The following is a 72,089-nucleotide window of genomic DNA, read 5'->3' as shown; positions in this document are numbered from 1 at the left end:
CAGTCAGGGAAGAAGCCATACCGGGGACCGCCGAAGGGCAAGGGTCCTATGCCACAGCAAAAGGCGCCACAGAGGTCGGTAGAGCACCTGGTGTGCCCAAAGTGTAACCGCCAGCACACGGGACAAGTGTTTATATGGATCAGGCAAATGCTTTAAATGTGGAGCCATTGATCACATGCTAAAGGACTGCCCAAAGTGGAGGCAGCCAACTCAGGGCAGAGTGTTTGCCATGTATGCACAGGTGGCGAACCCAGACACGACACTGTTGACTGGTAACTTATTCAATTCAGTACAGTATTAAATTTTGGACTTGCATGTTTTGAATCAGATTTTGGATTTTAGTTTGCTAGTTAATATTTTGGTGACTTGGGATATAATTTCTCCTATGCTTGAGGTTGAGGTTAAAACTTGGGATATAAGTTTGTGTGTGCTAACATCTCTCAGGAAATATATTCATAAAAAGACTAGCCACGAAGGCCCTGATAGACTCAGGAGCCACCCACTCCTTTATTTCGGAGACATTCGCTAGTCACCTGGACGTCAAGTGTATTGGACTCGACGTGAGCTATTCAGTGACAGTCCCATCAGGGGAAGAACTGTCAGCTACTAGCGTGGTCAGAGACATCGACCTCGAGCTGCAAGGCCACCTAGTGTATGTCGATTTGATTGTGTTGCCGATGCCAGAGTTTGATATCACTATGGGAATGGACTGGCTGACAAAGAACAGAGTACTTATCGACTTTCAGAAAAGCTCGGTGTTAGTAAGACCTTTGGGTATGGAGCAGTTTCTCTTTGAGCCAACTAGATGGAGGAGTTTTCCTCGCATGATCTCTTGCATGCAGGCGCGGAGACTCATTCACAAAGGGTGTCATGCTTTCTTGGCCAGTATTGTTTCCACACCTGACGTGCCCACTCCGTCTATAACTGATGTACCAATAGTCAGAGAATTTCTTGACGTCTTTCCAGATGACGTCACAGGCCGTCCACCAGAGAAAGAGGTGGAGTTTTCAATTGACCTTATGCCAGGCACTGTGCCAATCTCCAAGGCACCGTACCGTTTAGCTCCAGCTGAGATGCTAGAACTCAAACAGCAGATTCAGGAGCTTCTTGACAAGGAATACATCCACCCTAGTTTCCCACCATGGGGCGCACTAGTACTCTTCGTAAAGAAGAGAGATGGGAGCTTGAGGCTGTGTATCGATTATCGAGAAATGAACAAGATAACGATCAAGAATAAATACCCACTTCCAAGGATCGAGAACTTGTTCGATCAGTTGCAGGGAGCTACAGTGTTCTCTAAGATAGATATTCGATCAGGATATCATCAGATGAAGGTGAAGGAGGCAGATGTTCATAAGACAGCCTTCAAAACCAGGTATGGGCATTACGAGTTCTTAGTGATGCCGTTTGGACAGACGAACGCTCCAACAAGATTCATGGACCTCATGAACCAAGTTTTTCAGCCCTACCTAGATCAGTTCGTCATAGTATTCATTGATGATATTCTTATTTACTTGAAGAGACATGAGGAGCACAGTCAGCATTTGAGGAAAGTTTTACAGATCTTGCAGAGTCACAAGTTATTTGCAAAGTTCAGTAAGTGTGAATTTTGGTTGGAGAAGGTAGCATTTTTGGGCCATATAATATCAAGCAGTGGTATTGAAGTGGATCCAGCAAAGGTAGCAGTCGTTAAGGAATGGGTTGAGCCGAAGAATGCTTCAGAAATCCGCAGTTTTCTGGATTTAGCAGGTTACTACCGTAAGTTTATTCAGGGGTTTTCGTCAATAGCAGTGCCACTCACCTCACTGACCAAAAAGAATTCTAAGTTCGTGTGGAGTGGCGAGTGCCAGAAGAGCTTTGATACTTTGAAGCAAGCTCTTATTTCCGCGCCAGTCCTAGCCGTGCCATCAGGGCAAGGAGACTTTGTGTACCAATGCCTCTAAGCTCGGTCTAGGCGCAGTTTTGATGCAGCATGGTCGGGTGATAGCTTATGCTTCTAGGCATTTGAAGGTGCATGATAAGAACTACCCGACTCATGATCTCAAGTTAGCCGCTGTCATCTTTGCATTGAAGATATGGAGACATTATTTGTACGGTCAGAAATGCCAGATATTTACCGATCACAAGAGTCTCAAGTATTTCTTCACGCAGAAAGAGTTGAATATGAGATAGAGACGGTGGTTGGAGTTGGTAAAAGACTACGATTGTGAGATTAGCTACAATCCAGGGAAAAAAATGTTGTGGCAGATGCCTTGAGCCGTAAAGTTGCAGTAGTAGCACAACTGTCAGTACAGAGATCTCTTCGGTCAGAGATTCAGAGATTTGGGTTAGAGGTTTATCCTAAGGACAGAGCTCCTAAGCTGTCTAATCTGACAGTTCAGTCTTCGTTGCAAGACCGAATCCGTGTAGGTCAACCTTCGGATGAGCAGTTGCAGAAATGGAGGCTGAAAGACGAATCCAAGGGCAGTGTACTCTACACAGTGTCCGATGGTATTGTGAGATACAGAGGTAGAATGTGGGTGTCTAGTGTTGATTCGATCAGAGAGGATATTTTGACAAAGGCACATGCATCTCCGTATTCCATTCATCCAGGAGGTACCAAAATGTACAAGGAATCTGCAGATTTTGTATTGGTGGTCGGGTATGAAGAGAGACATCCGTCAGTTTGTGTCTGAATGTCTCTCTTGTCACCAGGTGAAGGCAGAGCATCAGAGGCCAGCAGGGATGCTTAAGCCGCTCCCTATCCAAGAGTGGAAATGGGAGAATATCACCATGGACTTTGTTGTTGGATTGCTGAGGTCAGTCAGGGGATCCAATGCTATTTGGTTTATAGTGGATTGACTTACTAAGTTAGCGCACTTCTTGGCAGTGAAGACGACTTTCTCCATGACGCAGTATGCGGAGCTCTATATCAGGGAGATAGTACGATTGCACGGAGTCCCAGTTTCTATTGTGTCCGACAGGGACCCAAGGTTTACATCATCCTTCTAGAAGAGCCTACATGCAGCCATTGGAACGAAGTTGCTATTCAGTACATCATTTCACCCGCAGACAGATGGCCAGTCTAAGCGAGTGATTCAGATTTTGGAGGATTTATTGCAAGCCTGTATAATAGATTTCCATGGGAATTGAGAATCCAAGCTACCTCTAGTGGAGTTTAACTACAACAACAGTTTTCAAGCATCTATAGGTATGGCTCCCTATGAGGCGTTGCATGGACGGAAGTGCAGATCACCGATTCATTGGGATGAAGTCGGGGAGAGGTCAGAGCTTGGTCCAGAGATTGTTCAGCAGACTGCAGACGTGGTGGTCAACATCCGAGACATGATGAAGACCGCCCAGAGCCGTCAAAAGAGTTATGTTGACAAGAGGAGAAGGGATCTAGAGTTTGCCGTAGACGATCACGTTTTCGTGAAGATAGCACCCATGAAGTGTGGGGACCAGGACGCTAATCATGTTCTTAATCATCATAGGGACAATTTAATCGATTATAATAAACAGGGTCTAATTTTATTTTTAAAATACAGTATTAAATGCGGAACGTAATGGAATACATTCTAATATACATGTCAGTATTAAAGTACAAGTCTTGTACTATATACAATCATTCAAACTAAGGTTTAACGACTACAAATCAAGTGTTCAAACCATATCTCAATCAAGTCCGTAGTCTCCACTCTAATCACGATCTCTATTAATCTCCTCGACCATGAACCTGTCCTACATGTTGCTATGCACATATACAAACACGACACTAGCCGGATAACTCCGTTGAGATATATATCCCAGTATAAATCAACGAAACATGCAATCATATAATCAATATAAAAGCATAAACAGATATAAGGAATATGTATCAAAATCTGAAAACATAATCAATATAAGACTGTCAATCAGACTCGTGACTCCACGTCTCAGACTAGACTCAATCCTAGTCTAGGGATCTCGGTTTCCAGACGTTGGCATTCCTATATCGAACATTAGTAATAGAAGAAATTCCAATTCTATCCACTTCGATATAACCAAACATCCGGTGTCTTGAACTATCCGTCACAGACTTTGGCACTATCGCCAATTCACTATCTTGTGACAAGGTGCAATGTGCCAGTGACGATTCCAATCACTATCGGCGCTTATGTCACAAGATCACTCGTCTAATATTCTCGTCTAATACATGCTTCTATAATCAATAGAACAAGCATATCAATTCAAATCAATGTAAATAATAATAATAAGTATGTGATTTAGGGAAACTCAAGTATATCCTACTCGAGTCGATCTCCCTAATACCACATTGACTTATACCTTTCTTTCGTTGGGGTTCGGCTCTGATCTGTCTTCGGATCCTTCGATATATCAATCTGGAAGGACATTCCCAATAGGCATAATATCAATATACAATCTCAAATCAATACTGGATATAATCAGAACTTAATCAAATTCTGTTTCAACGGCATAACGGCATAAACTCAATATACCCAGCAATACAATATCAATCAGATATCAATCCCCAACATCTCATAATCAATAACAGTACAAATCCGATATCAAATCTCAATCAATTCAACTCTGAAATTCATAATAATTCCATACGGTATCCGTTCTTCGATCCGGTTTCGATTATACGATGTCTAACATATCAGAAACACCATATATGAATCACATCTGATCCCCTCAATATCATAATTTCAAAACATAATAGAAATCAATAAAACTTACGTTCAGTTGAAGCTCTCATCGCTAGGAACACGGTATTGAAGTCGGATTGAAAATCAGATGGGCGGATCGAAATATAAAGGCGTAGGGATTTTCAACAACTTTTCTGAAGCATTTCTCGATTCTTGTTTGTTCATCTGAAGGAAGAATGAACTTGTTATATATATATCATGCATGTCAAGGGAAAATAGCTCATCCTAAGTGCAACACGTCTCGCGCATATGCGCGACCTCAACCGGCGCATATGCGCGAGACCTACTGATCTTGGCAATGATCTTCTCGGCAGCTCGCGCATATGCGCGCACCATCTTCACGCATATGCGCGATGTACTTGCACAACTCTCGGGCACCCTCGCGCACATGCGCGGATCCAGGTTGCGCATATGCGCGAGGTTCTCTGCTTGCCTCGCGCATATGCGCCCTGTCCGGTCGCGCATATGCGCGAGGTGTTCTGTCCTCGCACATATTTCGATCTTCTTTTCGGCTATCCCGGTCTGATCCGTTCCGTCTATAACCACATCAATTTGTCAACAAATCATATCGTATTACAGTAATCAAAATCTCGGGCATTACATGAAGGGTGTTATGAGATTTGGGAAAAGAGGCAAACTCAGTCCGAGATTTATTGGACCGTTCGAGATTCTCGATAGAGTTGGGACATTAACTTATCGTGTAGCCTTACCGTCGAATCTGGCCGGTGTACACAATGTGTTCCACGTCTCGATGCTAAGGAAGTACTTAGCGAATCCTTCGCATGTTTTGAGCTATGAGCCGTTGCAGCCTGCTTCAGATCTATCGTATAATGACCCGAAAATTCATGTTTGAAAATTTGCGGAAAAATTAAAAATTTTCTCTTTAAAATAATCAAAATTTGCCTCATTCACTAAATCAACTGATAAATCAAGTTTAAATGTTCAAAATAGCAGCGGAGGAAATTATTACTCGCCAAAATAACAAGTTAAAGTATCCAACAACTGATAAAATGTTTGAGCATAAAAAAATGGCAAGTGCTGTAAATGAGGTCCTCGGGTGCCACTACTGCTGACCCAAGCTAGCTCACTGGTCCTCGCCCTCGGCCCCGACATCATCAGTACCTACAACAATCAAGTATAGTGAGCCTAAAGGCTCAGCATGCATATATCGTAAATAACGAGTAAATAACATAGTAAAAATTGCATGGGATATAAATATCATGTCATGAGGTATAATGTGAAACTAACTTGTCATGTAACTGAACTGAAAATCATAGTGAAAATGTTTGCTCCTTGGAGCCCTGTACTGAAATAGCATGTAATAATTTTCTGTTGAGATTATGGTCTACGCAAGTGGCCCCTGCACTGAACTGAACTGACCGGTAACTGGCGACCGGATATTACAATGCTCCCATGACAGGTAACTAGCGACCGGGTGAAGTAATGAACGTCTGATCAGACTAATGCCACAGTATATTGGGTGGTACATAACTGAACTGACCGGTAACTGGCGACCGGGTGAAATAATGCTCCCATGATAGTGAGATGGCCACAAGCAATATCGCATAAATCTCAAAAATGAATATTTTCTATGCAAATAATATAATTAACCAACATAATTAAATATGAATAATTTCGATCTTCTTGCATTAAAATCATGTACTTGCGATATTTAAAAATACCTATATGGCTTGATTGAAGAGTGAAAGAAGATATAAACATGCCTTGGTTTGTTTCGACAGAAAACAAATGAAATAACGACGCGGCGCGGCGGAGACGGAGTGCTCTTCACTTTCTCACTTTTTCTCTCTTAATTCCTTTAAACCAAGCATGCACCATAATTATTATAATAGCGTAAAAATCGTAAACGTGATGCATGAACATTTAAAAATATCATGATTTGTGCCCAGGGCGCTGCTAGGACCAAAATCTCACCCCGAGTGCAAAATGACCATTTTGCCCTTGGAAACCCAAATATTATCGTTTCAACCCTGGACCTCTAAAATTGACCCGAAGCTTACCCAACTCCTTAAAATGTCCCAAAACAATTTTAAAAGTGCTCCTAGACGTAAACTCGAGCCAAAATCATAACTTAAACGATTCGTTTTAAAACTTGGACCGGGGTCCCGTTTTAACCCGAATCGACTCGAAACTCAACTAAATTTTTCCCAACTTATTTTCACATCTTAAAAACACTATAATGATCCTAACATCTTAAAATCGGCCTAAGAGCTTACGGATAAAAATTTCAGAAATCATCAAACCACTCGGCCCTTCTTTATTTGCCCTCCACTACTGTCATCTTCCAAAGAACTCACGTCCTAGCCTACTCCGACGGCACCAGCCCCGATCCAAGCCCTCTAGGACCTAGCCCAGACCCTAAAGAACACCCTGAACCCACGCCACTGCCCCTATACAGCCTACCCGCCGAAACCAAACACAAGAATCCCAAGCCTCTCCCACGCCATCTCCTCCTTACATCATGCGATCTACTCTCTCGGGTGGTCCCAGCGCGTGACGAGCCCTCCCGAGCCTTGTCTCAGACCCACCAGGGTCTGGTCGAAGGCTCGGCTGAGTCCTTGCGCAGCCAGACGATCCCCTGCAAGCTAACCCCTCCAAAATCGGGCCCTCTCAATGAGAATCCTCGACTCAGCCCTTCCCTTGCAGCAACCCAAATCCACACTAAACCCCGATCCAACCTTTTGACACTACCAGAAGCCCCCAGACACACCAGGATCGCAGCCCCTTGCATCAAGTTCAGAAAATTCGTGAGTCACACATAGAAACGAGACATACAAGCGAAAAGCGAAAAGTTCTATCATGGAGGTGTTTAGATCGAAACATTTTATGCATGAACAACACCATCAGTAAAGTATACAGTTATGATGCAAAAAAAAATGGTGCAAAACGTACCTTAAGAAGATTGGAGTGCAAGGATGAAATGGAGGGACCGGGTAGTTTTTCTTTCTTTGCCACAAGAAGCCAAAATAATGTGGCCTACAGCTGCTATCTTCTGAAACCGAGGGCAGGGTGTGATGAATGAGGGAGTCGGCTAGTACAAAAATTTAGGTTTAGGGTAGATGGTGTTTAAGGTTAATTATATAGATAAAAAATTAATTTATGGGCCTATATTGTTTAATTTAAAAGTTAAAAAGATAATTAAGCCCTATAAACTCAAAGTAGGCCCAATAAGCTCAAACCCACTCTCGAAAAATATTTCGAGTTAAAAAGATTTAGAAAATTATAGCCGAACCATTAAAAAGTCCCCCGATTCGATAAATTTGCGTACCGATAAAAAATAAAATATGCGGGTAGAAATATCCAAAAATTCTCATTTTTCAAAAATACACTTAAAAATGCTTTAACTTAATTTATAAAAATAATTCGAGAAATAAAAATAATTTTCCTGAAAATTCTCCGGTCTCCGGTCCTCGTTTGAACGTGAAATACACCTAGAAACTCTAATGCGTGAACTTTTAAAATTTCATGAATAAAATCCTATCAAGCATGAATTATGCCTAAAATGCATAAAAGTAATTAAACATAAATTAATGAAATAAACATGCATTTAATGTTTTAAAACAATTAAATAAAATACCAAAGAAGTTTAATAACTTGCATGCATGCCAACTTTTTAAATTATATCTACTAACATGCTAAATTACCACTTCTTAAATAAAATAAGTCTTTATTAACTTGTGAGGCCCGGGGCCGAAGAGGGCGGGGGGGGTGATCGCCGGTGCCATCAGTTGCACGGACAATGAGCGGCTCCTGGCAGGCTTCTAGGTGGAGGGAACATGAATGAACCGACCCGCACGGGAATGAGAGGGATTCCGAGACTGTTCAATGTAATGGACTGTACAGTTGAAGAGAGCTTAAAAGATTTGATTTGTACTACTCATATCACGAAGGTGCATCTTCTTTTCGGTAGCTCATCACATAAGAACTCCAAAGTTAAGCGTGCTTGACTTGGGGCAATTTTGGGATGGGTGGGTGACCTCCTGGGAAGTTTTCCAGGGTGCGTGTGAGTGAGGACATAAGCACGCTGGAAAGACTCGTCTTGATATAGCGAGGACAATCGTCGAATCTGGGACGTTACATAACTTATCTCAATACTCCATCTCCAGTCCGGCCTCACTTATTTAACTGAAAAGGTAACAATTAAACTACTGCGTAAAATAAATAAATTTAAAGAAAATATTTACATACTCATGCAATAAAATCATTTTAATTTAAATACTAGAATTATGCATGACTTATACGTAGTCTAATTTACGGGTTCTACAATCCTTCCCCCCTTAAAAGAAATTTCGTCCTCGAAATTAGAACTCGCCGAATAGCTCTGGATAGCGACTCCTCATCTCTGGCTCAGACTCCCATGTAGCTTCCTCCTCTGAATGGTTAAGCCATTTGACTTTGACTCGCTGTACCATTTTGTTCCGAAGCTTCTTTTCCTATCTGTCTAAGATCTGCACTGGTCTCTCCTCATAAGACAGGTTTGGTGTAAGCTGCAACGGCTCGAAGTTCAGAACATGCGAAAGATTTGCCATATACTTCCTGAGCATAGAGACGTGGAACACATTGTGTACTCCGGCCAGATTCGGCGGAAGAGCAACACGATAAGCTAGCGTCCCAACTCTGTCGAGGATCTCAAACGGCCCAATGAATCTCGGACTGAGCTTCCCTTTCTTCCCGAATCGCATGACAACCTTCATAGGTGCTACCTTCACAAAGACATGGTCGCCAACGGCAAACTCTAAATCTCTCCTTCTCTGAGCTGCAGGGCTTTTCTGTCGACTCTGAGCAGTCCTCATCCTATCTCGGATCTTGACTACTACATCGGCAGCCTGCTGAATAATCTCCGGACCCAACTCTGCTCTCTCTCCTACTTCATCCCAATGAACAGGAGATCTACACTTACGGCCATACAATGCTTCATACGGAGCCATACCTATAGACGACTGAAAGCTGTTGTTATACGTGAACTCTACCAATGGTAAGTTCGACTCCCAACTTCCTGAGAAATCAATGACGCAAGCACGGAGAAGATCCTCCAAGATCTGAATAACTCGCTCTGGCTGCCCATCTGTTTGCGGATGGAAAGCTGTGCTAAACAGCAACTTCGTACCCACTGCCGAATGCAAACTCTTCCAGAATGCGGAAGTGAATCTGGGATCTCTGTCAGATACGATATAAACTGGAATACCATGAAGTCGGACTATCTCCCGAATATACAACTCCGCATACTGAATCATGGTGAACGTAGTCTTAATAGGCAAGAAGTGAACTGATTTGGTAAGACGATCTACAATCACCCAGATGGCATTTGATCCTCTGACTGACTTCGACAAACCGGTCACAAAGTCCATGGTGACATTCTCCCACTTCCACTCGGGAATAGGAAGAGGCTTGAGCAAACCTGCTGGTCTGTGATGCTCCGCCTTCACTAACTGGCAAGCCAGACACTCGGATACAAATCGTCTGATGTCTTTCTTCATCCCAGGCCACCAATACAATGACTGCAGATCTCGGTACATCTTTGTACTCCCTGGATGAATAGAGTACAGGGACATGTGGGCCTCTGATAAAATATCTGCTCGGATAGAACCACTGCTAGGAACCCACATCCTGTCTCGGTATCTCACAATACCGTCACTGACTGTATATAAGTCACTGCCCTTGGCCTCATCTCTCTGCTTCCACTGTGCCAACTGCTCATCTGCTAGCTGACCGCTGCAAATACGGTCAAGGAGAGAGGATTGAATAGTCAAGGTAGATAGATGGGAAACTCTACCTTGAGGATAAGTCTCTACACCAAAACCTTAATACATTAGCTTTACCCGGGTGGTAGCTAATGTCACTGTCATAATCTTTCACAAGCTCCAACCAACGCCTCTAACGCATGTTCAGCTCCTTCTGTATAAAGAAATACTTGAGGCTCTTGTGGTCGGTAAAGATCTGGCACTTCTCTCCATACAAATAATGCCTCTAGATCTTTAAAGCAAAAACAACGGCGGCCAACTCTAGATCGTGGGTAGGGTAATTCTTCTCATGAGTCTTCAACTGACGGGAAGCATATGCTATCACCTTCCCATGCTGCATCAATACTGCGCCGAGACCGAGCTTCGAAGCATCGGCATACAGAACAAACTCACCGGGTCCTGACGGCATGGCCAAAACTGGTGCTGAGATAAGAGCTTGCTTCAAAGTATCGAAACTCTTCTGACACTCCTCGCTCCACACAAATTTAGCATTCTTCTTGGTCAATGATGTGAGTGGAACGGCAATAGAGGAGAATCCCTTAATGAACTTCCGATAATATCCTGCTAGCCCAAGAAAACTGCGGATTTCTGATGCATTCTGTGGCACAACCCAATCTCTGACTGCGGAAACTTTCGCTGGGTCTACCTCAATACCACTGCTAGAAACAATGTGGCCTAAGAACGCCACCTTCTCTAACCAAAATTCGCACTTACTGAACTTTGCGAATAACTTGTGCTTCTGCAAGGTCTGCAGCACTGTGGTCAGATGTCTGCTGTGATCCTCCTGATTCTTCGAGTAGACGAGAATGTCGTCTATGAATACTATCACAAACTGGTCAAGATACGGCTGAAATACGCGATTCATGAGATCCATGAAGATCGCAGGGGCATTCGTCAGATCGAACGGCATCACAAGGAACTCATAGTGGCCATAACGAGTCCTGAAAGCAGTCTTGGAAACATCTGCATTTCTCACCCTCAACTGGTGATAACCGGAACGCAGATCTATCTTCGAGAATATCAAAGTTCCCTGCAACTGGTCAAAAAAATGCTCAATCCTTGGGAGTAGGTATTTGTTCTTCACTGTAACCTTGTTCAACTCCCGGTAGTCAAATACAAAGTCTCATAGAGCCATCCTTCTTCTTCACAAATAAGACTGGCGCGCCCCATGCTGAAAAACTCAGACGAATGAACTCCTTATCAAGAAGTTCCTGAATCTGCTTCTTAAGCTCTGCCATCTCTGTCGGTGCTAGTCGGTACGGTGATTTGGAGATCGGAGCCGTACCAGGCATAAGCTCAATAGAAAACTCCACCTCTCGCTCGGTTGGTATCCCAGAGACGTCTTCCGGAAAAACGTCTAGAAAATCCCTGACAACTGGGACATCTGAAGCTGACTGACTGGGTGCCTCGGGGTCAGATATAAAAGTTGCTAGAAACGCCCGACACCCTCTATGCTGTTAGAGTAGGTGCACGTCGAGCCAAGTGTTGGCCGAGTGTTCACGATGAAACTCTATGTATAAGCGATCTTTATTTTAATAATATTTGAATTTATTATATTGGCGCATCTTTATCTGTATACCCATGCTAGTTGCATAGATAAAGTCCTTAATATACAAATAGTAGAAAGAATATGAGATGCTCATATGATGAGTATCATGAAACTCATATTTGGAATACTGTATATTCTAAACGGTTCCTAGTCGATTCAGCCGCCAATAAGAAGGATATAGGCCGCTCGAGTTAGAGACTAGTATCTGCGATGTGAGTACCATGTTTCATTGGTAGGGGACATTGTGATGTCCGAGCATGCAGATAGGTGCTCCTGGTAGAGTGCACTGAACAACCCTCCATAAAAGACTTTCCAAGTGGTTCTCACTTATCGAGTGGAAACGTCCTAGTTTGTGGTTGTACACCATTAGTCCTTATGACCCGGGACAACATTGAGACTCTATGTGCTAGAATTACACTTTGACTTGTTTACCGACTCTCAAGGGGTCATCAGGTGGCAAGGTTGGGTGTTCTGTCGAAACACATAGGAGTCGATGCATTGTAGTCGGGGATTCACCGCTTACCTTCGGGTATGGATATCCTATGTGTTATCATGTGTATGTAGGTTGAAATCTCTGATCAGAGTATGGTGGTAATTATGAAAGGAGTTTCATAGATTACACCATCGATGCAACTACGACATGACACATAGTATCGATTCATTGAAAACTCTCGATATACCAATGGTTGTCGAATCGGTCGGGATATATGAGTTGAAGGGATCGTACTGTACGCTAACCATAATTGAATGGTTTTTGCAGGCACTATCATTTGATACCAAGGGAATCATGTAAGCGATGCTGCTAGGCGTTTAACATGATTGGTTGGGTATTATCAGACTTGAGTTCTGACGTTCTTGTTATCAAGGAGTTGATAAGTAAGAATGGAGCAATTGGGGTATGCTCATATAAGGACATGTTTAGGCCGAATCACATGAAGATGTGAACCCACGGCTAGTTGTATCAATGAACCATTGAGGGCCACACAAGTACTTGCTTTCTAAATCCCGATGAGAAGTAAAATAGTTCAATGTGTTGAACGGCTTATAAATGAGTTTATAAGCGTAAAGAAAAATAGAAGTATGACTTCTATGAGAGAAATATAAATTTTAATTTATGGAAGTGTTCCTAAATTAAAATTTGGCCAAGTGAATAATGTATTTGAAAATTGTGATTTTCATAAACATTATTATGGACTAAATTAAATTAATTCAAATGTTGAATTAATTAAACACTAGTGGGCTTAGTAGAGTCCAAATAATTAAATTAATTCAAGTGTTGGATTAATTAAATATCATTGGGCCTTGTAGAGCCCAATTGGGAATAATTATTTAACTAGTGGGCTTGAGTAAAATCAAGTAAAGTCTAATTGGGCTCAAATGGGTTTGAGACAATTTAAATAAAAGTCCATGGGCCCTTGTAAATTGTTATAAGCCCACATGCAAAGCATGCATGGGAAGTGAAGAGTTGGGGAATACTTTTGATTAAAATAATGCATGGCATGCTAGCTTTTTGGATCAACTTTTTGCACTACCAAGACAACTCTTCCCTCCATTATTCTAAGCTAGCTTGGCCGAAACAAAGAGAGCATTTTTCTCTCAAAATTTTTCTTTCACTTTTGTGTTCTTTAATTTGTTGAAAACACTATCTTCTCTTTGAAAAATCTTCTTGTTTTTCTAGTGCAAAACAAGAAGGGATTTACCTAACAAGTGGTGGGCCTAATTTTGAAGGAGGAGGAAGCTTGTAGACTTGTCATCCATTGAAGAGCTTTGTTGTTTAACAACGAAGTTGGTGCCATTCATCAACCTCAAGAGGTTGATAGGTAAAATTATTTCTAACACCCTATGTATGACTTGTATGGTGTTTTGTTGTATTTGTTGCACAAATGTTGTGGTGGCCGAATTTCTTGCATGAAAATAAAATTTTTGACTTCCGTTGCGCTTCCGGTCACCGTAACCAATCACCTTTCAAGTGGTATCCGAGCTATGGTTATGATTTTGTGTAGCAAATACAAGATATTATATTGAGAATGATTTCTAACCGCATGAGATGAAAGTTTGCAACAAATATCAAAGCCTTTGTGGGGATTTTTTCAGGCAGCATGTTGCTGCCCGAGGGGCTGCCCGAACAGCCCCTACTTTTAATAAAAAAAATTTTTTTGGTTGCCGGAATCCGGCGACGGAGCTTTGGCGACGGAGCTCCGGCGACGGCGACGACGACTAGGGTTTCCAAAAGTGTTTTGGATTATCAAAGTGTCATGGGCCTTGAGTTGTTGGGCCATTGGATGACTAACATATTTGTGAATTTTAAATGGGCCAAAATGTTTTTGGTGAAAAATAAGTTTTTGGGCCCTTAAGTTTAAAATTACAAAAGTTGCAAATTTTTCTCATAAAATAAATAATTGAAGTTGGACTTTAATTATTTATAGTAAATTGTGATTTATAAGAAATTCGGTTATAAATAAATTAATTGGAAAGTAGACAAAGATGTTTGTATACTTTGTTAATTTAGTTTATAATCGTGGCGGTTAGTGATTGGTTCAAGATATATAATATTAGATCAATTAATTATTGTGATAATTAATTGATGGTGTATGATATGTGATATTATGAATGAAGGATGATCAAAAGCCCAAGCCCAATTTGCTAGGTGTATGCTAGGATATTTTGTGTTGAATGATTGTAATAATTATCAATTTATAAAGTGGGCTTGGTTTATGGCCCGTTCCCACCCCATGAGATGTATCCCTATTTGCCATGGATATTTATTTGTAAATATTAGTATAGTGGATGATCAAGATTGGAAGATGGTGGCCATGATGATTATGAAGATCGAAGACATGTAAATATTGGAAGCTAATGTAATAGTTGCATTGCATCCCGTGCATTTACCCTAGGATTGGACCTAGGCCCGTGTTTAGCTCACACGGGCCATTAGTTTTGGGGCGATTGATCATCCTTGTTTGTTTACTGTTTATAATATATGCATGATATGTTATAAATAATGAGTATGTGCGTTATTATTATGATAATAACAAAGTTGCATGAATTCGGCAAACATACGATCAAACATGGCGAGCTTTTAAAATAAAATTAATGATGAGACCTTTCAAAATTAAAAACCCTCATTTTGAATAAGATTCAAAATTAATATCAAGTCCGAAAAGGGGAATTATAAATTTGTTTATAATTTCCTTGTCTTCCATCGACAATGGGTGCATGATGAACGCTACCCGTACTCGGGGCTCGGCTCATATTATTGGGGAGCTTTGGGTGCCGGAAAGCTGTGACATCCATTGACATGGTGAAGTGAACTACGTGGAACTCCCATGATTTCGGCTCATATTATTGAGGGAACTCATGGCGACCGTCCATTAAGGTTCAATATCGATGGGTTAGGCTTGACACGTAAAGATGAACGACGTCATATTATTGGATCCTAATCAAACGTGAGACAAAAGTTTACGTAGAGGGTTGCATGGCGATGCAATTGGAAACTACCTTTTAGGAATTATGATTAGCTGATATTATTCGGGATCATAATTCGCTAATTGGACCTTACGTACCTACTGAGAAAAGGAGTTTCCCGTTTTCACTAGAGGGTAGTGAAAATGTCAAAACAATGGGAGCGAAAATTTATATAGTTAAAGTCCGAACTTTATATCTTATTAAATATTTTAAAATAGTTATTAACATTTATCTGTTTTACTTTTCAGTACAAAACTTGACAATGTCTTAAATTCGCAATCCGCTTTCTGCCATTCTCGAAAAACACGTTCTAATCGGACCTAACTATATCACTTGGCTAAGAAATCTGAAAATCGTCTTGAACTCGGAGAAAATTGCATATACACTGACTGAGTCGCCCCCTGCTGAGGCTCCGACTAGCTGCACTCCTGAGGAATTGTAGACCTACAAGGATTGGTGTGACCATGACTTGAAGGCTAGGTGTTATATGCAGGCTTCTATGAACGATGAGCTGCAGAGGCGTTTTGAGGATGCAAAAAATGCTGCTGACATTAATTTGCACCTCAAGGAGCTCTTTGGTGAGCAGACTCGGCCTCTAAGGCATGCCACAGTCAAGGAGCTCATCACTTTACGCATGCGAGATGGGGCTTCGGTCCATGAGCATGGCCTAAAGTTGATTGGGCTCGTGGACAAGCTCGTTAGCATGAATCTGATCTTGCCTTCGGAGTTGACCACGGATGTGCTGCTGCTGTCGTTGCCTAGCTCGTTTGATCCTTTTATCGTGAACTTTAATATGAACAAGCTTGAGCCAAGCCTTGAAGAGTTGGTGAACATGCTTGTGACTTTTGAGTCCACTATCAAAAAGGAGAAGCTGGCTCTTTATGTGGGTTCTTCATCTGGCACAAAGAACGATCCACATGGGAAGGGAAAGAAGCGTTCTTTCCAACGTCCCAAGAAGAGCGTGCCCTTGAAGAGGCAAACTCCGGGTCCCGTTGTGGCAGCCCGCGCCAGCCAAGGCTGAGAAGACAGTTGACATCTGTCATCACTGCAAGAAGCCTGGACATTGGAGGCGTAACTGCAGGGAATATCTTGCCCAGAAGGGTTCTGGCAAAGGTATGTTCTACATTGAAGTAAATATCTCCATTAACTCTACTTCTTGGGTATTGGATACCGGCTGTGGCTCACATATCTGTAATGATTTGCAGGGGATGGGAAGAAGTAGGAAGCTCAGGGAAGGTGAGACCTTCTTGAGGATGGGCAATGGAGCAAGGGTTGCTGCCAAGGCTGTGGGAGATGTTTATTTACATTTGAACAATGATTTTAATTTTGTTTTGAGAAATGTTTTGTTCGTACCAGACTTGATTAAAAACATTATTTCCATTCCTATGCTTGATATTGATGGATTTTCTTGTTTATTTAGCAAAGGTGGTTGCAATATTTACAAGAATGAATGTTTAGTTGGTACCGGAGAACTTGAAAACAATCTCTACACCTTAAAATTGAAAGATATTCCACTTAACAATCCAAGCAATAACAACAACAAATAAGCGCAAACAAGATACTCTTAATTCGGCACAATTATGGCATTCTCGATTAGGACATATTTCTTTAAGAAGGATGAACAAGCTAGTGGGAGTTGGCATGTTTGATATGTCCGATATTAATGCTCTCACGACTTGTGAATCCTGTCTAAAAGGAAAGATGACCAAAATTCCCTTTAAGGGCCATGCGGAGCGAGCCAAAGGGTTATTGGATTTGATCCATACCGATGTGTATGGTCCGCTTAGCATCACCACTAAGCATGGGACATGCCTACTTCATCACCTTTACCGATGACTTTTCGAGGTTTGGGTATGTGTATTTGATGAAATACAAGTCTGAAGCCTTTGAAAGGTTCAAAGAATTCAGAAGTGAAGTAGAGAAGCAATTGGGACGGTGCATCAAGACACTTCGATCGGATCGAGGTGGTGAGTACTTGAGTGCCGAGTTCCAAGAGTATCTTAGGGAGAATGGGATTCTCTCGCAGTGGACTCCGCCCGCTACACCGCAGTTGAATGGTGTTTCGGAGCGTCGTAACCGGACTTTGATGGACATGGTTCGGTCTATGATGGGGTTCACGGAGTTGCCGCCATCCTTTTGGGGATATGCGCTTGAAACAGCGGCACTGTTGTTGAACAATGTCCATACAAAGGCAGTTGACAAGACTCCATATGAGATATGGATGGGTAAGCCTCCCAAGTATTCTTATCTTAGAATATGGGGGTGTCCTGCTTATGTGAAGCAGGCAGTGGGAGATAAATTGGATAGTCGATCCATTTTATGCTACTTTGTGGGATATCCAAGGAATTCCGTTGGATATTATTTCTATCATCCCCAAGAAACAAAGGTGTTTGTTTCTAGGAATGCAACCTTTTTGGAAAAGGAATTTCTATTGGATAGAAAAGGCAAGATGATAGAACTCGAAGAGGTTCGAGAGACACCCACAGTTGTAGAACCCACACCCAATGAGCTAAGTGAGGAGATACAAGCTCCTAGAAAATCCGAGAGAGTCTCGAGACCACCTATGAGGTATGGTCTGCTTCTTGAAGAGGGCCATGATGAGCCTAACCTTGGATGTGATCCAAGGACCTTCAAGGAAGCATTATCTGATGCCGATTCATCCAAATGGCTTGAAGCAATGGAATCTGAGATGAGTTCCATGCATTCGAACCAAGTGTGGAATCTTGTGGATCCACCTGAGGGAACTGTTCCCATAGGGTGTAAATGGATTTACAAGAGGAAACTTGGGGCGGATGGGAAGGTATTGACCTTCAAGGCGCGATTGGTAGCAAAAGGGTATACTCAAAGGCAATGTGTTGACTATGAGGAAACCTTTTCTCCAGTTGCAATGTTCAAGTCCATTAGGATTTTGCTAGCCATAGCTGCATGGTATGACTATAAGATATGGCAGATGGATGTTAAGACAGCCTTTCTTAATGTGGATATTAAGGAAGAGATTTACATGTCTCAACCCGAAGGGTTTACATCTATCGGAAGTGAGCAATATGGTATGCAAACTTCAAAGATCTATTTATGGTCTAAAGCAGGCATCTAGGAGTTGGAACCTCAGATTCGATAGTACAATCAAAGAGTTTGGTTTTGCTAAGAATCCTGAGGAACCATGTATGTATAAGAAGGTCAGTGGGAGTGCTGTGACATTCCTGGTGTTGTATGTTGATGACATTCTACTCATTGGGAATGATGTAGGAATGTTGCAATCAACGAAGATATGGTTAGCGAGTAAGTTCTCGATGCAGGACTTGGGTGAAGCATCTTTTGTATTGGGAATACATCTCTATAGAGATAGATCAAGAAGATTGCTTGGTCTCACCCAGTCCACATACATTGATACCATCGTGAAGCGTTCCTCGATGGATGAGTCCAAGAGAGGACATCTACCAATGTGTCATGGCATGTCCCTATCCAAGTCTATGTCTCCCAAGACTGATGCAGAGATAGCGGCGATGAAACGAATTCCGTATGCTTCGGCTATTGGTAGTATCATGTATGGGATGATATCTACACGTCCTGACGTGGCATTTGCACTAAGTGTAGTGAGTAGATATCAATCCAACCCTGGTCTTCCACACTGGAAAGCTGTGAAAGACATCCTCAAGTATTTGATAAAGACCAATAAATTGTTCTTGGTCTATGGGGGTGGAGAACTGAAATTGGAAGGCTATACCGACTCTAGCTTCCAAAGCGATATTGATGACTCGAAGTCAACCTCTGGATTCATATTCATGCTCAATGGTGGTGCTGTCTCTTGGAAGAGTTCCAAGCAAGACAGTACTGCGGATTCCACCACTGAGGCAGAATACATTGCTGCATCGGCTGCAGCAAAAGAGGCCGTTTGGAATAGGAATTTCGTCCAAGAGTTGGGCGTCATTCCTAATGGAGTTGCTCCTATCCCGGTGATGTGTGACAACACGGGAGCCATAGCTCAGGCGAAGGAGCCAAGGTCTCATCAGAAGTCCAAACATGTATTGAGAAAGTACCACATCCTCCGAGAGATTGTGGAACGAGGAGAAGTGTCGATCGACAAAGCCGGCTCCGCAGATAATGCTGCTGATCCACTAACTAAGCCTTTACCAGGACCATCATTCGAGAAGCATCGCGAATCAATGGGTTTGAAGTATATGGGTAGTTGGCTCTAGTGCAAGTGGGAGATTGTTAGAGTAGGTGCACGTCGAGCCAAGTGTTGGCCGAGTGTTCACGATGAAACTCTATGTATAAGCGATCTTTATTTTAATAATATTTGAATTTATTATATTGGCGCATCTTTATCTATATACCCATGCTAGTTGCATAGATAAAGTCCTTGAATATACAAATAGTAGAAAGAATATGAGATGCTCATATGATGAGTATCATGAAACTCATATTTGGAATACTGTATATTCTAAACGGTTCCTAGTCGATTCAGCCGCCAATAAGAAGGATATAGGCCGCTCGAGTTAGAGACTAGTATCTGCGATGTGAGTACCATGTTTCATTGGTAGGGGACATTGTGATGTCCGAGCATGCAGATAGGTGCTCCTGGTAGAGTGCACTGAACAACCCTCCATAAAGGACTTTTCAAGTGGTTCTCACTTATCGAGTGGAAACATCCTAGTTTATGGTTGTACACCATTAGTCCTTATGACCCGGGACAACATTGAGACTCTATGTGCTAGAATTACACTTTGACTTGTTGACCGACTCTCAAGGGGTCATCAGGTGGCAAGGTTGATGTTCTGTCGAAACACATAGAAGTCGATGCATTGTAGTCGGGGATTCACCGCTTACCTTCGGGTATGGATATCCTATGTGTTATCATGTGTATGTAGGTTGAAATCTCTGATCAGAGTATGGTGGTAATTATGAAAGGGGTTTCATAGATTACACCATCGATGCAACTACGACATGACACATAGTATCGATTCATTGACAACTCTCGATATACCAATGGTTGTCGAATCGGTCGGGATATATGAGTTGAAGGGACCGTACTGTACGCTAACCATAATTGAATGGTTTTTGCAGGCACTATCATTTGATACCTAGGGAATCATGTAAGCGATGCTGCTAGGCGTTTAACATGATTGGTTGGGTATTATCAGACTTGAGTTCTGACATTCTTGTTATCAAGGAGTTGATAAGTAAGAATGGAGCAATTGGGGTATGCTCATATAAGGACATGTTTAGTCCGAATCACATGAAGATGTGAACCCACGGCTAGTTGTATCAATGAACCATTGAGGGCCACACAAGTACTTGCTTTCTAAATCCAGATGAGAAGTAAAATAGTTCAATGTGTTGAACGGCTTATAAATGAGTTTATAAGCGTAAAGAAAAATAGAAGTATGACTTCTATGAGAGAAATATAAATTTTAATTTATGGAAGTGTTCCTAAATTAAAATTTGGCCAAGTGAATAATGTATTTGAAAATTGTGATTTTCATAAACATTATTATGGACTAAATTAAATTAATTCAAATGTTGAATTAATTAAACACTAGTGGGCTTAGTAGAGTCCAAATAATTAAATTAATTCAAGTGTTGGATTAATTAAATATCATTGGGCCTTGTAGAGCCCAATTGGGAATAATTATTTAACTAGTGGGCTTGAGTAAAATCAAGTAAAGTCTAATTGGGCTCAAATGGATTTGAGACAATTTAAATAAAAGTCCATGGGCCCTTGTAAATTGTTATAAGCCCACATGCAAAGCATGCATGGGAGGTGAAGAGTTGGGGAATACTTTTGATTAAAATAATGCATGGCATGCTAGCTTTTTGGATCAACTTTTTGCACTACCAAGACAACTCTTCCCTCCATTATTCTAAGCTAGCTTGGCCGAAACAAAGAGAGCATTTTTCTCTCAAAATTTTTCTTTCACTTTTGTGTTCTTCAATTTGTTGAAAACACTATCTTCTCTTTGAAAAATCTTCTTGTTTTTCTAGTGCAAAACAAGAAGGGATTTACCTAACAAGTGGTGGGCCTAATTTTGAAGGAGGAGGAAGCTTGTAGACTTGTCATCCATTGAAGAGCTTTGTTGTTTAACAACGAAGTTGGTGCCATTCATCAACCTCAAGAGGTTGATAGGTAAAACTATTTCTAACACCCTATGTATGACTTGTATGGTGTTTTGTTGTATTTGTTGCACAAATGTTGTGGTGGCCGAATTTCTTGCATGAAAATAAAATTTTTGACTTCCGTTGCGCTTCCGATCACCGTAACCGATCACCTTTCATATGCATGAGCTTCCTAGCCTGGACATAAGGAATAATACGCGGTAGAGGAAAGTACCTGTCCGGCTCGAATAAGAACTACTTTATTCCAGGCGGTTGGACTAGAACAAATCTCCGCTGGAAGTCAATCAAAACTCTGTTCCGCAATAACCAGTCCATCTCTAGGATGATGTCAAATTCCGGCATCGGCAACACGATCAAATCCGCATAAACAAGGTTGCCATGGAGCTCAATATCTATGTCTCGGATCACATTGGTAGCTGCCATCTCCTAACCAGAAGGCAATACTACTGAATAGGCTACATCTAGCCCGATGGTCTTGACCTTGAGGAAATTAGCAAAGACCTCCGAAATAAATGAGTGAGTGGCCCCTGAATCTAATAAGGCCTTCGTAACGGAACCAGATATAAATATTCTCCCTGTCATCAGCATAGTATCGAGGTTCGTCTCCATCTCATGGAGAGCAAACACTCTGCCTTGGGTAGGCAGATTCCTCTGAGGGCACTGCAGAAATAAGTGGTCTGGACTACCACACTTGTAACACTTTCCGGAGCCAAACATACACGCTCAAGGATGGCGGCGTGAGCACTTAGGGCAAACTGGGTGCTCAAAAGTCCTCGGGACTGTGCGTCCCTACTGCTGCTGAGGTCCTCCCGTGTTTCTGGGCGGCCCGTGAAAAGGCCTCTTGTTCTGTTGCTGATGCTGCTGAGGAGGAGGGCGGTGCGGTACCTGGATTGGGCGCTTGCCCTGACGGTCTCTCTCGATATCACGCTGATCCTGCTCTGCGGCTAGAGCTCTGGAGACAGCGACCTCATAAGTAGTAGGGTCAGACACCCTAACATCACGGCGCAAGATCGGCCGTAGACCCACCAAGAAATGCATCAACTTGGCTTTAGCATCATTCGCGATCAGGGGCACAAAATGACAACCCCTCTCAAACTTACGGATGAACTCTGTAACCGTCAGATCTCTCTGCGTCAGGCTCATGAATTCCGTGGTCAACCTGGTGCGCACTTCCTCAGTAAAATATTTGGAGTAGAATACCTCCGTAAAGCGTGTCCAGCTCAGTGTAGCCAAGTTCAGGGCTACTGATGCTCCTTCCCACCATAAGCGGGCATCTCCTCCGAATAAATATGTGGCACCTCGGACTCTGTCTGCATCTCCAAGCTCCATGAACTCGAAAATAACCTCGAGGGACTTGATCCAGCCCTCGGCAACCATGGGATCAGACGTCCCTGAAAACTCCTTAAGATGCATCTTCATGAATCTCTCATAGACAGCCACGGGCCCTGTCGGCCTGGCTGCCACAGCCTGGTTCCCCGCAAACTCTGCGAAGAACTGCGTCATCCCAGCTAGCATCTGGGCACTCATATCAGGTGGAGGGGGTGGTGGAGGTTGTAAGTCTCTCTCCTGCCTCTGCTCCTCCCTGTCCTCTTGGCGAGGCTCCTTATTTCTAGTGCGCTCGAGAATGCGTCTAGGGGGCATACTGTTCCATACATAACCCATACGTAACCAACATGCATAATTCCATAATTCATTTAAATTTAAATACTGAACAATAAAATAAATCTGGACGTAAAATAATTCATGAAAACATGCTGTCAAATAATTCGTGCTTTGAATAAAATGCATAAATGTAAAACTTACAGACCGAAGACGTGACTTCATGAGCTTCTCGTGGTCAGTAGTAGTACAGCCCTTTACAGAACCATTGCTCTGATACCAGCTATAATGGCCCGAAAATTCATGTTTGAAAATTTGCGGAAAAATTAAAAATTCTCTCTTTAAAATAATCAAAATTTGCCTCATTCACCAAATCAACTGATAAATCAAGTTTAAATGTTCAAAATAGCAGCAAAAGAAATTATTACTCGCCAAAATAACAAGTTAAAGTATCCAACAACTGATAAAATGTTTGAGCATAAAAAAATGGCAAGTGCTGTAAATGAGGTCCTCGGGTGCCACTACTGCCGACCCAAGCTAGCTCACTGGTCCCCGCCCTCGGCCCCGACATCATCAGTACCTACAACAATCAAGTATAGTGAGCCTAAAGACTCAGCATGCATATATCGTAAATAATGAGTAAATAACATAGTAAAATTTGCATGAGATATAAATATCATGTCATGAGGCATAATGTGAAAATAATTTGTCATGAGCAATTATAATAGGTGCATAACTGAACTGAAAATCATAGTGAAAATGTTTGCTTCTTGGATCCCTGTACTGAAATAGCATGTAATAATTTTTTGTTGAGATTATGGTTTACGCAAGTGGCCCCTGCACTGAACTGAACTGACCGGTAACTGGCGATCGGATAATACAATGCTCCCATGACCGGTAACTGGCGACCGGGTGAAGTAATGAACGTCTGATCAGACTAATGCCACAGTATACTCGATGGTACATAACTGAACTGACCGGTAACTGGCGACCGGGTGAAAAAATGCTCCCATGATAGTGAGATGGCCACAAGCAATATCGCATAAATCTCAAAAATGAATATTTTCTATGCACATAATATAATTAACCAACATAATTAAATATGAACAATTTCGATCTTCTTGCATTAAAATCATGTGCTTGCGATATTTAAAAATACATATATGGCTTGATTGAAGAGTGAAAGAAGATATAAACATGCCTTGGTTTGTTTTGACAGAAAACAAACGAAATAACGACGCGGCGCGGCGGAGACGGAGTGCTCTTCACTTTCTCACTTTTTCTCTCTTAATTCCTTTAAACCAAGCATGCACCATAATTATTATAATAGCGTAAAAATCGTAAACGTGATGCATGAACATTTAAAAATATCATGATTTGTGCTCAGGGCGCTGCTAGGACCAAAATCTCACCCCGGGTGCAAAATGACTATTTTGCCCCTGGAAACCCAAATATTATCGTTTCAACCCTGGACCTCTAAAATTGACCCGAAACTTACCCAACTCCTTAAAATGTCCCAAAACATTTTTAAAAGTGCTCCTAGACGTAAACTTGAGCCAAAATCATAACTTAACCGATTAGTTTTAAAACTTGGACCGGGGTTCCGTTTTAACCCGAATCGACTCGAAACTCAACTAAATTGTTCCTAACTTATTTTCACATCTTAAAAACACTATAATGATCCTAAAATCTTAAAATTGGCCTAAGAGCTTACGGCTAAAAGTTTCAGAAATCATCAAACCACTCGGCCCTTCTTTATTTGCCCTCCACTACTGTCATCTTCCAAAGAACTCACGTCCTAGCCTACTCCGACGGCACCAGCCCCGATCCAAGCCCTCTAGGACCTAGCCCAGACCCTAAAGAACACCATGAACCCACGCCACTGCCCCCATACAGCCTACCCGCCGAAACCAAACACAGGAATCCCAAGCCTCTCCCACGCCATCTCCTCCTCACATGCTGCGATCTACTCTCTCGGGTGGTCCCAGCGCGTGACGAGCCCTCCCGAGCCTTGTCTCAGACCCACCAGGGTCTGGTCGAAGGCTCGACTGAGTCCTTGCGCAGCCAGACGATCCCCTGCAAGCTAACCCCTCCCAAATCGGGCCCTCTCAATGAGAATCCTCGACAGCCCTTCCCTTGCAGCAACCCAAATCCACACTAAACCCCGATCCAACCTTTTGACACTACCAGAAGCCCCTAGACACACCAGGATCGCAGCCCCTTGCATCAAGTTCAGAAAAGTCGTGAGTCACACATAGAAACGAGACATACAAGCGAAAAGCGAAAAGTTCTATCATGGAGGTGTTTAGATCGAAACATTTTATGCATGAACAACACCATCAGTAAAGTATACGGTTATGTTGCAGAAAAAAAATGGTGCAAAACGTGCCTTAAGAAGATTGGAGTGCAAGGATGAAATGGAGGGACCGGGTAGTTTTTCTTTCTTTGCCACAAGAAGCCAAAAGAATGTGGCCTTCAGCTGCTATCTTCTGAAACCGAGGGCAGCGTGTGATGAATGAAGGTGTCGGCTGGTACAAAAATTTAGGTTTAGGGTAGATGGTGTTTAAGGTTAATTATATAGATAACAAATTAATTTATGGGCCTATATTGTTTAATTTAAAAGTTAAAAAGATAATTAAGCCCTATAAACTCAAAGTAGGCCGAATAAGCTCAAACTCACTCTCGAAAAATATTTCGAGTTAGAAAGATTTTGAAAATTATAGCCGAACCATTAAAAAGTCCCCCGATTCGATAAAATTTGCGTACCGATAAAAAATAAAATCTGCGGGTAGAAATATCCAAAAATTCCCATTTTTCAAAAATACACTTAAAAATGCTTTAACTTAATTTATAAAAATAATTCGAGAAATAAAAATAATTTTCCTGAAAATTCTCCGGTCCCCGGTCCTCGTTTGAACGTGAAATACACCTAGAAACTCTAATGTGTGAACTTTTAAAATTTCATGAATAAAATCCTATCAAGCATGAATTATGCCTAAAATGCATAAAAGTAATTAAACATAAATTAATGAAATAAACATGCATTTAATGTTTTAAAAAAATTAAATAAAATACCAAAGAAGTTTAATAACTTGCATGCATGCCAACTTTTTAAATTATATCTACTAACATGCCAAATTACCACTTCTTAAATAAAATAAGTCTTTATTAACTTATCTCAATACTCCATCTTCAGTCCGGCCTCACTTATTTAACTGAAAATGTAACAATTAAACTACTGCGTAAAATAAATAAATTTAAAGAAATGAATTACAAACTCATGCATTAAAATCAAATACTAGAATTATGCATGACTTATACGTAGTCTAATTTACGGGTTCTACATATCGTATGAGGAATGACCTGTCCAAATCCTAGAAAGACTAGAGCGTAGACTTCGGAACAGGGTGACCAAGTTGGTCAAGGTTAAGTGGTCGAACCAATCAGTGGAAGAGGCCACTTGGGAGACCGAGACAGATATGAGGAACCGCTACCCAGAACTGTTTGGTAAGGTTTATTTTCGAGGACGAAATTTATATAAGTGGGGGAGGAACTGTAGAGCCCAAAATCAGTACATGTAAAATCCATGCATTTATTTTAATTGTTAAATCATTTATTTAAATTAAAATGATTTTTAGTGATGCATGATTTATTTAATTGCATTATTTTAATGTTAGGTGATTCACGTTAAAATGTTTTCTCGAGTTTCATGTTTCAGGCAATCATTCGATGAGGGATCGAGGAAAAGAGACCGGTGACGATTTTGGCATATTTTTATGTGGTATTTTATTGGCATATTTTTATGTGGTATTTTATTTTTTTAAGTTAAGGTTGGGGCATTTTAAATGAGTCATTATTTTTTATCATTTTTAAAGCCTAAATTATTTATTTAGTGATGTTAGAATTTTTAAAGCTATTAAAGTTTAGCAAAAGTTCACTTTATTTTAAATTAGGGGACTTTGCTTAGTAGTGAGAATTAACATTTTAATTAGCATGTTATTAGCATTTTGATTAGCATTATTAATTCCTAATTAAGCCATCCTTCATTCCTTCCTCTTAATTAAATTAAAACACACGCACACACACCTCTACACACACACATCTACACGTAAAACACACACAAAAAATTCCCTACACTCTATTTCAAATTTTGAGAGAAGAATATTAGGGTTCTTGGAGAGCAAGAGCAGCCGTCCCTCTCCTTTTATTTCTCTTGCAATTTTTCGTAAGTTTTGTTGCCAGAAAAGCGTTGCACGATCGTCCCGGATCAACCCTCGCTTCCTTCCCGCGTCGGAGTCGTCGTTTCGGTAACGTTAAATATCAAAAGGCACGTATATTCTATTTTTCATGCGTCGATCATGTCATAATATATGTTACGTTGTTTTTATGCGTAAAAATACATGTGTGATGTGTAAAGTATGATCAGAAATTGTTTAGATAGCATTGTGAACGTTTCTGGATCTGAAAATCTCGTTTTTTCTGATCTTTTAAATACTGCGAATTTTTGGTCGAGATTTTGGGAAAACTTTCAACGTAAGAAACGTAGAAATTTTTGATACCTTCGATTTGATATAAAATTCGAAATATTTGGAAATTAATTGAGTGAGATATGATCATTTTCGTTGGACTGCTCAAACTGCGTTTTCGGAAAAATTATTTGATTGATGTGTTCTTGAAGTTTTATTGTTGCAGGCTTCGTTGGGGATCGACGGGTGATCATTGCTGCATTTATGTATGTTTAGTAAAATGTTGGGATGGTGTTTTTTATGCCAGTTAGTGTCGATATGCACTCGAATTCATTAGAAGTCGTAGGAAACGAGTTTGTATCAATTTTCGTGTTTTCGAGTTGTATTGTGTCGTAGGTTGGATGTCGTTGTTTGTATCGGTTTGGAACAAGGTAATAGCACCTTAGGATGGGTCTCGAGGTATCGATTCTTAGTCCATTCAGTTGAGTTGGGAGAAATAAGCACAATATAAGAATTTCCGCAGGTTGATTTTTACGCGAGGCTACACGGACCCTTACACGGGGTCCGTGCCTTTGTTTCCTTTGAAGTGTCAAATTTGCGAGCCTACATAGACCCCCACACGGACCCTAGCACGGGGTCCGTGCCCTTCATTCTTTTCGGTGTGTTTTTACAGTATCTAAATGGACCCCTACACGGACCTAGGCACGGGGTCCATGCCTTCCCTTTTCTTCACACTTATTTTACAGTACCTACACGAACCCGGAGCCGGACCTGGGCACGGGGTCCGTGTACCTCCTGTTTGGGAACAGTTTAGGTTTACCTTTGAGATTTGTTTTGGGGTTCGATGTCATAGGTTAATACGATGATTTAATGAGGTCAAGTCCCGAGTGATCTCGAATGTTATAAGTTATTTTTGTACTTCGGTGGTGAGAACGAGTACCTACGTCTAAACTATGAAAGATAAGTGCTTGTGATCATGTTAGTATGTACGGCAGTGACCCCAAGCGAGATCCAACGAATCTCTCAACGCCAAGGAAGCATGTTCGACGTGCAAATGAGAAAATGTTCTATTTTTGAGGTATGTAAATGTCACGTGACCAATTTATGAATGGGTTTGGAAGTCGGTGAACGTGGCCGAGGACCTCTCCCCCCCATTAAAGCATGAACGAGTTTAGATCAGGATTGAAAAGCGGTAAAGCATGACCAGGGACCAATCCACCCGTTAAAGCATGAACAGAGATCTCATGTATGTGGCAGTGGATTTTTCCTGTCAGCCCAGTGCTGTGGTTTAGTTTGATCAGGCGTATTTATGTATGGGTCAGTTGCTTTGAAACATATCTCTACGCAAAATGATGAAGTTTATGTATGTTCAAGTATGTACAAATATGCAAGCATGTTTAAGAAAAGTCTTATGATGATGGCACGTCTATGTTTATGTACGTATGTACAAGTTTCAAGGATGTTACGTTCAAGCTTTTAAGTATGCAAGTTCAATTTTCAAGTATGTACGCTCTATTTTAAAATTGCATGTGATTTTATTAATTATTACTCGTTACTCCCAGTGTATACGTGTTGAGTCTTTAGACTCACTAGACTTGATCGATGCAGGTAAGGATGCATTTGAAGAGACGATGGGTGAGGACCAGTGAGCTGGCTTGGACTGAGCGGGAGGCTAAACCCGAGGACCGCCATGTTTTAAGTTTTTATGAATGTTCAAAAGTACTCTGATTTATGTTACTGGTTATGGGATTTTAAGCAAATACTTTTGGCAAACTTTACTTCGAGATATTTGGTTACAACGGTTGTTGATATGAACCATTTATTTTATCGAATTTTGAAGGTTCACTTCTTATTTAAGAAAATTTTTAATTTTTCCGCCAATTTTAAAGTAGTTAAAAGTACGGTACGCTGCACTTAACTTTGGAGTTCTTATGTGATGAGATACCGAAATGAAGATACAACTTCTTGATATGAGTAGTACATATCAAATCTTTTAAGCCCTTCTCAACTAGACAGTCCCATACCAAAACAGTTTCGGAATACCTCTCCTTCCGGTGTAAGATCGGTTCAATCATGTTCCTCTGCCTAGAAGTTTGTCAGGAGCCTCTCATTGCCCGTGCAACCTCATGGCACCGGCAATCACCCCACGTCCTCTTCGGCCTCGGGCCTTACATGCCCATTAGCTTCCGTTTGCTTCATCCCCGAACCACACCGTACTAGGAGAGGTCGGCTCTGATTCCAACTGTAACGTATACTATATTTTTTTAAATTTTTTTGTTAACATGTTTTTGAAACATAGAACTTTAAGCATGCATGCAATACCACTGCAAATTACCCATTTTAAAATAAAGTTATTCACTAACAATTAAAAATAATGCAGTTAAAATACGTGAAAAATCGTCAACCCTAGGCTTATGTTTTAAAAATAAAGCAAATATGAAACCAGTAAAAATCCTGAAAATCATCAACATAGTAAAAATGAACGAGTATGTAAATATCCATCCATTGCTAACCTCAGAACATAATGTGCAGAAAATATGGTCCTCAGGTTCGCGTACGCACATCAAACTCCACCTACTCAGTGTTCGGCACCTCTAGTCTCCTTATCAAAATTCTCATCTGCATCATTCACATCTATTGAATCTAAAGACTCAATATACCTGTAACGTTATAGAAAGTATATATATACATAACTGACAACAATGAAAAGCACTATAATAAAAATACATTTCATGATCTTAAAAAGTCGTATGCATAATCATACCCTGTCGAAGAATACACATTTTCATAACGTATCTCATCATATCAACATATATGTGTTTGTTTCATTAGGCGATGGATCCATCTACATAAAACCGCGGTCCCCGGCGAAGGGGACATCAACGACATTATTACCCATCCACTGAGCCTTGACCTTGCATGTCATCGTATTATCGTGTCAATGTTTTAGTCACAACCAACTCACATCCTTCAAAACATGTCATCAGATTCATCACATAATAAAATCATGCATATACGTAAATTTTCCTTAAAATCAAGCATGCAACGTATTTTTCAAATTTACATAAAAATTCATATTCATGATAAAATAAATTTTAAAACATGTCAAATAATTTTTATGGCGCAGGTAAGACTAAAAACTCGACCCGCATGCAAAATGACAATTTTGCCCTTGGAAACCCTAGTTGACCATTTTACCCCTGGACCACAAAATTTCGGCTCGAAGCCTACCAAACTCCTTAAAACACATCAAAACATAATAATAAGAATTTATTAGACGTAAATTTGAGCCCTTTTAAAAACTTATACGATTCGTTTTAAAATTTGGACCGAGGTCCCCGTTTTAACCCGAATCAACACAAAACTTAACCAAATTTTTCACAACTTAAACCATGACTTAATAATACTTAACCACACCCGTAAAATTAATTTCACATCATTAGGAACCCTCTAAAATCCCCTCGTGCTTACTGAAATTTTCTGCACTAAGAACAGCCCAAACCCTAGTGTATCTTTGTTTTAAATTTCGACCCTAGCTCAACTCTACACTGGACCAGCCCTGAACTAGACCACCCTAAGACCATGACCAAGCCGTGGGCACCTTCCTGGAGAAACCTAACCATTCTCCCTGCCCGCAAGCTCGCAAACATGCACAACAACCCGATTGCCCTTAACGTCAAACCAACCGAGCCACCATTCCACCTACCCTTCGATCAGCTTATGGAGCACGAAAAGATACTCACGGCCCTCTCCCAGGCCTGTTACGACCCAAGAGGGTCAGCTTCCTGGCTGGAATCGAGCCATGCATAGCGGCACAACCAAATCCTTTGATCTAGCCCTACCCGAGCCAAAGAACCACAAAGTATAGATTGTCCCTCACAACTCTCGACCCCTAGCCGACTCCAGCCCCTTGACATCCTAGTCCTTGACGTGAAAAGTCCCTTAGGGTCATGACTCAGCAGCCCCTTACAAAATACAAGGAAAAACGTGAGTATGAGTCAAGATAATGCATATTTCATGTCAAAACTTTGCAACAATGACACCACATGATAAATCAAAGAATTCCTCATGTAAATACATATATACCAGCATATAAATTGTGAAGGGCCTAAAACTCCTTTCTTGAAAATTTGCTGAAAATTTAAAATTTTCTTTTTAAAAGAACTTAAATGGCCTCATTCATAAAATCACTGGTGAATCAAGTTCAATATTTCAAAATATTGCAGCGGAAGAAAATTAAAGTTTTGCCAACAACAACGATTTAAAAATATCCAACGACTGATAAAATTGTTTGCGGAAAAAAATAACAACTGCTGCTCTGAGGTCCTCGGGTGCCACTACTGCCAACCTAAGCTGGCTCACTGGTCCCCGCCCTCGGCCCTGGCCTCATCAGTACCTACAACAATCAAGTCTAGTGAGCCTAAAGACTCAGCATGCATATATCACAGGTAACGAGTAAAAATCTGAATTAAAATATGCATGAGTTAACATATCCTGTCCTGAGGCATACTGAAAATAATCTGTACTGAGCAATTATAATACGTGCATAATTGAACTGGAAATCACTGTAAAAATATTTGCTCCTTGGAGCCTGTACTGAAATATCTGGTAAAATTTTCTGTTGAGATTATGTTTTACGCCTGTGGCCACTGCACTAAGCTGAACTGATCGGTAACTGGCTACCGGGGAGGCTGAAACTGAACTGAGCTGGCCGGTCACTGGCGACCGGGTGGTACCATACTGAACTGATCGGTCCCTGGCGACCGTATAAAATAACACTCCCACATAGTGAATGAACCACAAGCCATATCGCATAAATCTCAAAAATAATCATTTTCTATTTAATGCACGTAAAATAATTAACTGGCATAATGAAAATGTCCCGTAATTTTACCAACTGGATTGGATCGTTCCCAGGCTCGCTGCAACCTAACTGTGCCATGAAAATTATGCAATAGCTTAAACTTGACCAACTATGCAATTTACGTTCAAAAGATGCGACTATGACGCCTAATGACTTCGCATTTAATCATGACTCCGAGCCAACCTGAACCGACACTGAACCGACGTATAGTCATGATTAAAATACGCTGAAAAATCATAAAATAATGTTCCTAAAATGATAGGGTCGAAATCTAGGTGGAATGGAGGCCAAAACACGAAACGCTCTTTCGAGAGTCAATTTGGAACATTGCACCGTAAATTCTCGTACGACCTCAAAAATGATCCAAATGACGAACGGTCGAAAACATGACCTTCCTAACTCAATGAGGCACTGTCCAGTCCAAGGCCATGGGCTAAAAGCCAACCAAGAAATCGAACGAGCCTCTGAACTGACACAGCAACTTGCTGTAATTTCCAGCAGCTGCGCAACTACAAGACTTGCATTGGTTTCGAGACTATCGACCATTAGGGGAGTGAACCACCGACCAGAGACTCTTACCAACATCCCAAGGAATGATTTGAACCATGGCTAAGGGCCCTAGGCCAGCCACAATCCGCATCACACCATAACTCAACCGAAGGGTCCAACCGAGAGCATCTTGAATGCGTGTGTAGTGTTTATGCTATGATCGATGTCTTGCGTCATTCCAGTGGCCATTTGATTGACCATGGCACGATCTAGACATCTAGGAGCATGATATGAACCGTGGCTAAGGGCCATAGGCCAACCAAGATCCATACCAAGCAACAAAAGAACGAACCAAAAGCTGAACAAATGAAGAAGCCGAAGGGGTATAGGGGCTGTTTTGACGTTTTTATTAAAAACCGATGAACCATGGACCAAGCCACCAAAAGGGCAACTTAGTCACGTCTTAGACATGCTAGGGATATGATCCAACCATGGCTATAGGCCCTTGGGGCAGTCAAGATCAGATCCTTCCTCCATGACAAGAAACTGAATTTTTCGAACAACATTCTGCACTAATGGGGAGGTTGCTGTCATGTGCTCGTTCCAGCATGTATGGAACTGAAACTCACGATCTATCATGGCCCTAACATGTCCTAGTACATGTCTATATGAAGCCTCGAGCCCCTGGAACGATCCATCCCTGAAATCGAAACAAAACATACCAATCGTGAAGCATGGAAGTCGATAAAAAATCTGTGCAGAATTTTCTTTCTTGTTTTGCTGAAAATTTCGGTTTTTGAAATGATAAAATCTGATCATGTACTGAAAAATAATTAATAATATGACTTGATTGAGGTTTGAAAGAGATCTAGACATGCCTGGTTTCGTTTCGAAAGAAAACGAACGAAACGACGACGACGCGGCACGGAGGAGGTGGAGCGCTTCTTGTCCACCTTTCTTGCTCTCGATTTCTCTCCCTTATTTTCCTACTGGATTCCCACGGTTCTCAGCTTAAAATTTCACTCAGATTTCGAAATAAAAGAGAGGGGGAAAAATGGTTAGGAAGGTGAGGAGAAATGGTGCAAGATATAAGGAATGAATCAAGACTAAGTCCACTCTCCTTTGAAATTTGAATTGTTGTTTGATATCAAGTCTACTTGGGGATGAGGTGGCCGAATATTAGCTTGTTTTCTAGTCTAGGATATGTCCATTAATTAATTAAATTGTGCTCCCAAAAATCCTAGAATTATCCTACTAATTACATGCAAAGAATTGGTCAAAGTTGATGAGTTGGAAAATGAATCTTCTAGCAACTAAGGGTGGCCGAAAAATGCATAATAAAATAAAGGGGAAATGTTGGTTATCTAGTCAACTAATAATCCTTGAAAGCCTTACTAATCCTTTAAATAATTTTAGTGAGCTAACCCATTAATTTAATAACTTAAATGAGTTCATTTCTTAATCACCTCAAATAATTAAATTAAATCCTCAAACCTCCCTTTCTAACTTAAATGAACTTGGTTGCTAGCTAAATTAACTTCTGGAAATATTTCTCGAATCTTAAATTCTATCTCAAAACTCCAACTCCGGTCCGGCCTCACTGAAATAACTGAAATGCTAAAAATCAAACTACTGAACTGAAATAATAAAATAATTAACTTCAAATAAATGCATTTAAAATAATCATGCAATGAAGTCAATTAAATTTAAAAATCTAGAATTATGCACGGCTTATACGTCTACTGACTTACGGGTTCTACATAAATGGTGTAAATGATGAGAGAAAGAGACACATTGTGTGCCTTAACATTTGTGGGCTCAAAATTTTGAAGATATGCGCGTAGGACTTGCACCAGAGAGGCGGGAAAGAATTAATTTTGAAAGCTAGGGAGAAAATCGAGAGGCTGCTGTATTTTTTTTCGAAAAGCTGCTGAATGAGAGGGAGGGGACGACCACTTGACGTAATTAGGTTTATGGTTTAGCTTCTTTAGGTTTTAGTCAAAAATAACGCACTAATGGGCCTTTAATTAAAATTTAAAGGGTTAAAAGGGTTTTGGGCCCATTAAGCTCTAAAATAAATCCATCAAGCCCAATAACACTCTCAAAAAATATTTCATTTTGGTATGTTTTTTAAAATTTTGCCCGAACCATCAAAATCATCCGAATCGATAAAATTTGCTTACCGATTTAAAATACGGCCCGGCGAATACCCAACCAAGGCCCATTTTCGAATTTCTCCCTTAAATATACCATATAATATATAATTAAAAATAATTATTCAATAGAAATATTCCTCTTGATTATCCCCGGTCTCCGTTACTTGTTCGAGCGCGAAATGCAACTTTACACCCTAATGCATGAAACTTTAAATAACCAAGAAATAAACATCTATCCATGCCATAATAATGCTATCAATGCATAAAAATCATTAAACACCTATTTTAAATAAAACCCTAGATTGCATGCCGTCAGGTTACATAGTTCGAATTTGCTATGAGGAAACTTTTTCTCCAGTCGCAATGTTCAAGTTTATTAGAATATTGCAAGCCATAGTTGCTTGATATGACTATTAAATATGACAAACGATGTGAAGACATTGTTCTTAATGCTAGCATTAAGAAAAAGATTTACATGTCCCAACCTAAAGGAATCACATAAGTAGGAAGTGCGTATAAAGTATGCAAACTTCATATATTCCTCTTGTGGACTCAAATAGGAATCAAGGAGTTGCACTTCAGATTTTACAACACAGTCAAAGAGTTTGATTTTGTAAAAACCCCGAGGAACCATGTGTATACAAAGAGGTTAGTGTGAGTGTAGTAACATTTCTAGTACTTTATATTAAAGGCGTACGACTCATTGGAAATGATGTATGGATGTAGCAGTCAACTAAAGTATGGTTAGCTAGTAAATTTTCTATGAAGGATATGGGTAAAGCATCCTATGTATTTGAAATACAGTTTTATAGAGATAGATCAGAGAGGATTCTAGGGCTCACCAAATCCAATTAAATCGTTACCATAATAAGGAGATTCTATATGAAATAATCCAAGAGATGATGCCTCACAATGTGTTATGGTGTGACTATATCTAGTCTATTAGCCTAAGACTGATGATGAGATAGAAACATGAGCCTCATCTCATATGCTTCTTCTAAGGCAGTATAATTGTTGGAAACTTAATTTCGGTTGTTTGACAAACTAAGTAATTAATTTATTGGACTAACTGATCAAGTAGCTTCAAGTAACTGAACTACATAAATCAACTGACAATTGCCTAATTTAAGATTAATGCGCAGTTTATTGAAGGCAATTGAAAACCAGCTGAACTGAACTTACAAAGACAACTAACTAATCAGTTGATATATTCAGTTGTGAGCTTATCAGCTAATCATTCAGCTTTACACGTCACCAGTTGTTGAAAAGGACATTAACCGACAACAGTACAAAGCAGACTGCAACTCGTAGTGGAATGCCGCATTTCAGAGCTTACAGTGTACGAATGTCAGAGGAATATTGATCTGGCAATCAACGGATATATTGATTCAAATTATATTTAATGTTACCGTTGAAGAGAAGCCTATAAATACATGAGAAGAGTAGTTGAGCAGACAATCGATCTATCTATTCTCTCAAGTTTGCTGATACCCTGCTGAATTTATCGCTCTTACTCAAGAATCAAAAAGCTCACATTAATCTGATTTATTTGTATCATTTGAGGCTACCTTTCGAGCTTACAAGCAAAAACCGTTTTATTGTTTATTTGATCTTAACTAGATCAGTTTGTGCTAAGTTCAGTCGCAAAACTGTGAGATATTTAGTAAACTAATAATTTCAGTTTTGTCAATATTAAGTCTAAACTGAAGTAGGTCTGTACAAGTTTTGTATCGATCAAAGTCTTTTAGTGCATATCCTTTCCTTGTTATAGAAGGAGTGACGTAGGAGTTATTTCAATCTTCGAACATCCATAAATCTTTGTGTTACTACTTCAGTTTATTTCCGCAACTATTATCAGTTAAAATGATTGTCATTGACTGAAAAGATTCTTAGTTTCAGTTTGTCACAGAACTGACACTTCATTCGAAAATATTCTAAAATCGTGAGTGTTTATTCAATCCCTCCCTTCTAAACACATCTCAACCAATCTACCGATCCTAACAAGTGGTATCAGAGCCAAGGTCATGGGTTCGATTTCCATTGATTGCAAAGAGTTCAATTATTGGGAGGGATATTGTTAGGTGCAATAATTGTCATTTCTTGGTAGAACAATCGAACCGTGGTGCTTGAGCTGTTGTGCGGTTTAAAAGATTTGAGTTGCATCATTACCACCAGCTATAACTTTTCTCACTTTCGCAATATACTTGGTTTAATTGATTTATTTAATTATATCAGTTTTATTGATGCTTTGTCAATAGCTGTTCATTCAGTTTGTCATTTATTATTTAAATGTTTATCAACTGATGTGAGTTAGTCATTTATTAGTTAATATATTCAGTTCGTTAACTGTTTGTCAACTGATGTCAGTTAGTCATTTATCAGTTATTGTATTCAGTTCGTTAACTATTTATCAACTGATGAAAGTAAAGTTTTGCAGAAAGACAAATTGACAATAGCAATGATACAAATCAAGATTTTATTAAGAATAAATCGATATCATACAACATCATTTAGTCCACTTTCTACGGCATCTTGCCATAACATCAACCAATTATTCAAGTCATGACTCCTAATATTCCTGAAGGTTTCGGCATTAACAATTCTCTGAAGCAAGTGCCAATTCCTTCAACTGTATCATGTGGATCATCACATCATCCTTGACTAGCTCGGATATATGATCGACTTGAGCAAGCCTTTTAAGCTTCCTTGCAAGTGATATCTGCTTAGCAGAAGTAGGGAATTCTCAAGTATTGATTGATTGAATGACGTGAGCGGTAGTCCAAACGGACATAACCTTTGTAAAGACGTATTCTTCAGCATCTCTTTTCAATCTCTGACTACGTCGAGGCGTCCATGAAGGATGAGGGACGTGTGTGCTGCTTTCACAATCCATTGGAGTTCAGATGTCATTACCAAATAACAATGATCTTAATTTATAGACAAATCTTAAAGAGACAGAAGGAAGACAAAGAGTCATCTGGCCTTAACTGATTCAGACTAAGTTTCTCTTACCATTATTTATTTGCATTTATTGAGGGGGATATCGAACAAAAAGTTAACTGAGAAGACAATAGTCAGTTGGTCTTCAACTGAACTGACTAAGTTTTCAACTGGTAACTCAGTTGCTGACCCAACTGATCTTCTCAAATATGTTAACTGATAATTCGAATTATATTCTATATTAAATGATGTGACTGTTTGTCGAAGCATTAATTGTTGTCTTTCAATGAATAGTATTTTGAAACATGGACCACATAATCCATTCATATTCTATACACGTTTTTATCACCCGTACACACGTTTTTAATTCAAATTTTCCTGGACTGAAACGTGTCCAAAAATATGAATAGTCACTTACATCAGTACTATACCCGCTCTAATTTAGTTTTTATCTCCTTACGCTTAATTCAAATTTACAGAGAAAAAACAAATTTGAGTTTTCTTTCTCGCAAAAAAACATTGATTCAAATGGCAAATCAGATCTCAGCTCATGTCATGAACGCTATGGCGAATGACTTTGATTCAGTTATGACTGTATCATATGAAGTTGTGAAGAATATCTTCATCAAACTGGAAGCAACAGGATTGAAACAATTCTTGGGATTATCTTCTCAAGAAATCTATACAAAAGTGATCCATGATCTCTATGCCAGCGGCTATGACACTGAAGAAGGCAGTATCGCAAACTACTATAAATGGTCAGCTGCTGATCATTGACGAAGATTTCTTCTGCAACCTATTTCAAATGCCTACTGATGTGCTAGTTAACCTCTCGGAAGTAAAATCATCTGATGTTGAAGAGATGCAAACCCTTCTGTCTGCTGATGATCGGAAAATCAAAGTTTTCGATACCAAGAAGGAGCTGAAGCCAGAGGTGCAACTGCTGGCAGATATAGTAGCCAAAGGGATTTAGCAAAGGCTGGATCCTTTGCTGCACTTACTCTGGAGAAATTTCAAGCTATGACTGCAATCATGGCTAAAAGAAAGATGAACTGGAAGAACATAATTTTCAACATCTTGAGGAACATGTTTCAATCTTCCAAACAATCAAAAGGTTATGCGGTGCAGCTCAGCTATTTGCTGAAAGTGAAGGGACTGGTAACCGATGATTTTGAAAGATCGTCAAAACTGAAAATCTTAAATGCAAAAAATGTCTAGCCACCAAAAAAAAAATGGACATGACTCCTGAGAAGTTTGTTCAAGTGAAGAAGGAGATTGGGATGCAAGGAGCTCCCAAATCAGTTAAAAAAGCTCGGACTGGAGACTCAGAAAAAGATGCTTAAACGTAAACTGATTATCAGTGAAAGTGACTCTGAGAGGACTCCATCTCCCAAAATTTCCAAGAAACCCAGGACCAGAAAGACTAAATCAGTGATGGATGTGGGCCACCATCCCGTCTGATAGGACCATCCAATATGGAGCTAAACAGCCGATCAAGGCTACTCCACTCAGAACTGTACCAGTTGAGATGTCAACTGATGATCAGCTATGTAGAGACCCTAAAACTTCTTGCTTGAATATTTGCGGAAAATTAAAAATTTTCTTTTTAAAAGAACTTAAGTGGCCTCATTCATAAAATCACTGTTGAATCAAGTTCAATATTTCAAAATATTGCAGCGGAAGAAAATAAAGTTTGCCAAAAATCACAATTTAAAAATATCCAACAACTGATAAAATGTTTGCGGAATAAAATAACAACTGCTGCTCTGATGTCCTCGGGTGCCACTACTGCCGACCCATCGGGTGCCGCTACTGCCGACCCAAGCTGGCTCACTGGTCCCTGCCCTCGGCCCTGGCCTCATCAGTACCTACAACAATCAAGTCTAGTGAGCCTAAAGACTCAGCATGCATATAACGCAGGTAACGAGTAAAAATCTGAATTAAATATGCATGAGTTAACATATCCTGTCCTGAGGCATTAACATATCCTGTCCTGAGGCATGCTGAAAATAGTCTGTACTGAGCAATTATAATACGTGCATAACTGAACTGATAATCACACTAAAAAAAAATGTTTGCTCCTTGGAGCTTGTACTGAAATAACTGGTAAAATTTTCTGTTGAGATTATGTTTTACGCCTGTGGCCACTGCACTAAGCTGAACTGATCGGTAACTGGCTACCGGGGAGGCTGAAACTGAACTGAGCTGGCCGGTCACTGGCGACCGGGTGGTACCATACTGAACTGATCGGTCACTGGCGACCGTATAAAATAACACTCCCACATAGTGAATGAACCACAAGCCATATCGCATAAATCTCGAAAATAATCATTTTCTATTTAATGCACGTAAAATAATTAACTGGCATAATGAAAATGTCTCGTAATTTTACCAACTGGATTGGATTGGATCGTCCCCAGGCTTGCTGCAATCTAACTATGCTATGAAAAATATGCAATAGCTTAAACTTGACCAACTATGTAATTTACGTTCAAAAGATGCGACTATGACGCCTAATGACTTCGCATTTAATCATGACTCCGAGCCAACCTGAACCGACACCGAACCGACGTATAGTCATGATTAAAATACGCTGAAAAATCATAAAATAATGCTCCTAAAATGATAGGGTCGAAATCTAGGTGGAATGGAGGCAAAAACACGAAACGCTCTTTCGAGAGTTAATTTGGCACATCGCACCATAAATTCTCGTACGACCTCAAAAATGATCCGAATGACGAACGGTCAAAAACATGACCTTCCTAACTCAATGAGGCACTGTCCAGTCCAAGGCCATGGGCTAAAAGCCAACCAAGAACTCAAACGAGCCTTCTAAACGACACAGCAACTTGCTGTAAATTTCCAGCAGCTGCGCACCCGTGCGTCTTGTGTTGGTTTCGAGTCTATCGGCCATTGGGGCGTGAAACACCCACCAGAGACCCTTACCAACATCCTAAGGAATGATTTGAACCACGGCTAAGGGCTTTTGGCCAGCCATAATTCGCACCATTCCAGCAACAACCGAAAACTCATACCGAGAATGCTTTTGTATGCGTGTGTAGTGTGTTGCTTCGATTGATGTCTCATGTCGTTCCAGTGGCCATTTGATTGACCATGGCACGATCTAGACATCTAGGGGCATTATTGAACCGTGGCTAAGGGCCAATAGGCCAACCAAGATCCACATCAAACCACACAATTCGAAATACATGATGCTGTCAAAAGAAGGGAAACCGAGAGGGGAGGGGCTGTTCTTGTTGTTTATTTAAAAACCGATGAGCCATGGACCAAGCCACCAAAAGGGCGACTTAGTCACGTCTTAGACATGCTAGGGAAGTGATCTAACCATGGCTATAGGCCCTTGGGGCAGCCAAGATCAGATCCTTCCTCCTTGACAACCAAACTGAATTTTCGAACTCAAAAAGGGACACACATGGTGTTGCTGTCATTTCTTGCTTTTCAGCGAGCATGGGCTGAAACCGATGGACAGATGTGGTCCTAATGCATCCTATTACATGTATATAAGTCGCCTTGGGAGCTTGGAGTCGATCCGATACCTGAAAATCACAAACCAAAAGAAACCGTGAAGCTTGCCAAGGAAAAATCGAAATTTCTGCATTTGCTGTTTCAAAATGTTTTGACATGTATCTCGGTTTTTGCTTGAATAAACATGATCATGTACTGAAAAATAAATGATAATATAACTTGATTGAGGTTTGAAAGAATCTAGACATTCCTGGTTTCGTTTCGAAAGAAAACGAACGAAACGACGACGACGCGGCACGGAGGAGGTGGAGCGCTTCTCTTGTTTTCTTTACTCTCGATTTTCCTCCCTTGCTTCCTACTGAATTCCCACGGTTTTTCTACTGAAAAATTCTCTGAATTTCGTGAATGAGGGAGGGGGAATGATGGTTAGGAGAGTGAGGGGGAGATCCAATAATAAAGGGGTTCAATGTATGACCAAGTCTCCCTTTTTTTTTGAATTTTGAATGGTTGTTTGATATCAAGTCTATGTTGGGTGTTTCTAGAATGGTGATGGCCGATTTGGTGGCCGAAATTCACTAAATAAAAGGAAGAAAAAAATAATTATATAGTGAATTAATAACCCTTAAAAAACTTTAATAATCCTTTAATTAATTTGGTGAGCTAACCCCTTAATTATGCAACTTAAATGAGCTTATTTTCTACTCACCTCAAGTAATTTAAATTAAATCCTCAAACCTTCTTATTAACCTAAATGAACTTACTTGCTAGCTAAATTAACTTCTGAAAATATTTTCTCAAATCTTAAATTCTATCTCAAAACTCAACTTCGGTCCGGCGTCACTGAAATAAGTGAAATGCTAAAAATCAAACTACTGAACTGAAATAATAAAATAATTAACTTCAAAGAAATGCATTTAAAATAATCATGCAATGAAGTCAATTAAATTTAAAAATCTAGAATGATGCATGGCTTATACGTAGACTGATTTACGGGTTCTACAATCCTTCCCCCTTAAAAGAAATTTCGTCCTCGAAATTAGAACTCATCGAATAACTCGGGGTAACGCTCTCTCATCTCCGGCTCAGACTCCCACGTAGCTTCCTCCTCTGAATGGTTGAGCCATTTTACTTTGACTCGCTTAACCAACTTGTTCCGAAGTTTCTTCTCCTGCCGGTCTAGGATCTGCACCGGTCTCTCCTCATAAGATAAGTTCGGAGTAAGCTGCAACGGCTCAAAGTTCAGGACATGCGAAGGGTTCGCCATTTACTTTCTCAGCATGGAGACGTGAAAGACATTGTGTACTCCGGTCAGATTCGGCGGAAGAGCCACACGATAAGCAAGCGTCCCAACTCTGTCAAGGATCTCAAACGGTCCAATGAATCTCGGACTGAGCTTCCCTTTCTTGCCAAACCTCATGACACCCTTCATAGGTGCCACTTTCACAAAGACATGATCGCCCACTGCAAACTCTAACTCTCTCCTCCGCTGATCGACATAACTCTTCTGTCGGCTCTGAGCAGTCCTCATCCTATCACGGATCTTGACTACTACCTCTGCTGCCTGCTGGACAATCTCTGGACCCAACTCTGCTCTCTCTCCTACTTCATCCCAATGAACAGGAGATCTGCACTTGCGGCCATACAGTGCCTCATACGGAGCCATACCAATAGAAGACTGGAAGCTGTTGTTATAGGTGAACTCAACCAATGGTAAGTTCGACTCCCAACTCCTTGAGAAATCAATGATGCAAGCGCGAAGAAGATCCTCCAAAATCTGAATAACTCGCTCTGATTGCCCATCAGTCTGCGAATGGAAAGCTGTGCTAAACAGCAACTTCGTACCCAAAGTCGAATGCAAACTCTTCCAAAATGAGGAAGTGAATCTGGGATCTCTGTCGGATACGATAGAAACTGGAATACCATGGAGTCGGACTATCTCTCGGATATACAGCTCTGCATACTGAACCATGGTAAAAGTCGTCTTAATAGGCAAGAAGTGCGCTGATTTGGTAAGACGATCTACAATCACCCAGATGGCATTCGATCCTCTGGCTGACTTCGGCAATCCGGTCACAAAATCCATGGTAATGTTCTCCCACTTCAACTCAGGAATAGGAAGAGGCTTGAGCAAACCTGCTGGTCTCTGATGCTCGGCCTTCACTAACTGGCAAGTCAGGCACTCGGATACAAAACGCCTGATGTCCTTCTTCATCCCTGGCCACCAATACAATAGCTGCAGATCTTTGTACATCTTCGTACTCCCAGGGTGAATGGAGTACGGGACGTATGGGCCTTGATAAGATGTCTGCTCGGATAGAATCACTGCTAGGAACCCATATCCTATCTCGGTATCTCACAATACCGTCGCTGACTGAATACAAAACACTGCCCTTGGCTTCATCTCTCTTCTTCCACTGTGCCAACTGCTCATCTGCGGCCTGACCACCACTGCGAATACGGTCCGAAAGGGAAGACTGAATGGTCAAGGTAGATAGACGAGGAACTCTACCTCGAGGGTAAGCCTCAAGATCAAACCTCTGCATCTCGATCTGAAGAGGTTTCTGAATCGTCAAATGAGCCATCACTGCGACTTTCCTGCTCAAAGCATCCGCAACTACATTAGCTTTACCCGGGTGGTAGCTAATGTCACAATCGTAGTCTTTCACAAGCTCCAACCAACGCCTCTGACGCATGTTCAGCTCCTTCTGCGTGAAGAAATACTTGAGGCTCTTGTGGTCGGTAAAGATCTGGCATTTCTCTCCATACAGATAGTGCCTCCAAATCTTCAAGGCAAAAACTACGGCGGCCAACTCTAGATCATGGGTAGGGTAGTTCTTCTCGTGGATTTTCAGCTGTCGAGAAGCATACGCTATCACTCTCCCATGCTGCATCAGAACTGCACCTAAACCGAGCTTCGAAGCATCGGTATAAAAGACAAACTCGCCGGGCCCTGATGGCATGGCCAAAACTGGTGCTTAGATAAGAGCTTGCTTCAAAGTATCGAAGCTCTTCTGACACTCCTAGCTCCAAACAAATTTCACATTTTTCTTGGTCAGTGCTGTGAGTGGAACGGCAATGGAAGAGAATCCCTTAATGAACTTCCGATAATATCCTGCTAAGCCAAGAAAACTGCGGATCTCTGATGCATTCTGAGGCACAACCCAATCTCTGACTGCTGCAACTTTTGCTGGGTCTACTTCAATACCACTGCTAGAAATGATGTGGCCTAAGAACGCCACCTTCTCTAACCAGAATTCGCATTTACTGAACTTTGCGAATAATTTGTGCTTCTGCAATGTCTGCAACACTGTGGTCAGATATCTGCTGTGCTCTTCCCGACTCTTGGAGTAGACGAGAATGTCATCTATGAACACTATCACAAACTGGTCAAGGTATGGCTGAAATACGCGATTCATGAGATCCATGAAGATCGTGGCGCATTCGTCAGTCCGAACGGCATCACAAGGAACTCGTAGTGGCCATAACGAGTCCTAAAAGCAGTCTTCGAGACATCAGCATCTCTAACCCTCAACTGGTGATAACCGGAACGCAGATCTATCTTGGAGAAAATCGAAGCTCCCTGCAACTGGTCAAACAGATCCTCAATCCTCGGCAGTGGATATTTATTCTTCACTGTAACCCTGTTCAACTCCCGATAGTCAATGCAAAGCCTCATCGAGCCATCCTTCTTTTTCACAAATAAGACCGGCGCGCCCCATGGAGAAAAGCTAGGGCGAATGAACTCCTTGTCGAGAAGTTCCTGAATCTGCTTCTTAAGCTCTGCCATCTCTGTCGGTGCTAATCGGTACGGCGCTTTGGATATCGGAGCCGTACCTGGCATAAGCTCGATGGAAAACTCCACATCTCTCTCGGGTGGAATACCAGAGACGTCTTCAGGAAAAACGTCTAAGAAATCTCTGACAATCGGAACATTTGAGGCTGACTGGCTGGGTTCCTCGGGGACAGATAAAAAGGTTGCTAGAAATGCCCGACACCCTCTATGCATGAGCTTCCTAGCCTGAACATATGGAATAATGCGCGGTAAAGGAAAGTACCTGTCCGGCTCAAATAAGAATTGCTCCATCCCAGGCGGTCGGACAAGAACAGATCTCCGCTGGAAGTCTATCAACACTCTGTTCCTCAATAGCCAGTCCATGCCTAGGATGATGTCAAATTCCGGCATCGGTAGCACAATCAGATCCGCATAAACAAGATTACCGTGCAGCTCAAGGTCTATATATCGTATAACATTGGTGGCTGCCATCTCCTCGCCTGACGGCAACACTACTGAAAAGGCTGTATCTAGCCCAATGGTCTGGATCTTGAGAAAGTTTGTAAAGACCTCCGAAATAAACGAGTGAGTGGCCCCTGAATCTATCAAGGCCTTGGTAGCGGAACCAGATATAAAAATTCTCCCTGAAAGAGCGGAGCTCTAAGTTGAATCCAGTAGCTACAAGAACTAAACTTATAGACATGCTAAAGTTAAAGTTCTTCTAACTTAAATCCCCAAACTAATACTGAGTAGAGCACGCAATCCTATCACAGTTCTAAGTTCAATCTTAATCCTTATTCCCAAAACACGAAAGTTCAAATATTAACTTAAAGTTTAAAGGTACCTGTCAACAACATAGTCTCCGGGTTGGTTTCCGCAGCATGGAGAGCAAAAACTCTGCCTTGGGTAGGCAGATTCCTCTGAGGACATTGCAGCAACATGTGGTCTGGACTGCCACACTTAAAAACACTTTCCTGAGCCAGCTATACATGCTCCAGGATGGCGACGTGAGCACCTGGGACAGACTGGGTGCTCCTGAGTCCTCGGGGCTGGGCGTCCCAGCTGCTGCTGGCCTCGGTTCCTGGGCGGTCCATGAAAAGGCCTCTTATTCTGCTGCTGATGCTGATGAGGAGGAGGGCGGTGCTGGTGCCTGGACTGGGCGCTTGCCCTGGCGATCCCTCTCGATATCCCGCAGATCCTGCTCTGCGGCTAGGGCTTTGGAGACAGCAATCTCATAAGTAGCAGGGTCAGATACCCTAACATCCCGGCGTAAGATCGGCCGTAAACCCACCAGGAAGTGCATCAGCTTGGCTCTGGCATCATTCGCGATCAGGGGCACAAAGTGACAGCCCCTCTCGAACTTACGGATAAACTCCGTAACCGTCATATCCCCCCTGTCTCAGACTCATGAACTCGGTGGTAAGCCTGGTGCGAACCTCCTCAGCAAAATACTTGGAGTAGAAAACTTCCGTAAAGCGAGTCTATGAAAGTGTAGTCAAAGTCAAGGCTACCGAAGCTCCTTCCCACCATAAGCGAGCGTCTCCAGTGAACAGGTAGGTGGCACATCGGACTCGGTCTGCGTCCCCCAGCTCCATAAACTCAAAGATGACCTCGAGAGATTTGATCCATCCCTCGGCAACCATGGGGTCAGATGTCCCAGAGAATTCCTTCGGGCGCATCTTCATGAATCGCTCATAAACAGCCTCGGGCCCTGTCGGCCTGGCTGCGGCAGCGGCTATGGCTGTAGCATTATCCCCCGCAAACTGTGCGAAGAACTGTGCCATCCCAGCTAACATCTGGGCACTCATGTCCGGTGGGGGCGGTGGAGGAGGTGGTAGGTCTCCCTCCGGTCTACGCTCCTCCCTGTCCTCTCGGCGAGGCTCCTCCTCTCTGTTGCGCTCTAAAATGCGTCTAGGGGGCATACTGTTCCAACATAACCCATACGTAACTAACATGCATAATTCCATAATTTGTTTTAAATGAACACTGAAGTACTGAAAATCTGGAAGCATGCTGACAAAATAATTCATGCTTTAACTAAAATGCTGAACAAAATGCTGAACTGAAAAACTTACAGACCAAAGACGTGGCTTTGTGAGCTTCTCGCGGTCAGTAGAAGTGAAACCCTATACAGAACCACCGCTCTGATACCAACTGTAGAGACCCTAAAACTTCTTGCTTGAATATTTGCGGAAAATTAAAAATTTTCTTTTTAAAAGAACTTAAGTGGCCTCATTCATAAAATCACTGGTGAATCAAGTTCAATATTTCAAAATATTGCAGCGGAAGAAAATAAAGTTTGCCAAAAATCACAATTTAAAAATATCCAACGACTGATAAAATGTTTGCTGAATAAAATAACAACTGCTGCTCTGAGGTCCACGGGTGCCACTACTGCCGACCCAAGCTGGCTCACTGGTCCCCGCCCTCGGCCCTGGCCTCATCAGTACCTACAACAATCAAATCCAGTGAGCCTAAAGACTCAGCATGCATATAACGCAGGTAACGAGTAAAAATCTAAATTAAAATATGCATGAGTTAACATATCCTGTCCTGAGGCATTAACATATCCTGTCCTGAGGCATGCTGAAAATAGTCTGTACTGAGCAATTATAATACGTGCATAACTGAACTGATAATCACAGTAAAAAAAAATTGTTTGCTCCTTGCAGCCTGTACTGAAATAACTGGTAAAATTTTCTGTTGAGATTATGTTTTACGCCTGTGGCCCTGCAATAAGCTGAACTGATCGGTAACTGGCTACCGGGGAGGCTGAAACTGAACTGAGCTGGCCGATCACTGGCGACCGGGTGGTACCATACTGAACTGATCGGTCACTGGCGACCGTACAAAATAACACTCCCACATAGTGAATGAACCACAAGCCATATCGCATAAATCTCGAAAATAATCATTTTCTATTTAATGCACGTAAAATAATTAACTGGCATAATGAAAATGTCCCGTAATTTTACCAACTGGATTAGATTTGATCGTCCTCAGGCTCGCTGCAACCTAACTGTGCTATGAAAAATATGCAATAGCTTAAACTTGACCAACTATGTAATTTACGTTCAAAAGATGCGACTATGACGCCTAATGACTTCGCATTTAATCATGACTCCGAGCCAACCTGAACCGACACCGAACCGACGTATAGTCATGAATAAAATACGATGAAAAATCATAAAATAATGCTCCTAAAATGATAGGGTCGAAATCTAGGTGGAATGGAGGCCAAAACACGAAACGCTCTTTCGAGAGTTAATTGGGCACATCGCACCGTAAATTCTCGTACGACCTCAAAAATGATCCGAATGACAAACGGTCGAAAACATGACCTTCCTAACTCAATGAGGCACTGTCCAGTCCAAGGCCATGGGCTAAAAGCCAACCAAGAACTCAAACGAGCCTTCTAAATGACACAGCAACTTGCTGTAAATTTCCAGCAGCTGCGCACCCGTGCGTCTTGTGTTGGTTTCGAGTCTATCGGCCATTAGGGCGTGAACCACCCCTCAGAACCCTTACCAACATCCTAAGGAATGATTTGAACCATGGCTAAGGGCTTTTGGCCAGCCATAATTCGCACCATTCCAGCAACAACCGAAAACTCATACCGAGAATGCTTTTGTATGCGTGTGTAGTGTGTTGCTTCGATTGATGTCTCGTGTCGTTCCAGTGGCCATTTGATTGACCATGGCACAATCTAGACATCTAGGGGCATGGTATGAACCGTGGCTAAGGGCCATAGGCCAAACAAGATCCACATCAAACCACACAATTCGAAATACATGATGCTGTCAAAAGAAGGGAAACCGAGAGGGGAGGGGCATGTTCTTGTTGTTTATTTAAAAACCGATGAGCCATGGACCAAGCCACCAAAAGGGCGACTTAGTCACGTCTTAGACATGCTAGGGAAGTGATCTAACCATGGCTATAGGCCCTTGGGGCAGCCAAGATCAGATCCTTCCTCCTTGACAACCAAACTGAATTTTCGAATTCAAAAAGGGACACAAATGGTGTTGCTGTCATTTATTGCTTTCCAGCGAGCATGGGCTGAAACCGATGGACAGATGTGGTCCTAATGCATCCTATTACATGTATATAAGTCGCCTTGGGAGCCTGGAGTCGATCCGATACCTGAAACTCACAAACCAAAAGAAACCGTGAAGCTTGCCAAGGAAAAATCAAAAATTCTGCATGTGCTGTTTCAAAATGTTTTGACATGTATCTCGGTTTTTGCTTGAATAAACATGATCATGTACTGAAAAATAAATTATAATATGACTTGATTGAGGTTTGAAAGAATCTAGACATTCCTGGTTTCGTTTCGAAAGAAAACGAACGAAAAGACGACGACGCGGCACGGAGGAGGTGGAGCGCTTCTCTTGTTTTCTTTACTCTCGATTTTCCTCCCTTGCTTCCTACTGAATTCCCACGGTTTTTCTACTGAAAAATTCTCTGAATTTCGTGAATGAGGGAGGGGGAATGATGGTTAGGAGAGTGAGGGGGAGATCCAATAATAAAGGGGTTCAATGTATGACCAAGTCTCCCTTTTTTTTTGAATTTTGAATGGTTGTTTGATATCAAGTCTATGTTGGGTGTTTCTAGAATGGTGATGGCCGATTTTTACATGCTAGACTAGGATAGGATAATGCTAATTAGATCATTAAATGGTGCTAGAAAGATCAAAGAATTATCTTCCTAATTAAATACAAGAAAGGGTCAAAGGTGGCAAGGCAAATGAATTGTTTAATAGTCTAGGGGGGTGGCCGAAATTCACTAAATAAAAGGAAGGGAAAAATAATTATCTAGTGAATTAATAATCCTTAAAAAACTTTACTAATCCTTTAATTAATTTGGTGAGCTAACCCCTTAATTATGCAACTTAAATGAGCTTATTTCCTACTCACCTCAAGTAACTTAAATTAAATTCCTCAAACCTTCTTATTAACTTAAATGAACTTACTTGCTAGCTAAATTAACTTCTGGAAATATTTTCTCAAATCTTAAATTCTATCTCAAAACTCCAACTCCGGTCCGGCCTCACTGAAATAACTGAAATGCTAAAAATCAAACTACTGAACTGAAATAATAAAATAATTAACTTCAAAGAAATGCATTTAAAATAATCATGCAATGAAGTCAATTAAATTTAAACATTTAGAATGATGCATGGCTTATACGTAGACTGATTTACGGGTTCTACAAGCTACCACTGTCTGCAATTCTCAAAAAGTCTATCACTGAAACTGGGGAAAAGAAGAAGCTCGTTGGAGTTAAAGCTCCACTTATCACTATCACCAGACCAACTCCTTTGCCGATTGCAAGACCTAAAGGAGTAGTGATTCGAGAACAAGTGGACTCGACAAGGTCAGGACTGAGCATTTCTCATGTTCTAACTGAATCTAAGGGCAAAGAGAAAATGATTGAAGAGCCCAGACCAACCAACACAATTCAGATGCAAATTGACATCATTTGGAAGGTAGTAAATGAATTTTCTGAAGGTAAACTCAGAACATATGAAGAATGGGTAAAGCTTAGAATTGTTTGTTTGCCAGGCAATTACGGAAGAAATCAGTTTTAAAGAAATTCATTGCCTTGGAAACACTTATTCTGAAAATAGTCAAAGCTGCCACGGTGGTTCAAGCACTTGAGAGAAAGAAATATTTCTTTGATCAGATACGGGCAAAGAAACTGAGTCAGTTGATCGGTCAGCTATGTTAGAACTACGATCGCACCAGTCCAACTGCTCTTAATGATAAATCAGTTCATGACCAACTGGACATGGACTTGTTATCACTGAAAATGGATATCAAGAATTGGGAAATGGATCAAGAACTTATTATTCCAGAAAATTCCCAAGATCTTTCTTCAGATGAGCTAGCTGATCAATCAGCTCAAACAGATCAGCCATCCAAGGATCCAAGTGCAGGTTTGCTGAACAGATGACTGATTTTTTCCTAAAGATGCATCAAAGCCAACTGATGTTCCTCAGTCTACAACTGCTGAAGCTGCACTCTACACAGATGCTGAATTATCACTGGCCAACATTGATGAAGTAATCAAATCAGTTGCCTCTGACGTTCCACTCTCCACTACTGAAGCAGTTGAAGAGTTGTTCACAACTGAAGAACCAGTTTTTCAAACCCCAGATCAACCTCTTGAAGAACCAGTTCAGTTGCCCTCTACAACTGAACAAGAAATACTGAGAATTGAAGAGCCAGATCAGTCAATTATCATGACTGAACATGCAGTTTTTGAACTAATTGAAGAGGCTCAGCTGCACTCAGTTGCAACTGAAGAAGTGTCAGCTGATCATCCTTCTATCATTCAGCCAACCGAAGCATCAATTGAGCATTCTATCCGAGTAATAACCGCTGTTTCAACTGATCATCCGCATGAAGCATCATCGGACCCTGCTACTGATCCAATTTCTCCTCCACAATCTCAACAGGAAGTCTTACCAAAGAGACTTCAGTAATGGTCAATACTACAACTGAAACAACTGACAGGGCACTAGTCATTTTCGATGGAGAGAACAGAGAGCAACCAAAAACTTCCGGAGCCATGTCTCCAGGCATTACAATAGAAAGTGGGTCTCTTTTCGAAGAAATTTCAGCTATTCAGACCAACCTCGTCGGTATAATGACTTCCATTTCTGACATCCGATCAACGCAATTCCTGCAAACTATGAGGATTGATTCTATTAAGGATAATACCATGGGTAAACTGCAAAAAATCCAGAAGGATGTTTCTTCATTATTCTTTCAGATGGAAGAGCTCCGCAAAGATAGAGTTTCAACTGAAGCTCATTTCCAGACGCAAGCATTAGTGGCAAGACGTCTCGATTATCTGGAAAGTACTGTTTCAAAACGAATGGATTTACTACAAGATATCCTAATGAATATAGTTTCTAATCTATCTTCAGATGCGTGGAATTTCTCAAGAAAGGTTGATGAGCTTGACAAAAATGGGGAAATAGGAGAAACAAAAGATCAGAAAGGAGAAGACAAAGGAAAGAAGAAGAAATAAAGATTAACAAATTTAGTTGTTGGTTGAAGACTATAGCAATAATTCTTTATTTTTTTATTCTTTTTACGAATCTATGCACTAGAAGAATTATTTTATCTACAATGAGTTCGAAGAATAATTTTGAGTTCAGTTGATCAGTTCATACTTCACAAGTTTTGTCAAACACCAAAAAGGGGGAAATTGTTGGAAACATAATTTCGGTTGTTTGACAAACTAATTGATTAATTTAGTTGATTAACTGATAATGTAGCTTGAAGTAACTGAACTACATAAATCAACTGACAGTTGCCTAACTGAAGATTAATGCGCAGTTTATTGAAGGCAACTGAACCAGCAGAACTGAACTTACGAAGACAACTGACTGATTAGTTGAAAACTGATCAGTTGATATATCCAGTTGTGAGCTTATCAGCTGTTCATCCAGCTGTACACGTCATCAGTTGTTGAAAAGGACATTCAACCAACAACAATACAAAACAGACTGCAACTCGTAGTGGAACACCTCATTTCAGAGCTTACAGTGCACGAATGTCAGAGGAATATTGACGTGGCAATCAATGGATATATTGATTCAAATTATATTGAATGTTACCGTTGAAGAGAAGCCTCTAAATAAGTTAGAAGAGCAGTTGAGCAGACAATCAATCTCTCTATTCTCTCAAGCTTGCTGTTACCCTGCTGAATTTATCGCTCTTTCTCAAGAATCAAAAAGCTCACACGTATCTGATTTATTTGTAGCATTTGTGGCTACCTTTCGAGCTTACAAGCAAAAACCGTTTTATTGTTTATTTGATCTTAACTAGATCAGTTTGTGCTAAGTTCAGTCGAAGAACTGTGAGATATTTAGTGAACTAAGAGTTTCAGTTTTGACAGTGTTAAATCCAAACTGAAGTGGGTTTGTACAAGTTTTGTATCGATCAAAGTCTTTTAGTGCATATCCTATCCTTGTGATAGAAGGGTTGTCGTAGGAGTTATTTCAATCTCCGAACATTCATAAATCTTTGTGTTACTACTTCAGTTATTGATCTATCTTTCAGTCAATTTATTTCCGCAATTATTATCAGTTATACTGATTGTCATTGACTGACAAGATTCCTAGTTTCAGTTTGTCACAGAACTAACACTTCATTTGAAAAGATTCTAAAATCATGAGTGTTTATTCAACCACTCCCTTCTAAACACATCTCAACCAATCTACCGATCCTAAAAATAATATATGATATGATATCTACTGGACATGATATAGAACTTGAATTGGCTTTGCAAGCAGATATTAGTCGAATCCCGGTCCACTGCATTGAAAATCCGTGAAAGTCGTTCTTAATTGCTTAAGAAGAACTAAGAATATGTTTTTGGTTTACAGAGTGGATAATTAAAATTGAAAGACTATATTGATTATAGCTTCCAACCAGATGTGGATAATTTGAAATCAACATCTATATTTCTATTTAAGCTCAATGGTAGTGTTGTCCTTTGAAAGAGTTCCAACAAGACACCACATCTGATTCAACCACTGAGGCCGAATATATAGATACATCAAATACAACAAATGAGGCCGTTTGTATGAGTAATTTAGTTCAAGAGTTTAGTTTCATTCCTAAAACAGTTGATCTACTATGATAGAACCAGTGACGTTGAGCAAACCAACTTGTGGCCTGAGCTTTATTGATTTTTATGTAAAAAAAATCTTTATTTTATTAAAATTTTACCGTTTTAACCAATTGTGTCATTTACTTTATCTGTATACCCATGAAATTCTGCATAGATAAATCCCTTGAATATACAATAGGTACCATGAGGTCTGCCTTGCAATGTAAGATTATGAAACTCATTAAGAAGTGTACCCTATATTTTAACAGGTTCCTAGTCGAATCGGCCACCTAAACTAAGGATAAAGGTTGTTGGAGCTTTAGACTATCATCTGTGATGTAAACGTCATGTTTTATTTGTAAGTACATGGAGATGTCCTTTCATAAAAATGGATAATAATTTGATGATGCAATTGAATAATCCTCCCTCTGACTTTCCAAGTGGTTATCGCGTATAAAGTGAAAATATCTATGGTTATGATTGTACACTATTAGTCCTTTGACCCGGGACAACATGGAGGCTCTACATAATGCACTACCACTTTGACTCGTTTACCGACTCCATCGAGGGTCATCAAGTGGCGAGGTTTGGTGTAGTTTCGAAATACGTAGGATCCAATGCATTGTAGTCCTGGATTTACCATTTGCCTATGAGTGAAGATATTTTATGTGATTTGTCCAGAGTAAAACATGTGTATTTTGGAAAATTGTTTCCTCAATTGCACATATCATGTAAGGCTCGAGATTTATTAATCTTCATTGATGTGATATTCGGAAGATATGAGTATGCATGACATGTAATGAGAAGCACTAAATGAGATTATGAAGTGGTGCATGAAATAATAGACCGCACCCGCGGTAAGGAAAGGACCGCACCCGCGGTTGAGCTGATGAATTGTGGAATAATAGACCGCACCCGCGGTAAGGAAAGGACCGCACCCGCGGTTGAGCTCATGAATTGTGGAAGAATTACAGTAGCATGAGCGCACCCGCGCTACGAACAAGACCGCACCCGCGGTTGATGGACAGAGAGTTGGAGATTAATTACGGAAGTGGCACCGCACCCGCGGTGCTAGACAGACCGCACCCGCGGTTCTGCTACAGTGAGGTCAGCGCACCCGCGTTACAGGACTGAGCGCACCCGCGGTTACTGAATGAGTGCACCCGCGGTGCGACGTGCAGCTTGAAAAATAAGCCACGTTTCCTGATGTTGCATGCAGTATATATATAGATATACAATCGATTCATTCTTCACAATTCAGAGAGGAATCAAGAAAAGGCTCCGAGGAAGGATTCCAATTTGTGATTGAAGATTTTGGAGATCCATCCGTCCGATTGTGAATCCGACTTCAGTACTGTGTTCCTATCGACGCAGGCTACAACTGGACGTAAGTTTTGTTACGCTTGGACATGATTTGAATTTATGATATTGTCAGAATTGAATATGAATCAGATATGATGTTTCTGCTACAGTAGACATTGTATAACTGAAGTCAGATTAAAGAATAGACTATTTATGAAATTGTTATGAATTTCAGAGTTGATTTAGTTGAGATTCTATATCAGAGTTGTGTTATTATTCAGATTTTGAGTTTTACTGATACTGGTTATGAATTCTGGTATTATATCTGTGATGTTGAGATAGACGGGGTTATCGTGACTGTATTGTTATGCCGTCGAAACATCAGTAGATTGATATTGATCAGATTCAGTAATGATTTCGATTGTATCACGATATCATTGATATGAATTAGATTGTACCTTGTTCAGATATCGATCAGATTATATACCGATTTGAGTATTGATCAGAACAGGTCTTGAATTGAATTATATACTGATATTGCATTTATACGATTGTCATTGCCAGACTGGTTATGGACAGATTGGAATACAAGACTTCGTCTTCATCAGACCGAGAAGAGAAAGGTATAAATGGATGTTAATTGGGAGATCGACTTGAGTTAGATTTAACTCGAGTTTCCCTAAATCACATACTTATATGGTATTGTTTTTATACCTTGGTGTTTTAATGAGTATGTTTATTCTATTGAATTAGAAGTAGAAAGCAGAGAGCTATTAAGTAAGAGTCACTGACAGAGGGGTTAGATTTTGACAGACTTGTCACTGACCCATTGCACATTGTCAGAATAGGCTTAGTCTTGGTAGATACGCCAAGGCACTGGACGTTTGGTATATCGTTATGCTTCAGATACAGATAGCATTCTATTCGATATAGATTACACCAAAGTCCAGAAATAAGAACGTACCGCCACTGCGACTGGTAGTAGTAGGTGGGAGACTTGTTACGTTCTTATTCACCGGGATCCCTAGATTAGAATGAGAGATGAGTCGAGTTTTAGATATTGAGACTAGAATTCGATTTACAGATCCGTATTGATTTATGTTTCGTAGATGACGATTCATGTTTTATTTACAGACTGGTATGGATACATGTTGTTTGATTATGCTACATGTGATAAGATATAATTCATGCTTTTATGTTAATTCAGTTAACTGCATGTATACATTATTTATACTGGGATTTATTCTCACCGGAGTATCCGGCTGTTGTCTTGTTTGTATGTGTGCATGACAACAGGTGGGACAGGATCAGGGTCAAGAGGATGATGAGAGATCGAGATTAGAGTGGTGATTCCGGACTTGGATGTAGACTTGGTTTAATACTAGAAATTAGTAGTTGAACCTTAGACTACTTTGAATAATTGTTGTATATTATTGTACTTTTATACTGAGATGTATATTAGTTAAATTCCATTACGTTCCGCACTTATATTTTAAAAAGAAAAATTTTTACACCATGTTTATCTTACTTGATAATTAAATCCCAAAGATGATTAGCGTCTGGGTCACCACAACAGGGTGGTATCAGAGCAATAGGTTCTGTAGACTGAGATAGAATAGAAGGAGCGGGGTAGAGTGAGTTTTCTTTCCTTGCATGTGATTGCTAGCATGAGATTTATTTTAATGTTGACTTACATTGTGTGTGCTAGCATGACATTATGCTTTACTGCTTTGAAATACATGTTTACCTGATTATCTGATTTGAGTTGGGATTATGTATCATTGAGGATGAATCAGATCTGATTCATGATCAGCAGTAAGATGATCAGAGAAAGATTGGAACAGATTTGTAGTATTTGAGTACTAATGCTTTGATAAGCATATATACCTCCACGGAGAATTCCAGAAAGGGGTAGTACTTCGACTGAACAGATAGATGTATCAGAAACTCAGATGGAAATACAGTTGGAAGAATTTCAGTTATTTCAGTCGCCGATTCTGAGTGGTGTCGAGACGTCTGAAGATTGTGAGAACTGGTTTGATGACATAGAAATACTGTCTGATTTACTTGATTATTCAGATGAGCAGAGAATTAAACTGATATTCCACCAGTTACGAGAGACTGCAAGAAGTTGGTGGATTACAAGTAAAAGAATGCTAGAACAGAGAGGTACAATGATTTCGTAGGAAATATTCAGAACTGAATTTTATCGAAGATTTTTCTCAGTTTCGTACCGGCAGGACAAGAAAGCAGAGTTTGAGAATTTGAGACAAGGTCAACTGAATATTGAAGGATATGTTGCTAAATTCTCTACTCTACTGCGTTTTGCTCCTCATGTAATTGGGAATGATGAAGCTGTAGCGGATCAGTTCATCAGAGGATTGAACTCGGAGATGGTTGCATTGATGAATATGCAGCAGCGACCTTACCATTTTGTTGATGCCTTGAGTAAAGCGAAGAGAGCGGAGGCGAGTCTGATTAGACAACTAAAAAGGGTGTGTGCGATGCAACCCCCGGTACAACAATCCCCTCTCCGATTTGATCGCGGCAGTACGAGTGGAAAGCAAGATTTGCGGAAAGCTCGAAAGAACCCATTCAAGAAGTTGGGGAGCGGACTGAGTGGTTCATCTAGCTCCAGTAGTTCGAGCCCGAGTCATACTGGAGTATATTGCAGAACTTGCGGAGGGAGACATCCCACAGAGCAATGCCAGGGAGTGACTGGTAGTTGCCATATTTGTAGACAGCCGGGACACCTTGCTAGAGTTTGTCCTCAGAGAAGTTCTCGAAGATTTTAGGGAGCAGAAGAGCGAGGAACAGACACCGGACACACCTGATGATAGAGTGGCAGGTACTGTTCTTTTATGATTATATTGCATAGGTATTGATATATACTAATGCATTCCCTACGGGTATCTTTGACTGAGTTGCATTGAGATACGCTGTATCTGTTGAGTCTGATTGTACTGTGGTATTGATTCCCTTACTTGTTGGAAAAGAAAGATTGATATCAGAGATTTCTGTGAAATATGGTATACTACAGTAAGAAGAGAATGAGGTCGAGTTAGATTATGATGTACTTGTATTTCTGAGTTGACCGCATTATTGATATTAATATGCTGAACAAGTACAGAACTATTATAGATTCTTGTCAGGAGAGTATAAGATTCAGACCAGATAAGGCTGATGAGTAGAGATTTCACGATAAGGATTCTAGATCTAGAATTCCTTTGATATCTGTATTGATTATGACTCGATTGATACAGAAAGGAGCAGATGGTATCCTTATGTATTCAGTAGATGTACTGAAATCGAGCCTAGAATTGGCAGATTTGCCAATAATGTATGAGTTGCTGATATTTTCCAGATGAGATTTTGGATTTGCTTCTGATTGAAAGATAGACTTCAGAATTGAATTGAGATCAAGTACTGTTTGTTTTATTAGAACTCATTACAGAATGATATTGAATATGCAGAATGTCACTGAACGAAGTGAAAGAATTGAAAGATCAGTAGAAGAGTATGGGCCAGGAGTTACATTTGATTTAGTGTTTTTCGGTGGCATATTTCAGTATGTTCAGAGATATTATGATGATTTCATGCTCGTTGTATCTATGATGTTTTAATATACCTACAGCATCTGATTGACTGAATCGAATATCTGAAGATTGTATTGAATACTCGGAGAACTATGATTATTGTATACAGAAATTTTCAGATATGAATCCTATTTGAAACAGATTGTATTCCGAGTATATGATATCTGAAGTTAGTATACTGATTGAATTTGACACAGTTGAGATTATGATCAGTGGCTGAAAATGATACCGATATCAGAAAGATCAGAAAGATCAGAAATTTCAGAAATGTCAGAATTGTCAGAAATTTATTTTTGGTCTGAATTTATAGATTATCGTATACGATTGTTGTTTTGTATCTGCTTGAGTATTGTTATTGTTCTAAAACAGTATTTGAGACAGCTTATATTGTTTGGGGGCATATTATATTTGTAGATGATATATAGCAGTTGATCTGAGCGACATGAAGATATGATTGAATAGTCAGAATTGACAGTATTGCCAGAAATTGCAGTTTTATGAGTTTACTGAACTCACTAGATCCGTATATCTATATCAAGAGATTTGAATATAAATCTATAAACAAATCAAATTCATATCACAAGATAAACAACAATTCTAGTATGTGATTTGGTTTGGAAATTCAAATTAAATCTCATTTGAGTTGTGTCTTCCCCAAACAAAACATGCATTATACTTTTCGTCGCACAATGTCTGTCGATGTCGAAGTCTCGATGTTGAATATGTCACTATCAAATCTGAAATGGAAATGTTGATACATATTCTATCAATCTCTAATCTCAATCAACACATATCCAATTCAATACTTGATCTCGGTACAATTTGACGGCATAACGACGTAATTTCTCGATACCGGTCAATCCAACTCTCAACATATATCACCAATTCATAAGTCTCAACTCATAATCATCATTATAAGCACATGATAGTACTCAAAATCTGCATATTTAACTCTAAATATGCTGGAAAATCATAACAATTGCATATGATATCCGATAATCGATCCGTTTACGAATATATAGTCACTAACTTCACAGGAACACATAATCTAGTGTAATTCACAATTTCCCCAACATCAATATCTCAAATCATGCTGGAAATGAATGGAACTTACATCCCCTTAAAGCTTTTGATGAGAGGAGCTCAAAACCGAAATCGGAATTAACGTTTGGATGTGAAAATCTTGTACAAACTAGCTTTAAAAGAAGAGAACTTTCCCTTTCCTTGAACTTTTCCCTTTCTCTCGGTGGTCTCAGCTGTGCTAGGAGAGAAATGAAGACACACATCCTTTATATTGCATGGCAAGGACAAGTGTTGTATTATCTTTGAAGTACACGTCTCGCGCATATGCGCGACATTACCCGCGCATATGCGCGAGACCTACTGGTCTCGGCCAAGGCAAATTCAACACCTCGCGCATATGCGCGCTTCATCTTGCGCATATGCGCCAAAGGTTCTGGAGGTGTCGCGCATATGCGCGCCTTATCTCGCGCATGTGCGCCGATACTTCTGTACTTTTCACGCATGTGTGCCGGTCTAGTGGCGCATATGCGCCGAGTTCATCTCATATCTATAATTTGCATCTACTTTCTCGTCTCTTCCGGTCCGATACAGGCGTTTACAACTACCTTAATTATCAACAACACAAATCTGATTATGATAATCAAATTCTCGGACCTTACATTTCTCCCCCTCTAAGAAATGATTTTGTCCTCGAAATCGCAGACAATCAATTAAATCAAGTAAAAGAGGCAATGTAATCGAAAATGGAATGGACACTCACATCATAGAAATAACTCGGGATATCTCTGTCTCATCTCTGACTCTGTCTCCCAAGTCGCTTCTTCAGTGCCATGACGACTCCACTGGACTTTCACTAGTGGAATAGTCTTCGTTCTGAGCTGTTTTTCTTTTCGATCAAGAATCTGTATTGGTTGTTCCATATAACTCAACGTCTGATCCAGCTCAGCTTCGTCAGGCCGAATGACATGAGAAGCATCAGGCATATATTTACGCAACATCGATACATGAAAAACGTCATGTATCCAGTATAGAGATGGAGGAAGAGCCAGTCGATAGGCTCGATCGCCAATCTTTTCAAGAATTTCATATGGACCGATGTATCTAGGAGACAATTTCCCGCGTTTACCAAGTCTGACAATACCTCGGAAAGGTTAAATCTTTAAAAACACTCTGTCTCCTTGTTCAAATACTAATGGTCTACGTCTGATATTGGCATACTTGGCTTGCCTATCCTGTGCTGTCTTCATCCTCTTCTGAATTATCTTTACTTTCTCAGTCATTTCACGAATCATATCAGGCCCAAGTTCTGGTACATCAGATATATCATCCCAGTATAGAGGAGATCTGCACTTCTTGCCATATAATGCTTCAAACGGTGCCATCTCTATGCTCGTTTGATAGCTGTTGTTGTACGAGAATTCACACAACGGTAGTGAATCTTGCCAACTAGTGCCGAAATCTAGCACTACATCTCTCAACATGTCCTCTAAAGTCTGGATAGTCCGCTCTGACTGTCCATCGGTCTGAGGATGATAAGCAGTACTCAGTTGTAATGTCGTACCTAAGGCCTGCTGCAGACTGTGCCAAAAGTGAGAAGTGAATCGTGGATCACAATCTAATACGATAGACTTCGGCACACCATGTAATCTGACTACCTCTCTAACATATATCTAAGCCATCTGATCATGTCTGTACGTCATTCTGTACGGAATAAAACACGCTGATTTGGTTAATCTGTCTATCACAATCCAAATCGCATCACAACCCCGGGATGATCGAGGTAACTTCATCACGAAATCCATGGAAATGTGATCCCATTTCCATTCAGGAATAGACAAACTCTGAAGTAAACCTCCGGGCTTCTTTCTCTCAGCTTTCATCTGTTGGCAATTTAAACACTTAGACACAAATTCGGCAATGTCTGACTTCATCTGTTTCCACCAGAACTGTGTCTTTAGATCATTGTACATTTTCCTGCCACCAGGATGAATACTGAACCGACTACAGTGTGCTTCTGACATAATCTGTTGTTTCAATTCTTATACATCTAGCACTACAAGACGGTCATTTACGTACAGAACATAATCATGTACCTGATATTCTGATTGATGTCCTGATCTGACCATCTGAATTGACTGCTGTATATTCTGATCTGTTCTTTGAGCTTCTTTGATTTTCATAATCAAATCTGGCTCAACTTGAATCGTGGCAAGTCTTAATGGTCTACTATCTGTGTCAAATGCTAAACCAGACAAACAACAATCTTCAACTAAATTCGAAATACCTATCGTCGATAAGGATAAGGAACATACCTTGCGACTCAAGGCGTCCGCTGCTGCATTTGACTTTCCAGTATAGTACTTGATTTCGCAATCAAAATCTTTCAATAGATCAAGCCATCTACGCTGCCTCATGTTCAACTCTGACTGAGAAAACAGATACTTCAGGCTTTTATGATCAGAATAGATCTCAAATTTCTCACCATAAAGATAATGACGCCAATTCTTTAATGCAAATACGATAGCCGCCAATTCAAGATCATGAATGGGGTATCGAATCTCGTGTGGCTTCAGCTGTCTAGAGGCATATGCGATCACATGAACCCGCTGCTTAAGAACACATCCCAGCCCTCTGTGAGATGCATCACAATCTACAACGAAATCGCCAGTACCTGAAAGAATCATCAAGACAGGTGCACGGGTCAGCCTCTTCTTCAACTCTAGGAAGCTAGACTCGCAATCCTCCGACCACACAAATAGTGTATTCTTTTGCGTTAACTGGGTAATCGGCTTCGCAATGCTGGAGAAATCTTTGATGAATCGTCTATAGTACCCTGCTAGACCCATGAAACTGCGTATCTCAGGCACCGAAGTCGGTCTCGGCCAATTGATCACAGCTTCCACTTTACTCGGATCCACTGGAAATACCATCTCCAGATATGATATGACCCAAGAAGACAACCTGTCTCAGCCAAAACTCACACTTTGACAGTTTCGCATATAATCTTTCATTTCTTAGTGTTTGCAACACAATTCTTAAATGATTGGCATGCTCATTTAGATTCTTAGAGTACACCAAAATATCATCAATAAAAACAATTACAAACTCATCTAAATATCTCTGAAAGACTTGGTTCATCAGTCCCATAAACACCACTGGAGCATTCGTTAAACCAAAAGGCATGACAATAAATTCGTAATGTCCATACCTGGTTCGGAATGCTGTCTTTGGTATATCAATATCTCGTACTCGTAGCTAGGTGATATCCAGATCTCAGATCGATCTTGGAATAGATAGATGATCCCTGCAACTGATCAAATAAGTCGTCGATACGAGGCAAAGGATATTTGTTCTTTATCGTTGCCTTGTTCAGTTGCCTGTAATCTATACATAATCTCATAGAACCGTCTTTCTTTCGCACAAATAGCACTGGAGCACCCCAAGGAGATACACTAGGTCTGATATATCCCTTGGCTAGAAGATCTTTTAATTGTGCTTTCAATTCTTTCAATTCCATTGGCGCCATCCTATATGGAGTTCTCGAAATAGGAACGGTACCTGGAATAAGATCAATGCTAAAATCTACCTCTCGGGCTGGAGGTAACCCCGGGATCTCATCTGGAAATACATCTGCAAACTCCCGTACGACTGGCAAGTCTGCCAATGCCGGGCTCGATTTTTGTAGATCTACAGGATAAATGAGGAACCCTTCTGCTCCTTTCTGCAACAATCTACTCATAGTCAAAGCAGAGATAGTAAGGGAATCCGAGATCTGGAACCCTTACCGTAGAATTTCCACTCTTCTGTCATTTCAGGTCTGAATCTGACAATCTTGTGAAAACAGTCTACGGTGGCTCTGTACTTAGTCAACATGTCAATCCCGACAATACAATCAAAATCAGATAAACCAAGTACAACACATTCTAAATCGATCTCATGCCCTTCAAACTGTAGTATACATTGTCTAACTGATGTTACAGATATCAGAACACTCCCCAACGGAGAAGAAATAGACAGTACAGTAGACAATGACTCGACAGGCAATGCATGTGTCAATGCAAAACGTTCTGATATGAATGTATGTGATGCACCTGTATATATCAATACATATGCAGGATACCCGCAAAGAAAACAGCTACCTGCAATCACATCGTCCGGTGCATCTTGGGCTTGCTCTTCCGTCAATGCAAACACCTGAGCTTGTTGTCTGGGAGGTTGGCTCACTGTCTGGCCACCTCTGGCTCTAGGTTGGGACTGTGTAGGACGGCGGCTGGAAGGAATGAACAGACGAAGCTTGCCTTTCGGGCTGAGTCACTGATGCTGATGACCCTGCACTTTGAAATCTCTGTGCACCTATCTGGGGACAGACTCTGGCGAAATGTCCCTGTTGCTTACATATGTTACATCTGCCCATCACTCCCTGACACTGCTCTGTGGCATGTCTGCCTCCACAAGTAGTACAATATACACCTGTCGCATCTGTACTCTGGCCAGGACCTCTCTGTCTTGACCCACTGGAGCTCGACGAACTACTCCCTGCTCTCTTGAACTGCTTACCCTTAGCTTTCAAAGAGTCCTTCTTGCCACTACTACTGCTTCCACTATCAAATCGAGGAGGAGGTGGTGGAAACTGGACGGCGGCCTGTGGCGGTCTCTGACTCTGAGCACTATAGGAAGCTCCTCGCTGCCTGATCAAGCCATCCTCTGCTCCTTTTGCTCTGTTCAGTGCATCAGAAAAGGTATTGGGTTGTTCCGTGTTCACCAAAGTAAAAATATCAGGGTTTAAACCATTGATGAATTGATCAGCGACCGCTTCATCATTTCCTGCCACGTGTGGCGCAAATCGAAGCAAGGACGAGAATTTGGCAACATACTCCTCTATGTTCCACTGCCCTGTCTCAAGTTGGCGAATTCTGCCCCTTTATCTTTTCGGTAAGACACTGGAAAGAAACGTTGATAAAATTCATCTTTAAAAACTTTCCAAGTAATATCAATACCTCGATGTTCTAAGGCTCGTTTCGCCGTTAGCCACCAACTCTTGGCCACTTCTTGCAATTGATGCCCAACTAGCTTCACTCTACGTTCATCTGTATAGGCAAGTGATTCAAATAACATCTCTATATCATCCAACCAGCTTTCGCAATCCGCTGCATTCTCAGTGCTTTCAAAGTCGGGGGTCGGAATGACTGAAACCGCTTCAACAGAGTCTCCATCGGGGTAGCGGTTACGTCCATCTAGGTACCTGATGTACTCCCCTGTTCTGGCACTTGACCTGCAGCTGGTTGTGGTATTCTTCTAGGCGGCATAATCTGATTATCAAACAGATTAGTACACAATCTATACAATCTGTCTCAGCCCTCCTCTGATCATATACCTCTGATCCAGAATCGGTTATGATTCAGTCTTTACAAGTACATGCTGTAAATCAATTCAGATAACAATACAACATGTAATAAGGAAAGCATTAAATCATGCTAGCACATCAAAAGCAAGGAAGAAGACTCGATCTACCCCACTCATTCTATTCTATCTCAGTCTACAGAACCTACTGCTCTGATACCACCTGTTGTGGGGACCCGGGCTCTAACTCAATTTTTTTCGGGATTAATTGGATCTTTCTTCAAAATGTGGGTCAAATTTTCGCTTTTTAACATTAATTCAAATGTAAATACTAAGCATAATATCTTTCTTTATTTAATTACAACACATATAATATACATGTCATGTTATACTACAAACACATCACTAGTGTTTAATACAAACCATAAACTACGAGTAGTACAAATCTAGTACAACATCACTAGTGATCTTCGGCGCCCGTAGTCACCACGCTATCTTGATCTCTCATCTCTGTCGCGACCCTGATCCTGCCCCACCTATTGTTATGCACACATACAGACATAACAACAGCCGGAAACTCCGGTGAGAACAAATCCCAGTATAAAACATGTATACATGCTGATACGAAATCATAAATCATGCATGAAAGCAATAACAATGGCTCCATAGTCTATAAAACCGATCTATCTCAACATGCAATTCAAATCAAATCATGTCTTGATTCGAATCGACTCTACTCTAGGGATCCCGGTGTGAATAAGACGTCAATGGATGTCACCTACCCTCCCAATCGGGGTGACTGTACGTCTTATTCCTAGACTTCGGTCATATCTGTATCGAAAGTCTACAATCGGATTAAATCTGGTCCGAAGCGTCGATACCACCGAACATCTAGTTTGACAAGTCTGCCAATGACTCTCCTATCTCAAAGGCTTGAATATAAATCTCTAAACAAGAGATCATCATATCAAGAGATTTGAATATAAATCTATAAACAAATCAAATTCATATTACAAGATAAACAACAATTCTAGTATGTGATTTGGTTGGGAAACTCAAATTAAATCTCATGTGAGTTGTGTCTTCCCCAAACAAAATATGCATTATACCTTTCGTCGCACAATGTCTGTCGATGTCGAAGTCTCGATGACGAATCTGTCACTATCAAATCTGAAATGAAAATGTTGATACATATTCTATCAATCTCTAATCTCAATCAACACATATCCAATTCAATACTTGATCTCGGTACAATTTGACGGCATAACGACGTAATTTCTCGATACCGGTCAATCCAACTCTCAACATATATCACCAATTCATAAGTCTCAACTCATAATCATCATTATAAGCACATGATAGTACTCAAAATCTGCATATTTAACTCTAAATATGCTGGAAAATCATAACAATTGCATATGATATCCGATAATCGATCCGTTTACGAATATATAGTCACTAACTTCACAAGAACACATAATTTAGTGTAATTCACAATTTCCCCAACATCAATATCTCAAATCATACTGAAAATGAATGAAACTTACATCCCCTTAAAGCTTTTGATGAGAGGAGCTCAAAACCGAAATCGGATTAACGTTTGGATGTGAAAATCTTGTACAAACTAGCTTTAAAAGAAGAGAACTTTCCCTTTCCTTGAACTTTTCTCTTTCTCTCGGTGGTCTCAGCTGCTAGGAGAGAAATGAAGACACACATCCTTTATATTGCATGGCATGGACAAGTGTTGTAATTCTTTGAAGTACACGTCTCGCGCATATGGGCGACATTACCCGCGCATATGCGCGAGACCTACTGGTCTCGGCCAAGGCAAATTCAACACCTCGCGCATATGCGCGCTTCATCTTGCGCATATGCGCCAAAGGTTCTGGAGGTGTCGCGCATATGCCGCGCCTTATCTCGCGCATAGTGCGCCGATACTTCTGTACTTTTTGCGCATGTGCGCCGGTCTAGTGGCGCATATGCGCCGAGTTCATCTCATATCTATAATTTGCATCTACTTTCTCGTCTCTTCCGGTCCGATACAAGGCGTCTACAACTACCTTAATTATCAACAACACAAATCTGATTATGATAATCAAATTCTCGGGCCTTACAAAATATACCCAAATCAGTTCAGATTACGGTAATCAAATTCTCGGGCCTTACAGTCCAAAAATTTGAACTGTCACTTACATCAGTACTATACCCGTTCCAATTCAGTTTTTCTTCTTACGCGCACATTCAAGCAATCAGAGCAAAATTCTACACAAAGCATACTCTTTTTCGCAGATTTCACTCAAATGGCAAACCAAATCCCAGGTCATGTTATGAACGCTATGGCGATTGATTTTGATTCAGTCTTGACTTTAAAACAAGAAGAAGTCAAAAACGTTTTTTTGAATCTACAAGCAGCTGGATTGAAACAATTTCTGGGATTATCTTCTCAAGAAATTTAACCTAAGGAGATCCATGATCTCTATGCCACCGGGTATGTCACTAAAGAAGACAGTATCGCAACTACTGTAAATGGTCAGTTGCTGATCATTGAACAAGACTTCTTCTGTAACTTTTTTCAACTGCCTACTGATGGGCTAGTTAACCTTTCTGAGGTCAAAGCATCTGATGTTGAAGAGATGCAAACTCTACTCTCTCCTGATGGTCGGAAAATCAAATTTTTCGATCCCAAGAAGGAACTGTAGCCCGAAGTACAATTACTGGCAGATATTGTAGCGAAGGGGCTCTTAACAAAGGCATGATCTTTTGCTGCACTCACTCTGGAGAAGTTTCAAGCTATGACTGCAATCATGGCTGAAAGAAAGATGAACTGGAAGAATATTATTTTCAATATCTTGAGGAACATGTTTCTGTCTTCCAATCAATCCAAGGGCTTTGCGGTGCAGCTCAGCTATTTGCTGAAGGTCAAGGGAATGGTGACTGGTGATTTTGAGAAATCATTAAAACTGAAAATCTTCAATGCCAAAAATGTCCAGCCGCCCAAGCAGAAACTTGACATGACTCCTGAGAAGTTTATTCAAGTGAAGAAGGAGATTGGGATGGAAGGAACTCCCAAATCAGTTAAGAAAGCACGGAAGGAGACTCAGAAGAAGGTGCTTAAGTGCAAGCTGATTGTCAGTGAAACTGACTCAGAAAAGACTCCATCGCCCAATGTCGTCAAGAAGCCACGAACCTTGAAGACAAAGCCTACTGTTGCAGTTGGTACCATTCCAACTGAAAAATTGATGCATTCGGGGGCTCAACAGCCTATCATGGCTATCCCACTAAAAGTTGTTCCAACTGAACCTCAACTGAGGATCAATTGCCTCTAACTACCATACAGAATATGAAAGTCACTGAATCTGGTGACAAGAAGAAGCTTGCTGGAGTTAAGGCTCCATTGATCACTATTAATGGCTACACTTCCCTACCTACTGCCAGAACTAAGGGAATATTGATCAGAGAAAAGATTGATGCAACTACATTAGGGTTGTGAATTCCTCATGTCCTGACTGACTCTAAAGGCAAAGGCAAATTGCAAGAAGAACCCAGGCCAACCAATGCCATCCAAACTCACATTGATCTTATTTGGTAAGAGATCAATGAATTAGCAGAGAACAAGCTCAAAGCCTACAATGAATGGGTGAAGTTCAGGACTGATGTATTTGCCAAATAGCTTCAGAAGAATTCTAAACTGAAGAAATTTATTTTGGAGACTATTGTTCTAACGGTAGTCAAGGCTTCTACAATTGTTTAGGCTCTGAAGAGAAAGTATTAGTTTTTCAATCAACTGAGAGCTAAGAAGATACAAAAGATAGTTGCTGAACTGCGACTGAATTTTGGTCCTATCAGTCCAACTGAATTCAATGATACAGCTGTGCATAATCAACTGGACTCTGATCTTCTATCTTTACAAATGGAAATCAAAAACTGAGAAATAGGTCAAGAACTGATAACTCCAGCGGCCTCCCAAGAATTATGTAATGCCCTACATTGTATGTGGATAAAATGAAAAGATGAAGTGTTGCTCGAAGAAAGGGACCGCACCCGCGCCTAGAGAAGCACCGCACCCGCGGTGCATGGACAGAAAATTGGTCATTTTACAGTAGGGTCACCGCACCCGCGGTCTAAGAACGAGTGCACCCGCGGTTGATGGACAAGAGAGTTGGAAATTATTTACAGAAATGACACCGCACCCGCGGTGCAAACGTAACCGCACCCACGGTAATGTCACCGCACCCGTGGTCTTATATGTACCGCACCCTGCGGTCGTCGAATTTCAGAAAATGAAAGGCATGCCGTGGGCACAGCGCACCCGCGGTGAAGAGTGACCGCACCCGCGGTTCTGCATGCGAGAAATCCACCTTTGAATTCCATGAAGACACATGGCATATATATATATATATAATTGTGCTGAATCTTCACTTTCACCATTTCCATCAGCTAAAAACATGAGAGAGTGGGGAGAAGCTTCAACTCCTTATGCTTTAAGGTTGTGATTTTGAAAGAATTACATATCCAAACTTTAATCCAGGTTGAGATTCTTGTTCTTCTTGACAAGGGCTCCAAAAGGGTATACTTTCTATATCTTTTCAGCATGTTTTGAAGTTAACATGTGGAGGAAATTCAGATATGTTTGTGATTATATGTTCTTGAGATTATAGATGTCGTAGAATCGTAAACGGATCGGTTATTGGATGTCGTATGCAATTTGTATGGAATTCCAGCTTACATGTGCATGAGATTATGCAGATTTTCAGAGTTTGAAATGGGTATGGTATTGACTATGAGTTGAGAATATATATGTTAAGATTTGAATTGATCGGTATCAAGAAACTATGCCATTATACCGTCGAATTGTATCAAGATTTGATATTGAACCGTACTAGTATTAGTTTGAGTTGTGATTTGATATTGTGCATCTCCACATTGTCATTTCAGATTTGGATTGACAGGTTCGATATCCCTACTGCGAGACTTCGATTTATTCGACGACAAGAATGTATAATGCATGTTTTGTTTGGGGAAGACACAACTCAAATGAGATTCAATTTGAGTTTCCCAACAAAACCACATACTAGATTAGTTGCTTGTCTTTTGACATGATTATGATTTGTTTATAGATTTATATTCAAATCTCTTGATATGATGATGTCTTGTTTAGAGATTTATATTCAAGCCTTTGAGATAGGAGAGTCATTGGCAGATTTGTCAAACTTCTAAACGTTCGGTGAATCGACGCATAGGAGCAGACATCCTCCGATTGTAGACATTCGATACAGACATGACCGAAGTCTAGGAATAAGACGTACAGTTACCCCGATTGGGAGGTAAGTGACAGACAGTGACGTCTTATTACACCGGGATCCCTAGAGTAGAGTCGATTCGAGTCAAGACATGATTTGATTTGAGTTGCATGTTTAGATAGACCGGTTTCATAGACTATGGAGCCATTGTTATTGCTTTCATGCATGATTTATGATTTCGTATCAGCATGTATACATGTTTTATACTGGGATTTGTTCTCACCGGAGTTTCCGGCTGTTGTTATGTCTGTATGTGTGCATAACAATAGGTGGGGCAGGATCAGGGTCGCGACAGAGATGAGAGATCAAGATAGCGTGGTGACTACGGGCGCAGAAGATCACTAGTGATGTTGTACTAGATTTGTACTACTCGTAGTTTATGGTTTGTATTAAACCCTAGTGATGTGTTGGTAGTAAGACATGACATGTATATTATATGTGTTGTAATTAAATAAAGAAAGATATTATGTTTAGTGTTTACATTTGAATTAATGTTAAAAAGCGAAAATTTGACCCACATTTTGAATAAAGATCCAATTAATCCCAAAAAGAATTGAGTTAGAGCCCGGGTCCTCACAAATTATCATCAGACGAGCCAGCAAAACAGTCAGTTCAAGAGCCACCCAAAGACTCAACTGCTGAAACTACTCAACAGGCAACTGAACCTTCCACATCTGTTGCTCAACCTGCACCATCTTCAACTGCTGAACCAACGCTTTATTCAGACGCTGAATTATCATTGGCCAACATTGATGAAGTAATCAAATCAGTTGCCTATGATGTTCAACTATCCGCAACTGAAGTAGTTGAAGAGTTGTTGACAATTGAAGAACCAATTTTTCAAGCCCCAGATCAACCTCTTGAAGAACCCATTCAGTTGCCCTCCACAACTAAACAAGAGATTTTGACAGCTGAAGAGACAGTGAAGTCAGTTATCATGACTGAACAAGCAGTTTTGGAACCGAACTGAAGACGCTCAGCTGCACTCAGTTGCAACTGACGAAGTGCCAGCTGATCAGCCGTCTATCATTCAATCAACTGAAGCATCATCAGACCCTGCTACTTGTAAGGCCCGAGAATTTGATTACCGTAATCGGAAATGATTTGGGTATATTTACCGTAATCTGAGATCAATCTGGAATGATTTCTTGATTAATTGAAGTGATTATTGACGGAACGGAGTTGACCGGGAAAGACGAGAACAGACGCAAAGCACATGTGCGAGGGTGTGCCTTCGCGCACATGCGCGGCGTGTAAGCGCGCACATGCGCGGAATGTCCAAAACCTTGGGCGCATATGCGCCGAGATGGGCGCGCATATGTGCGAGTATTGAAATTCCGAGACAGTAGGTCTCGCGCATATGCGCGACTTGGGTGCGCGCATATGCGCGAGCAGTCCAGTAGCCAACGTTTGAAACAGAAGCTTTGGCGCATATGCGCCGGATTGAGGCGCGCATATGCGCCAGTAGTTGCGAAGCCTATGCGAGTAACTCCAGAGAGTCTCGCGCATATGCGCGAGGCGATGTGCAGGATACGCGCGGAGACCGAGTGTCT

This window comes from Primulina tabacum, chromosome 18, assembly GCF_025594145.1.
Source record: "Primulina tabacum isolate GXHZ01 chromosome 18, ASM2559414v2, whole genome shotgun sequence".
NCBI lineage: Eukaryota > Viridiplantae > Streptophyta > Magnoliopsida > Lamiales > Gesneriaceae > Primulina > Primulina tabacum.
Note: the sequence above shows the minus strand (reverse complement) of the source record.